The sequence below is a fragment of the Mesocricetus auratus genome, unplaced genomic scaffold, assembly GCF_017639785.1.
Source record: "Mesocricetus auratus isolate SY011 unplaced genomic scaffold, BCM_Maur_2.0 Super-Scaffold_100008, whole genome shotgun sequence".
Taxonomy (NCBI): Eukaryota; Metazoa; Chordata; class Mammalia; order Rodentia; family Cricetidae; genus Mesocricetus; species Mesocricetus auratus.
The window spans coordinates 47,084,204-47,147,564 of NW_024429192.1; the positions used below are offsets into that span (position 1 = coordinate 47,084,204).

At 38.8% G+C, this 63,361-nt stretch overlaps 1 protein-coding gene across 2 annotated transcripts; it reads right to left on the minus strand.

Moving 5' to 3' along the window:
• Positions 1-12,740: 12,740 nt before the first annotated feature.
• LOC106021521 (cell surface glycoprotein CD200 receptor 1) lies at positions 12,741-47,407 on the minus strand. 2 transcript variants are annotated; one of them, XM_040750776.1, is made up of 7 exons: positions 47,030-47,407; positions 29,059-29,115; positions 28,006-28,323; positions 27,647-27,898; positions 15,576-15,678; positions 15,019-15,064; positions 12,741-14,352 (listed from the first exon to the last, which is right to left on the minus strand). In XM_040750776.1, the coding sequence occupies exons 1-7, from the start codon at positions 47,091-47,093 to the stop codon at positions 14,281-14,283; spliced, it is 912 nt and encodes a 303-aa protein (XP_040606710.1). In that variant the 5' UTR covers positions 47,094-47,407; the 3' UTR covers positions 12,741-14,280. The 2 variants fall into 2 exon arrangements, with proteins under 2 accessions (XP_040606710.1, XP_040606709.1); XM_040750775.1 differs by having other exon boundaries at positions 12,741-14,341; positions 47,030-47,399.
• Between the last annotated feature and the right edge of the window lie 15,954 nt (positions 47,408-63,361).

Here is a 63,361-nt window from a genome sequence, read left to right on the forward strand (position 1 = left end):
AACATGATATTTCTCATAAGGTTCATCCTGAGCTGAAATATCTCGTTTGTCTGTCTAGATCCACTCCCCAGCCTTTTCCATCCTTCTATGAGACTCAGAAGGGAATCCATTAGCAGCACTGGTAGAAAACTAACAGTAAGTGTAGAGCAGCAGATAGGGAGAAAGTGAGGTCACAATATTGCTCGTGTGGAGATGTCACATTTTATGTCATTACTGTGATCAACTCTACTGAGCACTGGAGAAGGGGTAGTGAGGGCAGATACAGGCAGATCCTCAGAGTTGCTGGTCAGCTCAGACAATCTAGTTGAAACATCAAACACTTGTTTCAGTGAAAGACCCTGTCTCAAAAAAAAAAAAAAAGATCAATAAAGAAAGATACCCATAGAAAACATGGAGAAGGTCTTGGCACCCCTATACCTTCTACATTAGGTGAGTGTGGGTTCTGCTCAGACCAACTCCCCCCATGCCTACCCTGGAGCTTCCTGGGTATGTAGTGGACTGGACTCAGCAGCCCGGACCATCAGTCTGCCCACATCGAAGTCTTGTCCCCCCTTATATTCGCTGGGTGAGGAGAACTCAAGGAGAGACCAGACCATCCAGAATGGCCAATATCGAAGTCTCGGCTCACCTACACCCATCAGGAGATGAGAGGAAAGGGAGAGACCCCACCAGCACCCACTATAAGAAGGGATGGGAAGACAACAGTATAAGAACAGAAAGACCAATATGACACCACCAAAATCGAGGGACTCTACACCAACAAGCCCTGAACATCCCATGCAGAAGAGAAGGACCTTAAAAACAACTTTATGTAGATGACAAAGACCCTCAAAGAGGAAATGAGAAAATCCCTTAAAGAAATGGAAGAAAAAACAAAACAAAACAAAAATACAGGAAATGGAGGAAAAGACAAACCAAAAAATTCAAGAAATCTCTTAAAGAAATCAAGGAAAGCCAAGAAGAAAACAACAAAACATGTGAAGGAAACAATTCAAACCATTCAAGGCTTGAAAGTTGAGATAGAAACAATTTTTAAAAAACACAGAATGAGGGAATGCTGGAACTAGAAAGGCTGGGTAAATAATCAGGAATTACAGATGTAAGTATAACCAATAGAATACAAGAGCTAGAAGAGAGAATTTCAGGAATTAGAGGAAATAGACTCATCTACCAAGGAAAATCTTAAGTCTAACAAATCCCTAACACAAAATATCCAGGAGATATGGGGCACCATGAAAAGGCCAAACCTAAGAATAATAGGTATAGAAGAAGGTAAAGAAATATATCTCAAGGGTGCAGAAGACATAATCAACAAAATCATAGAAGAAAACTTTCCCAACCTAAATAAGGACATGCCTATGAAAATATAAGAAGCTTACACAACACTAAAAAAAAAACTGAACCACAAAAAAGTCTCCTCGCTATATAATAATCAAAACACCAAACTTACAGAATAAAGAATGAAATATTAAGAGCCTCAAAGGAAAAAGGCCAAGTAACATACAAAGGCAGACCTATCAGAATTATACCCAAATTCTCAATAGAAACTCTGAAAGCCAGAAAGTCCTGGATAGATGTTCTACAAATGCTAAGACACCATGGATACTAGCCCAGACTACTATGCCTAGTAAAGCTTTCAATCACTATAGATGGAGAAAACAAGATATTCCATGGCAAAACAGATTTAAACTATACGTATCCACAAATACAGCCCTACAGAAAGTACTGGAAGGAAAACTCCAACACGAGGAAGTTAGGTACACTCACAAAAACATAGGCAATAGATAATCCCACTTTACCAAATACCAAAAGAACAAAAGTGGGGGAAATCCACACACAATACCATCACCAACAAATACAAACAAACAAGAATTAACAATCAACAGTCATTAATATCCCTCAATATCAGTGGTCTTAACTCACCTAGAAAAAGGCACAGGCTAACAGAATGAATATAAAGACACAATCCATCCTTCTGCTGCATACAACAAACACATCTCAACTTCAAATACAGATATTACCTCAGAGTAAAGGGTTGAGAAAGATTTTCCAATCAATGGACCCAAGAAACAAGCTGGTGTAGCAATCATAATATCTAACAAATTAGACTTCAAACTAAAATCAATCAAAAGAGATGAAGGAGGTAATTTCATACTCATCACAGGAAAAGTCCATTAAGATGAAGTCTCAATTCTGAACATCTATGTCCCAAATACAAAGGCACCTACATTCACAAAAGAAACATTACTAAATCCCAAATCACACATAAAACCTCACATACTTATTATAGTGGGAGACTTAAACACCCCACTCTCACCACTGGACAGGACTACCAGACAGAAGCTTAACAAAGAAACAAAGGAGCTAACCGAAGTTATGATCCAAAAGGGATCAACAGACATCTGTAGAACATTCCATCCAAACACAAAAGAATACACATTCTCAGTGCCACATGGAAGTTTCTCTAAAATTGACCACATACTCGGAAACATAGCAAACCTCAACAGATACAAAAAAGTTGGAATAACCACCTGTATCTTATCAGATAACCATAGTTTAAAGTTAGAATTCAACAACAACACAATTTGCAGAAATCCTACAAACTCATAGAAATCAAACAATGCACAGTTGCAACATTCCTGGGTCAAGAAAGAAATAAAAAAGGCAATTAAAGACTTCCTAGAATTCAATGGGAATGAAGACTAAACATACCCACACTTATGGGACACTTTGAAAGCAGTGCTAAGAGGAAAGTTCATAGCACTAAGTGCTCATATGAAGAAACTGGAGAATAGTCACACTAGAGAATTAACAGCACAACTGAAAGCTCTAGAACACATAGACAAACTCGACCTGGAGGAGTAGACATCAGGAAATAATCAAATTGAGAGCTGAAATCAATAAAGTAGAAGCAAAGAAAACAATGCAAAGAATCAATGAAACAAAGAGTTGGTTCTTTGAGAACATCAACAAGACAAATCTGTATCCAAACTAACCAAAAGGCAGAAAGAGAACATGCAAATTAACAAAATCAGGAATGAAAAGTGGGACATTACAACAGACACTGAGGAAATCTAGAAAATCTTCAGGTCATACTTTGAAAACTTGTACTCCACAAAATTCAAAAATTTAAAGGAAATAAACAATTTTCTGAATAAATATCACTTACCAAAATTAATCAAGAATAGATAAGCAATTTAAATAGACCTATAACCACTAATGAAATAAAAGCAGTCATCAGAAGTCTCCCAACTTAAAAAAAAATGCCAGGGCCAGATGGCTTCAGGGCAGAATTCTATCCAAAATTAAAAGAACAGCTAATACCACTACTCCTCAAAGTGTTCCACACAATAGAAGCAAAAGGGTCATTACCAAACTCTTTTTACAAGGCTATGATTACTTTGGTATCTAAGCCACACAATATCACAACTAAGAAAAAGAACTACAGATCAATATCCCTCATCAACATTGATGCAAAAATACTCAATAAAATACTGGCAAATCCAAGAACGCATCAGAAAAATAATCCACCATGATCAAGTAGGCTTCATCCCAGGGTAACAGGGATGGTTCAACATATGAAAATCCATCAATGTAATCTACCACATAAACAAACTGAAAAATAAAAGCACATGATCATCTCACTAGATGGTTAAAAATCCTTTCACAAAATCCAACACCCCTTCATGATAAAGGTCTTGGAGAGATGAGGGATAATAGTAACATAGTTAAACATAATAAAAGCAATATACAGGAAACCAACAGCCAACATCAAACTAAATGGAGAGACATTCAATGTGATTCCTCTAAAATCAGGGACAAGACAAGGCTGTCCACTCTCTCCATATCTCTTCAATATTGTACTTGAAGTTCTAGCTAGAGCAATAAGACAACAAAAGGAGATTAAGGCATACAAATTGAATGGACTGAGAAAGAAATCAGAGAAACACCACCCTTTACCATAGCCACAAACAACATAACCTATCTTGGGGTAACTCTAACCAAACAGGTGAAAGAACTGTATAACAAGAACTTTGAATCTTTAAAGAAAGAAATTAAAGAAGATACCAGAAAATGGAAAGATCTCCCACACTCTTGGATAGGTAGGATCAACATAGTAATAATGGCAATCTTGCCAGAAGTTATCTACAGATTCAGTGGAATCCCCAGCAAAATCCTAGCAAAATTCTTCACAGATCTTGAAAGCTCAATACTCAACTTTATATGGAACAGAAGAACCAGAATAGCCAAAACAACACTGTACAATAAAGCAATGTCAGGAGGTATCACCATCCCTGACTTCAAGCTCTATTGTAGACTTATAGTCGTGAAAACAGCTTGGTATTGGCACAAAAGTAGACATGTAGACCAATGGAATTGAATTGAAAATCCTGATATTAACCCACACATGTACGAACACCTGATTTTTGACAAAGAAACTAAAATTATACAATGGGAAAAAGAAAGCATCTTCAACAAATGGTGCTGGCATAACTGGATGCTGACATGCAGAAGACTGCAGATAGATCCACATATTTCACTGTGCACAAAACTTAAGTCCAAATAGATCAAAGATGTCAACATAAATCCAATCACACTGACCCTCTTAGAAGAGAAAGTGGGAGGCACCCTTGCATGAACTGGTACAGGAGATTACTTCATGAACATAACTCCAGCAGCACAGACACTGAGGTCGACAATTAATAAATGTGACCTCCTGAAACTGAGAAGCTTCTGTAAGGCAAAGGACACAGTCAACAAGACAAAACAACAGCCGACAAAATGGGAAAAGATCTTCACCAACTCCACATCTGACAGAGGGCTGATTTCCAATATATAAAAAGAACTCAAGAAGTTAGTCACCAAAACATCAAACAACCCAATTAAAAAGTGGGATACAGAACTAAATAGAGAATTCTCAATAAAGGAATCTAAAATGACTGAAAGACACTTGAGAAAGTGCTCAACATCCTTAGTAATCAGAAAAATGCAAACCAAAACTCTTAGATACCATTTTATACCAGCTAGAATGGCTAACATAAAAAATGCTAATGACAATCTATCCTGGAGAGGATGTGGAGAGAGGAGAACACTCCTCCATTGCTGGCAGGAATGCAAACTTGTGTGGCCATGTTGGAAATGAGTATGGTGGTTTCTCAGGAAAATGGGAATCAGTCTACCTCAAGATTCAGCAATCCCACTCTTGAGCATACACCCAAAGGATGCACATTCATACAAGGACATATGTGCAATATGTTCATAGCAGCGTTGTTTGTAATAGTCAGAACCTGGAAGAAACCTAGATGCCCCTCAACTGAAGAATGAATGGAGAAAATATCATGCATTTATGCAATGGAGTATTATTCAGCAGAAAAAAACAATGAAATCTTGAAATGCTAATCAAATGGATGGAACTGGAATAAACCATCCTGAGTGAGGTAACACAGTCACGGAAAGACAAGCATGGTATGTACTCACTCATATATGGATATTAGACATAGAGAAAAGAACTACCAGTCTGCAATCCACACCACCAGAGAAACAAGGAGGACCCTAAGAGAGAAATACATAGGACAAGAGCTCCTGAGCAAATTGGGAGCATGGGGAGGGGGGATAATGGATGAAGGTAGGAAAAAGAGAAAGGGAGAAGAGGAAAGGGAGGATAGCAAGAAGGATCAGGAAGACTGAGTCAGGGAATGAATAGAGAAGAGCAAAAAATCAAGATACCTTAATAGAGAGAGCCAGTATAGGTCTAAAGAGAAATCTGGCACCAGGGAAATATTCAGAGAGCCACAAAGATGACCCCCAACTAAGAATCTAGGCAGTAGTGGAGAGGCTTCCTTTGAAGCTCTCCCCCTATACTGAGATTGATAACTACATTAATTGGCATCCTAGAGCCTTCAACCAGTAGCTGATGGAAACAGAAGCAGGCACCCACGGCTATGCACTGAGACATACTCCTGGAATCCAGTTGTAGAGAAGGAGGAGGGATGAGCAAAGGAGTCAAGACCATGCTGGAGAAATCTACAGAAACAGCTGACCTGACCTAGTGAGAACACAGGGACCCCAGTCGTAAAGCTTGGGAACTAGCATTGGACCGAACCAAGCCCTCTGAATGTGGGTGCCAGTTAGGAGGCATGTGCAGTCTACGGGACCTCTAACAGTGGAGCCAGTATTTATCAATAGTGCACAAATGGACTTTGGGAGCCCATTCCCTATGGAGGGATACTATTTCAGCCCAAATACATGGAGGAGGGTCTAGGCCCTGCCCCAAATGATGTGACAGACTTTGATGATCCCCCATGAAAGGCCTCACTATGTAAAGAGAAGCTTTTTCTTTGTGAGAAACCTTCCCGCCCGCCTGGTTCTAGACCCGCATCAGTCCCAAATAAACACACAGGAGGCTATATTAATTATGAAGCTGTTGGCCTTGCTTGTTTCTTACTGGCTAGCTCTGACTTAAGTATTTACCCCATAATTGTTAATCTATGTATTTCTCTTACTGGAGACGTTCCGGGCTTCCTACCCCATGGAGGTTACATCTTGAATTCCTTGTGTTTCTCCTTCCCAGAGTTCTCCTGGACTCCTAGTCCCTCCTATCTAGATTCCCTATAGGCCAGACAGTGCTTTATTGACAAATGCACAGGACTTCCCCAACATCACTATCCTTGGGGAGTGGGAGGGGTGGGGGGGAGGAGTTGGTAGGGGACATGGAAGGATTGGAAGGAGAGGGAACAGGGGGTGTGATTGATATGTAAAATAAGATTGTTTCTAAATAAAAAAGAAAGAAAAATAGAAAAGAAAACATGGAGAAGCATATCTGTACACATAGACCATATACATATACACATACTAACATCATATATATGTGTACCAAAAATATAAACTTTATAAAAATAAAATATTGCTCCCTTCCCTAGTAGCCATTAACTGTCTATTCGTCCTTACAGAGGGGTCAGACCTTATGATCCCCAAACCCTCCCATGACAGTGTGTTCCCAATCTTACATAGGTCTTGTCCAAGTATAATCATGGCTGTTGTGAGATGAGAGTTCAAATGTCATATCATGCCTGGAATTTAGCATTGATAACACAACATCCCTTACCCTAGTCCTTACAGTCTTTCTGCTCCATCTTCTACACCTGAATATATATTTTTATTGCAAATTCACACTGAGATATGAGGTAGCTGATACTCATTCTACTTTGAATAAAAGTGGGGAATGCATGCATTTTAGGAAAAATAAGAAACAAGACTTACCACCCTGTATGCCCCAGTTTTCTTTCTGTAAAGTGAGACTAATTGTCCTTCTTGGAATATGACAGCTAAGTGAACTAATGCTTGTAGAACACACAGCCTTCTAGCATGTAGTAAGTGCTCTGTAAATAACAACATCAGTAATTTTTTTAATTGTTGTGATGGGTGGTGTGGATTATAGAAAACCGTGGAGGCGGAAATCAAGGATTCTTCCAAGAATCTTGGCAAATCCTGTTTTTCCATCCTCAACCTCGTTTATTACTCTTCCAGTGAAGTAAGTATGTCACCTAACATAAGGAGGTGACTGTCACATGGGAAAGTTCCAGGAAGCATTATAAGAACACTCATGTAATAATGAGTAACTTGAAGGGTCTGTCTGCGGGTGCAAGGCATTCAGTGATGAGCAAAGTTCATTTCTAAGTCTCCTGTAGACCTTGGTGGAAGAAGGTTTGTCTCTAAAGAGTGACTTCCGTGTCTTTAACATCACTCTTTTCATGAGACAGAGGAGAGTAGGGCCAATAGCTCCTGATGCAAACTGAGAAATGTTAACTGGATATAGGAAAGAAGTAATGGTTAATAATACCCATGCATCAGATACTTTAGGGAGCACTCTTCAGTTTTGCCCATTCCCAACACATGTTTACCAGAAACACTTTAAAAGAGTAAAAATGGGTACTGAGGAGCTGACTCTGTTGGCAAAATATTTACCATTCAAGCCTTAAGGCCTGAGTTAAAATTTCCAGCATTCATGTTTTTAAAAAAATAGATGCAGCTTTGTGCATTTGCAATTTCTGTGCAGAAGTAGAGATAGCAGGATCTGGGATTTGTTGACCCACCATTCTGGCCAAAAGTAAGCTCTAGGTTCTGTAAGAGACCCTATTAAAATATGGTGGACAAGCAAATGAAGAAGACACCTGATCTTAGCCCTGACTGCTACATGCATGCACATACATGTGTATGTGAGCCCACACATAAACACATACACAAACACATGAAAACACGCATACACATAGAAATACAGAATTTCATTAAAATAAATACAAAGCAAAATTCTTCATTGATCTACCTGATACAAATATTTATGACTTTAATTGTAAACAACTATATAAGTAAAACAGTCAACTAAGTCATAGATCTTTGCTCTACTTGATAGTAAAAACATATCATTCACTTTGGATGCCATTCTGACTAAAGAGGCAACACTCTCTCATGTAGGTAGAATATAAGTGACCTAGTCTGGGTTGTCTGAGGTTAGTGGCAGTCTTTTGAGATGACCAAAGAGCTGTTTTGATACATGCTTACACAGAAACCCAGCATGAACTAAGTCTAGGAGAGTGATTAAGTGGGGCTGCACGAGAAGAGCACATGCAGTTAACAGTGGAGTGGGAAAGATAAGACACACGTGTCACCCAATACACAGAACAAATGGGGAGCTGGCTGTTGAAGCGTTTGGAAAACACGGTGTTGATGGGATAATGCATAAGGATATATGGCTGCATTCTGAAACATAATCCTTAAAAGGAGATGAGATGTGGAGATATGGGACACAAGTCTCTTGCTACTGTCCAAGGGAAGGGTAATAAGTTAAGACAGGACCTGGTCAGGGAGTGAGATGCAAGGACATGTCCAGATAGAACAGCTGATGTCAGACATCCCAGTTTTGTACTGACATGGGTTAATGCCAATAGCCATGAAAATACTATATGGAAGTCTATTGTTTTGTAAACTAATAAAATTTATTTTTGAGATTTTGTATATAAGTAATGAATTTACATCATTCCCATCTCATTTTCACTCCCATCCAGTTCCTCCCATGCCTTCCCACTCCCTCTGAATTTCATGACCTCTTCTTCAATTATTATTGTTACATACCACACACACAAACACACACACACACACACACACACACACACACACACATACACACACCTACCTACTGAGTCCATTTAGTGTTATTTGTATGTACATGTGTTTAGGATTGACAAGCTGAGATTAGAAGACCTATCAGGAATCTGAAATAGAACTAATTCTCCACCCAAATGTCAGTATTAGCTTCTTCATATTTTTTATTTCACCTTTTTCCACTGTTCTATGTGTTTCCAGCTATAGCAATTTAGGATATGCTGTCTCCCACCACAAACAGGCTTTCTTCGTGGAGTGTGAAGATGAAGACTGATGACATTTTCCCACAGGTTGAGGCTTCTGCTCACACATTCTCTTTGCTAAACAAGAAATAGCCTGGTCCTTTGGGTTTATCCTGTGGTGCCCTCCAACCCCCCATGGTTAACACTGGTTCCTCCTTGGTTAGCCAAAAGGAGCAATTGGGGTTACCTTATTATGAAAAAGAGTCAATATGATATCTACATTTAATTATTCAATGTATAGATTATCACCAGTGGCTGATATCAGCCATGTGATAGACCACTTCTTTGGTGCTTTGGTGGTCAAAGTGACAGTATTTGCATTTGTACCTTATTTTCCTCATCCACCCTGAGGTTTGAATTGACTTTTGCACACATAATAACACAGAGGTCAGATTTGACTCACATACAGCATATGTATATACAGCTTCTCCAACACTGTTGGGGAGACAATTCTTTCACCATTGTGTATTCTTGTGAGAAGTCAGTTAACATAAATATGTATGGGTTGGGGCTGGAAAGACAGACCAGTGATGACTTACTGCTCTTAAAGGAAATTACAAAATGCAGTTACTTAAGGAAAATGTTCTCCTTAAACTATATTTTAATGCAAGAGACTCAGTTCCATTCCCAGCACCCTAGTCAGGCAACTCACAACTTTCTATAATTCCACTCCATGCTTCTGACCTCCTAGGGCAACTAGAGCCATATGCACATACCTGCATGCCAACACAGACACATATAAGTAAAACTAAATCTTTAAAATATTCATGAATTTATTTCTGCTGTCTTTGTTACATTGTACTAGTTTAGATACTTTATAGCAATAGCATGCAATTTTAGTTAGTGTGGCTTTGTAATGTATTTTGAAATCAGAAAGTGTGATGTCCCCAGTTTTGTTTTTTATTTATAATTGTTTTGGCTATTCAGAAATTTTTATAGGTCCATACGGATGCCAGAAAATTTTCTATTTCTATAAAATATGCGTTGTGATTTTGATATTTATTGAGTCTGTAGATCTTTTGACTTACTGTTGTAAGTTTTCCAGTCTATGAATAAACAAAATGTTTTCATCAGTGTTTTGTAGTTTTTAGTACTTTTTTACTTCCTTAATTAAAATTCTAAGGACTTTATTCTCTTTGATATTACTGTATATAAAATTTACTTTTCAACTTCCTTTACAGATAGATTGCTATCAGGGTATAAATATACAACCAACTTTTCTGTGTTAATAAAAAATTTTCATAAGTGTGTGAAAATTATATATCTTTGGACAACTAGTAGATCAAAGAATAAATCAAAAGGAAAAGTTAAAAACTTAAAGTTATAATGCTGAATACCTACTTTTTAAAAAATATCAAATGAAAAATATAACTACATTTCAAAAGCTGGAAAAAGAAAATACACTAAACTGCAAGTTAACATAAGGAATGAAACAATAAAGGTTCAATGCGAAGGCTGGGGGTGTAGATTAATGGCATAGTGCTTGATTAACATAGGTAAGGCCCTGGTTCAATTCCTAATATGAAAGAAAGAAAGAAAGAAAGAAAGAAAGAAAGAAAGAAAGAAAGAAAGAGTATGAGACAGCAAGAGAGAAGGGGAGAAGGAAGGAAGGGAGAGGAGAGGAGGGAAGGAGGGAGATGAAGAACAGAAAATAATAGAAAAAATTAATGAAACTGAAATTTGGACTTTTAAAACATATATAAACAAAGCTGATACCTATAAATTTACCAAGAAAAAAGAGAGAGAGAGAAGACACAGATACATAATGCCAAAATGAAAAAGGGAGCATTACAACTGCTAACATAGAAACAAAAATATCATAAGAAAGACAGGAACAGTGGTTCACATCTGTGATCCCAGCTCTTGGGCGGTGGAGGCAAGAGGGTTGAGAGGGTGGCATAGTGATATCCCTGTCTCTGTACTACTGTACATATATTGATGATACTACTGTAATAATAATAATAATGATAATCAAAAATTAAAATATCATTAGAGACTACCACGAATGATTGCAAACTGCCAACTAGTAGGGAATCTGAGAAACATGTGAACCACAAAAAAGTAGTATGAGTAAACTAAAAGTTCGGATAAACACAACTAGTAGTAAGATTAAATTAACTCCCAATCAAAAATAAATAAGAGTTCAGGATCTGAAGGTTTCCCTGGAAAGTTCTAACATTTAAAGAACAAGTACCAAGCCTTCCAACCTCTTCCCAAGATCTGTAGTTTTCCAGTCCTATTTCACACTAACATCAAAACTAAAACATCATAAGAAATGAAAACTATAACCCAATATTCTTGATGGAACTAATGACTCCCAGGTGTTCCTTCGCATCTGAGTGGCAGCATCCACAACACTTGAGTTCTGTATGTCTACATACCACCCAGGTCTGTTGCCACATCATTCAGTAGCAGGACAAGAATGTCTAGATGACCAAATACAGGTAAAAACTTCCTGTGCAGCAGCTGCCTCTGCTATTTCCTTCTTCACAGACATCAGGACTCAGTTTCTCTGCCTCCTCCATGTGAACTGAAGACCAATGGCTCTCCCAGAATATTCTAGGCCTTCAGTAACAGCTTGGGACTGCTAAGACACCCAGGCTCATGAACTGAGCAGTTATTAGATTCTCCACTTTTTCTTGTGTGAAAATAGCCATCTAATAAATATATGTTCTCTTCTACTAGAAAAGTCTAACTAATACAAAGATAAAGCCTAGGGAGCCTGCACAGGACTGACCTTGGCCCTCTGCATGTGGGTGCGGGTGACAAGGGTGACAGTTGTGTAGCTTGGTCTGTTTGTGGATCCCCTCCAGCAAGTGGGATCAGGACCTGTCCCTGGCTCTTGAACAAGCTTTTGGAAACCGGTTCCCCATGCTGGGAAGCCTTGCCTAGCATTGGGGAGGAGATTAGTCCTGCCTCAAATTGATGTGCCATGTGTTTTTTACTCTAAAGGGAGACCTGCCCTTTCTCAATAGAGGAGGAGTTGATGCAGGAATAATAGGCAGGAAGTGGGGGAAGGGAGGCAGAGGAGAAGAGGGAGGGGAAACTGTGGTTAGTATGTAAAATAAGTTAAGAAATTTAATTAAAAAGTTTAAAAAAGGATAAACCTTAAATTTCAACTATACTTCCATACTACTATTTTTAGATGTTCATAAATAAAACATAGCCATAAATACATGAATGTTATAATGCATAACTTCCAAAGTGGAGTGAGGGTGGTGAGAAATAGGAAGAAGGAAAAGATATGATTTTCCAGAAAGAAAAGAAAAAATACTTACGTATACAAAACAATTAACTTAAATGTCTCAGCTGGAATACATGAAGAGTGAATGAGCCTTGTTTTAATTTCTACCATTTTATTGTAATTAAAAAGATTTTTGTGTATATGTTGCCACATAGTTGTAATCACAGTTCGTGGAAGGCCAGCCTGACCTCTATGGTGAGTCAAGGAACTACCTTCGATATAAGCAAGGTCTTGTCTCAAAAGAACAAAGCAAACAAAGTAAGATTTTTTAAAGTACCATCTTAAATATTTTCCCTGATATAAAGGGGAACAGATTTATTTTTAACAAGTAAAAAATAATTTACATTATTAATATTTGTATTTCCCGTATCTCTCTCTTAACCAAAATGGAGGGAACTTATATACCCATTATCATTCTTTTATTGTGTAAATACCTCCAAGTTGTCCCACCTACAGAGATAGTCCAAAGACACTTGCTATTTGATAAATACATCAGAATAGAATGTTAAAAGTACACAACTCATAACATGTGTAAAACTGTTATGCATGAGATGTCAGCATCTCTGTAGCTATACAAGGAGTTGAAAATTACTGTCATTACAAAAGCTGTCTTTCTCTTGAAGACATGACAAAGACATGAATCCACTTCTAAAAATAATAGAGTTAATATCATAATCTTAAGACACATCAACCAACTGCTTAATTAAAATGGGATAGAAACTGTGGAGGTGAGAATATTAAAGATACAAGAATAAGAACATGGAGAAAGACACATTCAAACACAATTGGCGGGAATGTAAATTGGCACAGTTTAACTAATCTATTGATAATAAAAATACTGACAAGACAATTACACTCAAAGAAATCTCACAATGTACTCAAATAATGTAGAGATTACCCACAAGAAACATTCTATTTGATATTGTATAATACCAAACACAAAACAAAATCTAAAGGCCCATCCAAGGACCATGATTAATTAAATTACAATATAATCATACATAGAATTTTACATAGACATTAAAAGAATGAGGTAGTTTTGCTTATGCTGTTATATAAAGTTTCCCAAGACTCACATTATTAACTTTTATAAGTCAAGCATTCCAGCATGTTTTGACGAAGAGCTGTCTTGACAAAATGATGTGTGTGTATATACATATGTAAATAAACATATAAATGCACACATAAACCATTGGCATGTCATATACAGAGAAATTTTTTGGAAGAATTCATGAGAAACTCTTTAGTAATGATTGTTCCTTTTGTAGTTATGTCTTAAAGAAATTCAGTTTTCATCATACTGTATTGCACAATTTGATATTGTGTCATAACCTTGTGCTTTCTTTGCAATAATTACATCAGTTCTTCAAAGAACTAACTGGTAGCAGCAAAGATTCCAAACCTCCAGTCACAGAAGAATACAGATGCAAATCCATTAGAACATTTGTGGTTTCTAATAACTTTTGAAGAGCTAATTCCCAAGTCATCTTTCCATTGTAGAATTTTAAGGAAAGCAAAACAGTAATTATGTCTCTTGATTCATTTTTTCTTTGTGCTAGTTTTCAGTGACTGATAAAGCAAGCCAGTCTGTGCCGTTGACTTCACCTTGCGATGCTGGACATGCCTCCGCCTTGGTCACAGTGTCATAGAGTGGATTGCTCTTCTCTGTGTAGCTAGCATAAGGTTGCATTTCATCCTTGGAAAAAGCTCAAAGTCAAAATCCATTTAAAGAGCCAGAAATCATGACCCAAATCACCCCTTTTTTTCTACCATGTTAGCATCTACAAGTAATGCTTTTATATATATATATATATATATATATATATATATATACATACATGACTCATGTGAACAAGGTTTTGTTCTAATAATCTGTCAAAACATTTGTTGATTATCTATGTTTTGGGTGAGATGGTTGGTGGGGAAAAGTAGAAATGTAAAGGAATGGGGTGATGTGAGAAGTATTTCAAAGGGATGAGTCAAAGACAGTAAGAAGCTGGTTATAGGAGACTAAGGGTCAGGCTGTTTAAAGCCTGGAGAAGAGAAAATTGATGGTGGTGCTGAAAGGGGGAAGTCCAGAATTAGACACAAGTTCCTGGAGAAGGAAACACCTACTTGATTTCTCCAGAGATTACAGTCCAATAGGACAAAAGTGACAAAGGTGCAATTTTTCTGTTGAAAAAGTGTATTGGATAGATTATAAATAGTATTTAATAGGTAACTAGCAGATTAAGTAAATTTGACTACTAACAATGTAAAATCAGAATTGTTTTGTTCAACTAAAACATGAATATTAATGCAAATTACAGATTATGCTGCCAGATTAAAACCATGTGGCTTTAACATTTACGAATATTCTTTCACTTATCTTACCTCCTCAACAACTGGAGAAGCTTCTGGTCTTGTCCATTTACATTTTCTAAAAAAATGAAATAAAATAATCTGGAGTGGATGCAAGCAGCATCATTGTTTAGAATAAACAATTATAGTATCGAACTATTCTGATAACTATTATGTAAGTCTCAGTAAATCAGAAATGAATAGAATACAATTGATTTGCAGTTATTATAAAAATAATAAAATTCTGAATCTGAGATTAAAAAAGCAAAATCTTGAGATGGGAACTTGATGCAATAAAATATATGTGATACAATCTCTTTGTTACATAAAAAGAATCATGGTAATTATTTTCTCAAATTAAAAAATAACATACCCAGATTCTCAACCCTTACTGGCTTGACTCACAGTGATTGCACACCAGAGCAGCTCACTAAAGACTGTCACCATGCAAAGTTATTCCAGATTAACACTTCACGTGTTCCTTTTGCTTATGAGAACACTGTTGTTACTCTCAGTGTATCAGGCAGTCCCATATATTCCTCAGCTTTTTCTAATCCAATAAGATTGAAGAAAAAATTATCAGTTAATACCTGAAGTCACTGCTTTTCCAAAGCCAAAAGCATCCTGCGATGATCAAAATAAAAATGATAGATAGGATGATGTATGAAATATATGATCCTAATGCCTTGCCTCCTGTAATGACAGACAGGAAATTTTATGGTTCAATGGCGATAAATCCAGATAATAGGGTTTTTTCATTGATAAAATGAAGGAGGAATTCATGTCTGGTACTGAAACACACTCAAAACTAGGTGGTGAGAAAAATAATGAGCCCAGGAGAGAGGCACTACCACTGCTGCTTTGCTAAATGGAAGTGATGTCATGCTGTCTTCTAAATACTATAGATAGAGAAAACAGGATATATTCCATGAAAAAACCAGATTTAAATAATACATATCCACTAACCCAGCCCTACAGCAAGTTCCGAAGGAAAACTCCAAACCAAGAGATTTAACTACAACCAGAAAAAACATAGGCAATAGATAATCCCACCTTACCAACAGCCAAAAGAAAAAAAAGAGGTGGAAATACACATATAATTCCACCACCATCAACTATTCCAAAACAAACAAGAATGAGCAATCAATGGTCATTAATATCCCTCAATATTAATGGCCTTAATTCACCCATAAAGAGACACAGGCTAACAGAATGGATTTGAAGACAGAACCCATCCTTCTGCTGCATACAATAAACACACCTCAGCCTGAAAGACAGACATTACCTCAGAGTTAAGTGTTGGGAAAAGATTTTCCAATCAAATGGATCCAAGAAACAAGCTGGGGAAGAAGTCATAATATCTAACAAATTAGAGTTTAAAATAAAAATCAATCAAAAAAAATGAACAAGGGCATTTTATACTCATCACAGGAGAAATCCACTAAGATGAAGTTTCAATTTTGAATATCTATGCCACAAATACAAAGACACCCAATTCATAAAACAAACATTACTAAAACTTAAATCACATATAAAGCCATATACACTTGTAGAGGGAGACTTCAACACCCCACTCTCACCTCTAGAGAGGACTACCAGACAGAAACTTAACAAAGAAGCAAAGGAACTAACAGAAGTTATAACCCAATTGGGATTAACAGACACCTATAGAACATTCCATCCAAATAGGAAAGAATATTCCTTCTTGTCAGTGCCACATGAAACCTTCTCAAAAATCGACCACATACTTGGCAATATATCAAACCTCAGCAGGTGCAAAAAAATTGGAATAACTTCATGCACCTTAACAGACCACCATGCATTAAAATTAGAATTCAACAATTACACAAATTGCAGAAACCCTACAAACTCATGGAAATTGAATAATTCACAGTTGCACCATTCCTGGGTCAAAGAAGAAATTAAAAAAGAAATTAAAGACTTCCTAGAATTCAATGAGAATGAATACACAGTATACCTAAACTTATGGAATACTTTGAAAGCAGTGCTACAGGAGGAAGTTCATAGCAGTAAGTGCCCACATGAAGAAACTGGAGAATACTTATACTAGAGAATTAACAACACAGCTGAAAGCTCTAGAACACAAGGAAGGAAACTCACCCAGGAGGAGTAGATACCAGGAAATAATCAAATTGCCAGCTGAAATCAGTAAAGCAGAAACTAGGAAAATGATACAAAGAATCAATGTAACAAAAAGTTGGTTCTTTGAGAATCAACAAGATAGGCAAACCTTTATCCAAATTCACCAAACAGCAGAGTGTGAACATGCAAATTAACAAAATCAGAAACGAAAAGGGGGACATAACAACAGACACTGAGGAAATCCAGAGAATCATCAGGTCATACTTTGAAAACCTGTACTTCAAAAAATTCAAAATTTAAAGAAAATGGACAATTTTCTGGAGAGATATCACTTGCCAAAATTAAATTAAGAACATATAAGCAATTTAAATAGACCTATAATACCTAAGGAAATAGAAGCAGTCATCAAAAGTCTCCCAACCAAAAAAAAAAGCCCAGGGCCAGATGGCCTCAGTGCAGAATTCTACCAGACATTCAAAGAACAGCTTATACCAATTCTTCTCAAAGTATTCCATGCAATAGAAGAAGAAGGGTCTTTGCCAAACTCTTTCTATGAGGCTTCAATAACATTGCTACCCAAACCATAAAAAGACACAACTAAGAAAGAGAACTTCAGACCAGTATCCCTCATGAACACTGATGCAAAAATACTCAATAAAATACTGGCAAATCGAATCCAAGAACACATCAGAAAAATCATCCACCATGACCAAGTAGAATTCATCCCAGGCATGTAGGGATGGAACAACATTAGAAAAGCCATCAACGTAATCCACCATATAAACAAACCGAGAAACAAAAATCACTTGATCATCTCACTAGATGCTGAAAAAGCCTTTGACAAAATCCAACACCCATTCATGATAAAGGTCTTGGAGAGATCAGGGACAACAGGAACTTACCTTAACACAATAAAAGCTATATACAGCAAACCAACTGACAACATCAAACTAAATAGACAGAAACTCAACGCAATTCCTCAAAGATCAGGAACAAGAAAAGGCTGTCCACTCTCTTCATACCTCTTCAATATTGCCCTTGAAGTTCTAGCTAGGGCAATATGACAACAAAAGGAGATCAAGGGGACACAAATTGGAAAGGAAGAGGTAAAACTTTCACTATTTGCAGATGATATGATAGTTTACATAAGTGACCCAAAAAAACCTCTACCAAGGAACTCCTACACTTCAGCAAAGTGGCAGGATACAAGATCAACTCAAGAAAATCAGTAGCCCTACTATATACAGATGGTAAAAGGGCTGAGCAAGAAATCAGAGAAACATCACCCTTTACAATAGCCACAAACAACATAGAATACCTTGGGGCAATGCTAACCAAACAAGGGAAAGACCTATATCACAAGAACTTTGAGTCTTTAAAGAAAGAAATTAAAGAAGACACCAGATGGAAATATCTCCCATGCTCTAGATAGGTAGAATCAACACAGTAAAAATGGCAATCTTGCCAAAATAAATATACAGATTTAATGCAATCCCCATTAAAATCGTAGCACAATTCTTCACAGACCTTGAAAAAACAATAATCAACTTCATATGGAAAAACAAAAGACCCAGGATAACCAAAACAACCCTGTTCAATGAGGCAACATCTGGAGGCATCACCATCCCTGACTTCAAGCTCTATTACAGAGCTATAGTCCTGAAAACAGCTTGGTATTGGCACAAAAATACACAGACCAATGGAATCAAACTGAACAGCCAGACATTAACCCATCCATGTATGAACATCTGATGTTTGACAAAGAGGCTAAAATTATACAATGGAAAAAAAAGCATGTTCAACAAATGGTGTTGGCATAACTGGAGGCTGACATGTAGGAGACTTCAGATAGATCCATGTCTATTGCCATGCACAAAACTTAAGTCCAAATGGATCAAAGACCTCAACATAAATCCAGCCACTCTGAACTTGTTAGAAGAGAAAGTGGAAGGCACTCTTGAACCAACTGGTAAAGGAGACTGCTTCCTGAACATAATTCCAGTAACACAGATGCTAAGATTACTAATTAATAAATGGGACCTCCTGAAACTGAGAAGCTTCTGTAATGCAAAGGACACAGTCAGCAAGACAAAAAGGCACCCCACAGAATGGGAAAAGATATTCACTAACCCCACATCTGACAGAGGGCTGATCTCCAAAATTTACAAAGAACTCAAGAAGCAAGTCTCCAAAACACCAAAGGATCCAATCAAAAACTTGGGTACAGAACTAAATAGAGAATTCTCAGTAGAGAAGTCTAAAATGGCTGAGAGACACTTAAGAAAGTGCTCAACATCCCTAGCCATCCGGGAAATGCAAATCAAAACAACTCTGAGAAACCATCTCACTCCTGTCAAATGGCTAAAATCAAAAACTCCAATGGCAATTTATGCTGGAGAGGATGTGGAGAAAGGGGAGCACTCCTCCACTGCTGGTGGTAGTGCCGACTTGTACAGCCACTTTGGAAATCTGTATGAGGATTCCTCAGGAAAATGGGAATCAGTCTACCACACGACCCAACAATTCCACGCTTAGGCATTTACCCAAATTCATACAACAAGGATGTCTGTTCCACTATGTTCATAGCAGCATTATTTGTAATAGCCAGAACCTGGAAGCAACCTAGATGCCCCTCAACTGAAGAGTGGATAGATAAAATGTACATTTACACAATGGAATATTATTCAGCAGAAAAAAAACCAATGGAATCTTGAAATTTGCAAGCAAGTGGATGGCACTAGAAGAAACCATTCTGAGTAAGGTAACCCAGTCACAGAAAGACAAACATGGTATGTACTCACTCATTTATGGATTTTAGACATGAATCAGGGGAGTACCAGCCTACAATCCCATTCCCAGAGAGTCTAGGAAACAGAACCTTCATCCAGCGATTGATGAAAGCAGAGGCAGATACCCACAGATAAACACTGAACTGAACTCCTGGAATCCAGTGTCAGAAAGGGAGAACTTATGGCCAAAGGAGTTAAGACTGGGTTAGTTAACCCACAGAAACAGTTGACCTGAACAAGGGGGAACACCTGGACCCCAGATTGATGGCTGTGTGGAAAGAATGGGTCTGACCCAGACCCCCTAAATATGGGTGTCAGTGAGGAGGCCTAGGTAATCTATGGGGCCTTGGGTAGTATTTATCCCTGGCATACAAATAGACTTTCAGTGCCCATGCCACAATGTGGGATGCTTTCTCAGCCTGGACTATTGAAGGAAGGCCTATACCCTACCCTGGATGAAATGACAGACTCTGGAGATCCACCATGGAGTGCCTCATCCTCCCTGGGGATCAGAGTGGAGGTTGGATGGGGAACTAGGGGTGGTCTGGTAGGGAGGTATGGGGAGGAGGGGAGGGAGATGTAGCTGGGATTGAAGTGTGAAACAAGCTTGTTTCCAACTTAAAAAAAGGAAGGAAAGAAAAGAAAAAATATGATGTAGGACATTCTTCTATTACTTGCTATTTTGCAGTATACTAAGCCACCCTGTTTCCTCAGATAGAAAAAGGAAGGGACTGGCAGATTACCCTGGAAGTCAGAACATTTTGAATGATATTCATATTTATACAGCTGTGAATGAGAAGTCATGTTGTGCAAAGAGTTTGCTCCTAGCTGTCATATTGTATTCAGCAACTCAATATAAAGCTGTGGATGGAGCCCTTCCAGGCCCCCAGCTCCAGCGACCCCAGCTTCAGGAAAGGCATAAGCCCTTCCAGGCCCCCACCTCCGGCGACCCCAGCTTCAGTTTCAGCGTCCCCAGCTTCAGTTTCAGCGTCCCCAGCTTCAGCTTCAGGAAAGAAGGAGAGCAGTGGAGACAGAAAGACCTCACCTGCACCCACTGGAAGCAGAGGTGGGAAGAAGACAGAATAAGAGCACACTCAGCAATAGAAAGACCAACATGACCCCACCAGAATCTAGAGACCCAACGCTAGCAAGACCTGAAAAGTACTACATAGATGAAGCAGAGGAGACAGACCTTAAAAATTATTTTATGAAGATGATAGAGACCCTCAAAGAGGAAATCTCTTAAAGAAATAGAAGAAAAAACAAACAAAAAAATCCATGAAATGGGGGGAAAATGTCAAGAAATAAACAAAGATCTCAAAGAATCTAAAGACTACCAAGAAAAAATAACCAAACAAATGAAGGAAACAACTCAAACAGTTGAAGGATTGAAAGCTGAAATAGAAACAATAAAGAAAACACAGAAAGAGGGGATGCTGTAAATAGAAAAGCTGGGTAAACGATCAGGAACTACAGATGCAAGTATCACCAATAGAATACAAGAGATGGAAGAGAGAATCTCAGGTGTTGAAGACTCATTAGAGGATATACAGTAGTCAACCAAAAAAAATCTCAAAACCAACAAATTCCTAACACAAAATGGGACACCATGAAGGAAGCCAAACCTGAGAATATTAGGTATAAAAGAAGGCGAAGAAATACAGCTCAAAGGTACAGAAAACATATTCAGCAAAATCATAGAAGAAAACTTCCCTAACCTAAAGAAAGATATGCCTATGAAAATACAAGAATCTTACAGAACACTAAATAGGCTGGACCAGAAAAAGAAGTCACCTCGCAATATAATAATCAAAATATCAAACCTACAGAATAAAGAGAATATATTAAGAGCATCTAAAGAAAAAGGCCAAATAACATATAAAGGCAGGCCTATCCAAATTACACCTAACTTCTCAATAGAAACTATGAAAGCCAGAAGATCCTGGACAGATGTCATACAAATGCTAAGGGAACAAGGATGCCAGCCCATACTACTATATCCAGCAAAGCTTTCAATTACCATAGATGGGGAAAACAAAATATTCCATGACAAAGCCAGATTTAAACAATACATATCCATGAATCCAGCTCTACAGAAAGTGCTGGAAGGAAAACCTAGACCCAATGAAGATAACTACACTCACAAAGACACAGGCAATAGATAATCTCACTTTACCAAACACCAAAAGAAAAAGGGAGGAGAACATACACACAGTAACACCACTATCAATAAATCAAGCACAAACAAGAATCATCAATCAATGGTCATTAATATCCCTCAATGTCAATGGTCTCAACTTGCCTATAAAAAGATACAGACTAGCAGAATGGATGCAAAGACAGAACCCATCCTTCTGCTGCATACAAGAAGCACATCTCAACTTCAAAGACAGACGTTACCTCAGAGTAAAGGGTTGGGAAAAGAATTTCCAATCAAACGGGCCCAAAAAACAAGTGGGTGTAGCAATCCTAATATCTAACAAACTAGACTTCAAATTAAAATCAATCAAAAGAGATGAAGAAGGACATTTCATATTCATCAAAGGAAAAGTACATCAAGATGAAGTCTCAATTTTGAACATCTATGTCCCAAATACAAAGGCACCTACATTCATGAAAGAAACATTATTAAAACTCAAATCGCACATAAAATCTCACACACAAGTAGTAGGAGATTTCAACACTCTGCTGTCACTACTAGACAGGACCTCCAGACAGAAACTTAACAAAGAAACAAAAGAACTAAAAGAAGTTATGACCCAACTGGGTTTAACAGACATCTATAGAACATTCCGCCCAAACACAAAGGGATATAATTCCTCTCAGCACCACATGGAACCTTCTCTAAAATTGACCACATAATAGGAAACATAGCAAACCTCCACAGATACAAAAAAAATTAGAATAACCCCCTGTATCTTATCAGACCACCATGCATTAAAATTAGAATTCAACAATAACACAAATCGCAGAAACCCTACAAACTCATAAAAATTGAACAATGCACAACTGCACCATCCCTGGGTAAAGGAAGAAATAAAAAAGAAATTAAATGCTTCCTGGAATTCAATGAGAATGAAGACACAACATACCCAAACTTACGGGACACTCTGAAAGCAGTGCTGAGAGGAAAGTTTATAGCACTAAGCACCCACATGAAGAACCTGAGAACAGTCACACTAGAGAATGAATAGCACAGCTGAATGCTCTAGAACAAAAAAAAAAAAAAGCAAACTCACCCAGGAAGAGCAGATGCCAGGAAATAATGAAATTGAGGGCTGAAATCAATCAAGTAGAACCGAGGAAAACATTGAGAAGAATCAATGAAACAAAGAGTTGCTTCCTTGAGAAAATCAATAAAATAGACAAACATCTGTCCAAACTAACCAAAAGACAAAGAGAGCATGCTAATTAACAAAATCAGAAATGAAAAGGGGGACATAACAATGAACACTGAGGAAATCCAGAGAATCATCAGGGCATACTTTGAAAATCTGTACTCCACAAAATTCAAAAATTTAAAGGAAGGAAATGGACAATTTCCTGGATAGATATCACTTGCCAAAACTAAATCAAGAACAGATAAACAATCTAAACAGACCTATAACCCTTAATGAAATAGAAGCAGTCATCAAAAGTCTCTCAACAAAAAAAAAAAAAAAAAACCCAGGCCCAGATGGCTTCAGTGCAGAATTCTACCAGAAATTCAAAGAAGAGCTAATTCTAGTACTCCTCAAAATATTCCACACAATAGAAGCAGGAGGCTCACTGTCAAACTCTTTTTACGAGGCTACAATTACCTTGATACCCAAGCCACACAAAGATACAACTAAGAAAGAGAACTATAGACCAATTTCCCTCATGAACATCGATGCAAAAATACTCAATAAAATACTAGCAAACCGGATTTAAAAACACATCAGAAAAATCATCCACCATGATCAAGTTGTCTTTATCCCAGGAATGCAGGGATGGTTCAATATTAGAAAATCTATCAATGTAATCCACTATATAAACAAACTGCGAAAGAAAAACCACATGAACATCTCACTAGATGCTGAAAAAGTCTTTGACAAAATCCAGCACCCCTTCATGATAAAGGTCCTAGAGAGATCAGGGATAACAGGAACATACCTGAACATAATAAAAGCAATATACAGTAAACCAACAGCTAACATCAAACACAATTCCTCTAAAATCAGGAACAAGACAAGGCTGTCCACTCTCTCCATATCTCTTCAATATTGTACTTGAAGTCCTAGCTACAGCAATAAGACAAAAAAAGGAGATCAAGGGGATACAAATAGGAAAAGAAGAAGTCAAGCTTTCAAAATTTGCAGATGATATCATAGTTTACATAAGTGATCCGAAAAACTCTGCAAGGGAACTCCTAGAGCTGATAAACACCTTCAGCAAAGTGGCAGGATACAAGGTAAACTCAAAAAAATCAATGGCCCTATTATATACAGATGATGAAGTGGCTGAGAAAGAAATCAGAGAAACGTCACCCTTTACAATAGCCATAAACAGCATCAAATATCTGAGGATAACATTAACCAAAGAAGTGAAAGACCTGTATATTAAGAACTTTGAGTCTTTAAAGAAAGAAATCAAAGAGGATACCAGAAAATGGAAAGATCTCCCATGCTCTTGGATTGGTAGGATCAACATAATAAAAATGGCAATCTTGCCAAAAGCAGTCTACAGATTCAATGCAATCTCTATCAAAATACTGGTACAATTCTTCACAGACATTGAAAGAACAATAATCAACTTCATATGTAAAAACAAAAGGCCCAGGATAGCCAAAACTACCCTATACAATAAAGGAACTTCAGGAGGCATCACCATCCCTGACTTCAAGCTCTATTATAGAGCTATAGTCCTGAGAACTGCTTGGTATTGGCACAAAAATAGACAGGTAGACCAATGAAATTGAATTGAAAACCCTAATTTTAACCCACACACCTATGAACACTTGATTTTTGACAAAGAAGCTAAAACTATACAATGGAAAAAAGAAAGCATCTTCAACAAATGGTGCTGGCATAACTGGGAATTGGTATGCAGAAGACTGCAGATAGGTCCATGTCTATCGCCTTGCACAAAACTGAAGTCCAAATGGATCAAAGACCTCAACATAAATACAAGCAAACTGAAACTCTTAGAAGAGAAAGTGGGAGATACTCTTCAACGAGTTGGTACAGGAGACCACTTCCTGAACATAACACCAGTAGCACAGACGCTGAGATTGACAATTAACAAATGGGACCTCCTGAAACTAAGAAGCTTCTGTAAGGCAAAGGACACAGTCAGCAAGACAAAAAGGCAGTATACAGAATGGGAAAAGATATTCACTAACCCCACATCTGACAGAGGGCTGATCTCCAAAATTTACAAAGAACTCAAGAAGCAAGTCTCCAAAACACCAAAGGATCCAATGAAAAGGTGGAGTACAGAACTAAATAGAGAATTCTCAATAGAGGAGGCTAATATGGCCAAGAGACACTTAAGAAAGTGCTCAACATCCTTAGCCACCAGGGAAATGCAAATCAAAACAACTTTGAGATACCTTCTTACTCCTGTCAGAATGGCTAAAATCAAAAACACCGAAGACAATTTATGCTGGAAAAGATATGGAGAGAGGGGAACACTCCTCCACTCCTAGTGGGAGTGGCAACTCATACACCCACTTTGGAAATCAGTATGAAGATTCCTCAGGAAAATGGGAATCAATCTACCATAAAATCCAGCAATTCCACTCTTAGGCATATATCCAAAAGATGCAAATTCATACAACAAGGACATCTGCTCCACTATGTTCATAGCAGCATTATCTGTAATAGCCAGAACCTGGAAGCAACCTAGATGCCCCTCAACTGAAGAGTGGATAGAGAAAATGTGGTACATTTACACAATGGAATACTATTCAGCAGAAAAAAAAATGGAAATCTTGAAATGTGCGGGTAAATGGATGGCACTAGAAGAAACCATCCTGAGTGAGTTAACCCAGTCACAAAAAGACAAACATGGTATGTACTCACTCATCTATGGATTTTAGACATGGATCAGGATAGTGCCAGTCTGCACTTTCACTGACAGAGATTCTGGGAAACAGGAAAGAACCTAAGAGAGATATGCATGGTACCCCAGAGAAGAGGAATGAGGCAAGATCTTCTGAACAGATTGGAAACACGGCGAGGGTTGGGGGAGAGTGGGAGCTGGGAAGAAAAGAGGGGGAGAAGAGGAAGAGAGAGTAGGTCATGGGAGAACAGGAAGGTTGAGTGGGGGGATAGAGTAGGGGGAAGAGGGAGTCATAGGTTAGAAGACAGATCTGGCACTTGTGAGACCTCTAGATCTGGCAATAGTGAGATCTCTAGTGATCTAAAGGGATGACACCAACTGGCAATAGTGGAAAGACCACCTTAAATGCCCATTCCTGATAATGAACTTGATGTCTACAACCATCCTATAACCTTCATCCAGTGACTGATGGAAGCAGAAACAAACATCCACAGTTAAACACTGAACTGAACCCATGGAACCCAGTGACAGAGAGAGAGGAGCGATGAGCAAATTGGCAATGAATGGGCTGGCAAAACCAGCAGAGACAGCTGATCTGAACAGGGGAGAGCTCTTGGACCCCAGACCGACAGCAGGGAGGCCAGCATGGGACTGACCCAGACCCCCTGAGTGTGAGAGTCAGTGAGGAGGCCAGGGCAACCTATGGGGCCCTGGGCAGTAGATCAGTGTTTATCCCTGGCATACAAACAGACTTTGTGTGTCTATAACACAAAGAGGGATGCTCTCTCAGCCTGGATTGTTAGGGTCGTGCCTGGACCCTGCCCTGAGTGAAATGACAGACTCTAGATATCTCCTATGTGGATGGAAGTGGCGATAGGTGGGAGGCTGGGGGGGGATGTGGGAGGAGGAGAGGGAGAGGGAACTGGGATTGACATGTGAAGCAAGCTATTTAAAATTAAAATAATAAAAAAAAGCTGTGGATATTCTCATTTTGTCATTGTATCACAAGTTTCAAATGTATAAAGAATTTCTGATAAATATTGGCTTCAGAAGACAAGACAGAATGAGCAGGGAAACTGACTCTCACTTTGGACAACTGGAAGAAACAGGGGAATCAGGAAGAGAAGAAACAACACAAACATTGAGGTATTGTATCATTAATCTGAGAGCTAATGTTTACACAGCACTGAAGTGTGACAATGTTTTATGGCGAACCTAATAAAAGGCATTTAGGGAATTACAGATAAGAAGTATTTAGTACTGACAATTCTTCCCACTTGATAGGGACTTACAAAATACTTCTCCAGCACACTAATTCATTTCCTAGCATTAGAGAAAAGTCCAAGTAAGCAGCTCAAATGATCTTCAGTGTTGGATTATTCATTAGCTACTACTTAAAGAGTAAGATAAATACCAGTTTCCTCTGAAGGAAGAAACACCTCCTGTATAATCCCAGCACTCAGACAGCAGACAAATGCAATCATGAATTTAAGACCAATCTTGACTGCAAAGATTTATCTCAGAAGAACCAAACAATAACAAGAAAAACAAAACAAACCAAAAAAAGGGGGGCTGCTGACAGTTCAGCTGGTAAAATCATTTGCTGTCAAGTCTGAAGAGCAGAGTGCTATCCCATTTGTTAGAAAGACAAGTTGTCCTCTGGCCTCTACATGCTTAACATGGCACATGCACAAACACAATAAACAAGCAAACAAACAAAGTCAAAAAATTAAAGCAATACTCACCACCTTCGTTCAGTTCTATGGTCAGAGTCTGGTTGCCAGTTGGATGGGAGACAAAGCAGACCACCGCAGACACAGTGTTGTGTTCCCAATGGTATGCGCTCCTGACAGTCACAGAGCCATTGCTGTGGGATTCATTCTTAGTGACATGATACCCAGCTGGAGCCCAAAAGATCTGAGCAGCAGGCTTGCCTGCAATGGCCTCACAAACTGCAGTTCTGTTGTCCCCTGGAAACAGGGTTACTTCAGGGGGGACTGTGGAGATACAAGGGAAAAAAAGATTCAGACTTTCACAAATTCCAAAGATATTTGATTTTGTTTAAAATCTGGTGAAATGCCACATAATGTGACAACTTGTTTACCTAGAACTTGGAGGTCATGTATCATTTGAAAATGCCCTTCAGCTGATGCTATCTCACAAGAATAATGTCCATCATGACCGAGGGCCACTGTATTGATCTGAAGGTCAGGACTCTGGTCAGGTGTGGAGGCCCAGGTGATTCTCCTGTCCGTACAGTTGATTTCATTTGTCTCATTTGTTTCTACTTTGTAGGACATTGTGCAGGGAGGTTGGCCTCTGAGGGCTATTTTCCACGCTATTAATATTACTTTTGTCCACGAAATAGGAATGCAGCACAGCAGAGCCTTGGTACCCATCTGTGCAGACACTGGAGCACTAACTGGACACACACAGAGAATGAGAAAAGGAAACCTGTGTTTTAAGTCTGTCCACAGCAGCATATATGAAGTTACATTAGAGTGTCGCTTGGCTAATGAATGAATTTTAGCAAAATTGAATTTTTCCCACATTTCTTAGTTCCATATGTTTAATCTATCAGAATTAAATACATTATTCACTTTCTAAAGTAAATTTCAAGGTCTCTGGGCTACACACATGTCTCACCATAAAACCTCACACTGCCTGTACACTGACTTAAAGAGCCCATGTTGGATACAAGTTTGCTGAGCGGTGATTACACAACAAAACTATCTGTTACAGTCACCTGTGACAAAAAGTCAATAATGTCATCATTTAACAGGGGCAGAAATCGCTGTGAATAAACCTTGCTTCTGATAAACATTGTACCAACTATCTCAGCTATCCTATTTCTATGTCACTTGCATCTTCAGGGCCCTCAAGTCCTCACAAATCAGATCCAAAACAAGGTCTAAATAGATGACAGAAGGTTCTTCAACACAGACCTGGAATGGTGCTAATCCCATAGCCTTTCTTCCTCTAAGACAGCAAAGGTTCAGAGGCAGTTACTCAGGGTCCCTCACACTACAACCCTCACATTACCAGTCTGTTCTACTCATCCTAAATCTGTCTAGCAGCCAAGGCACGAGCTCCTGTTTCTAAGCAAGTCAACTCTACATACCCACAGTGCTGGCCACAAGATAAAGAAGAAGAGTACCTTCTGCACGTAATGAACCATTCTGTGATGTTTGATTCCCATTCATACAACTTGACTCTAGAAAACATTTAAATAATAATGTTTAAATATTTAAACAACTGTAAGGCAATAATTAGAAGTTCAATCATTACTGATATGTCAACATCTTGAACATTACATTTACAAGATATTTGTCAATTATTTCCCAGTTATGAATGACCTTATTTTATCAAATAGTTTGTAGAGTAAACCTCCTTTCCTTCTTCCAGGCCCTTGCCAGGTCCAGTGTAGGCATTCCGCATAAGATAACTTGGCTAAATTCCTTTCTCCAGGTGTCATCCCCTAATGAAAGCCATTTGGTCCAATAATGAACACTATACAGACGAAGAAGCAGAATCATCCTCAAAAACTGCAGAAACAGAATTACGAAGAGTTCATCCTCTCTTTCTTCCTGCTTTCAGGAAGTGAAGCAGAAGAGAGGTAGGGACAGGTTGCTGCTCCTTTCCTCTGCCCACTTTCTTGTTACATAGTTCCTGCAACCTACTTGTATTGAGTTCTGTAGAATTTCTCCAAATTATAGTACCCCCAAGCCAGGAATACCTGCATAGAGGGGGAGGCAGGAGAATCATGAATGTCAGAGCAGCTGACCACAAAGTGAATTTGAGGCCAGCCTGGACTACATAATGATACACGGCTTTAGAAAACAAAACAAAAACTAGTCTTAATCAACTTCAAATTTGGTTTCTTAAACACTGATCTGCAATATTTCATGCTTTCCAAGTGACAATTAAAGAGACAGGATAAGCCGGGCGTTGGTGGCGCACGCCTTTAATCCCAGCACTTGGGAGGCAGAGGCAGGCGGATCTCTGTGAGTTCGAGGCCAGCCTGGTCTACAGAGCTAGTTCCAGGACAGCCTCCAAAACAATGCAGAGAAACCCTGTCTCGAAAAACCAAAAAACAAACAAACAAACAAGAGACAGGATAAAAAGAATAGAATTATTTTAGTATCCTAAGGTATTTACACTACTGTGAAGTGTTAGTGTGCTTTTTAATAGTAGAACTGGACAATTGCAAATGTATGAAATGTATGTCTCAACCAAAAGCAAAACATTATCTACGCTAAATAACAAGAGACAGCAAAAGTACAGAAAATCTTCAGTTAAAAACATAAAAGTTTACAAAAAGAACAAGCCTGTCATTTGCTGGAAAACGAAGTGACACATGTTATTGCATGGGAAAACAAAATAAAAGCCAAAGACCTGAAAACAGAAGTAAGATCACATTGAACTGGAAAGGAAAGGGTTACAGGAAAGGGGAGAGGCTGGAGATGGAAGAAGAAATTTCTTCTTTCTTTACTTAATTCAGAATAGAAGACACAGGTATAAACCACAAAGCTACAGCCACCTGATTTTCAATTGAAATTAGATTTTTCATAAAATAGATTCTAATTATGATTTCCCCTCCTCCCAGATCCTCCCCACCCATACAAATCCACACCCTTTCTTGCTCTCTCTCTCATTAGAAAGCAAACAGCTAACATCTAAAAATTACTAGTAGAAATAAAGTAAGATAAAATAAAAACAAACAAACAAAAAAAAAGAAAGAAAAGAAAAGAGCCAAAGAGGAAGCACAAGAAACACATACAGAGATAGAGACACACATATTTGCACACACAGAAATCCCATAAACACACGAAACCAAAAACCATCATATATAAACAAAAGACCTGTATGGAAAAAAATGTGCCCAGACAAAGCATTATGACACCAAAAAAACTCCAAAACTACCAACAAGTTCATTTTGTGTTGGCCATCTACTGCTGGGCATGGGACCTACTCTTAAGTTAGACTCTGTTGGAGAAAAAAAAAATCACTTTTCCATTGTGGGCAGTTATCAATTTGAGATAGATTCTGGGTTACGGATGGGACTCTTTGCACTTCCTCTCTCAGCATTGGGAACCCATCTGGGTTAGACCTTTGCAGACTGTGTGCATGTTGCCAGGGTCTCTGTAAGCTCATATGTGTCAGTCCTTCTGTGTCTAGAAGGTCTTGTTTCCTTGGTTGTCTTCCCTCCCCCACTGGCTCTTGTAATCTTTCTACCTCCACTTCCATAGAGTTCCCTGAGTCTATGGAAGCATGCAGAATACCTTCCAATACCATGAACACTAGTCAGGAGAGGTGAAGGTTCTAGGTTGGCACCAGCTTGACCTCTCCATGTCCAATGAGTTACAAAGATGTTGTCTTCAGCAATACACCCTTACTCTCAATTTGTGGAGATAAACCAACAGCCTTGGCAATACAGCCACCTGATTTTTAGCAAAGATATAAAAAATATACATTGGAGGAAGACAACCTTGTCAAAAAAAATAGTGCTGTGAAAACTGGATATCTATATGTAGATGGATGAAAGCAGATTCCTATCTCACATATCACATAGGAATCAACTTCAAATGGAGCAAAGGCATTAATATAAGCCCTGAAACTCGGATGCTGTGTGGATATTTGAATGAAAATGCCCCCCCCCTAGTCTCAAGGAGTGGCACTATTAGGAGGTGTGGCCTTGTTGGAAGAACTCTGTCACTGGGGTAGGCTTTGAGGTCTCAAAAGCTCAAGCCAGGCCCAGTATCATTCTTTCTTCCTGCTGCCTGCTGATCCAGATCTAGAACCCTTGGCTCCATCTCCAGCACCATGTCTGCCTGTGTACCACCATGCTTCCCACCATGAGGACAATGGACTAAACCTCTGAATCTGTAAGCCAGCCCCAATTAAACACTATCCTTATTAAGAGTTGCCATGGTCACAGTGTCCCTTCACAGAATAGAAACCCTAACTAAGATATGCTAATAGAAGAAAGAGAAGAAGAAACATTCAAGATAGAGCAATAGACAAGACTTTAGTCACTCAGGAAGTAAGGCCAGTAATTGGCAAAAGATATTTTATTATATGAAGAAGTTTCTGTATAGCAAAGGAAATAATCGAGTGAAAAGACACATATGAGAGAGAGATCTTTACTAGCTATATATCTCCCGGAGAGCTAATACACAGAATATTTAAAAAAACCAAAAGATTAAATGGTCCAATTAGCAAATGAGTTAATGAAATAAACAGACAATTCTCAAAAAGGAGGACAAATGAATAATAAACATATGGAAAATGTTCATATTACTAACAATCAGAGAAATGCAAACTGAGAACAAAATCTCACACCAGTCAGAATGATAAACATTAAGAAGGCAATTACAGGTTAGAGGCAGGATAGGGGGTAAAAATAATGCAATAATATTTTAAATAAATAAAAATAGAAAAAGAAAACAACCACACACATGCAGATAAGATACATAGAAAGGGGAGCCCATATACATCTATACATTGCTGTTAAGAACGTAAATTAGCTTCCATCATAATTGCCAAAATTTGGACACCAACAAGATATTCTTTGTAAACAAACAGGAAAATATATTGTCACATTTGGAAATAACAATATCACTCGGTGCTTGAAAGAAATTGTCAGAGCTGAAGACATACCTAGGTGGGTAGAGAGCTTGCTTAGCATACACAACACCCTGAGTTCAAGCCCCAGCCTTGTACAGAAGTGGACATAATATACTCATGTAATTCTAGGGATTTGGAGGTAGAAGACGGACAGCTAGAAGTTTAAGGATACCCTTGACCACATTTGGAAATCATAAGTTAAAGAAAGAGGTAGAGAGGGCTATTGGGCCATTAAGAGATGCGAAGGAAAATTAAATGCACATGACTAAACTTGAAGAAAAACTGGAAAAACTGCACACTTACTGCTGCCTTGTGGCATGGTGGGAAACCCATAGTTGTGGCTAGAGTAAATATGGGTTAGAGAAAATGGAAGGAAAAATGCACAGAGCAAAGATGATTTTAGGGCAACAAAAGGACTCTGTATGTGGTGATATCTGTCTGAAGGTCAGAGAATGGAGCTTGCCACTAGTTAACCATAGAGGCCTGGAGGTCTGTACAGACAGGAAGTGAGCTAGCTGGGTGGAAACAGGATACAAGCAGGGAGTAACAGGAACTCACTCTTTTGTCTGCTGAGACGCTAAGGAGGTAAAGTGTGCCAGTGGCTTGCTTCTTTTTCTCTCTGATCTCTCAGCATTTTCTTCTATATCTGATTTTGGATTTTTATTACTTAGACCAATTAAGAACTCATTTACATCTATATGATGTTATAATCTTAGATATTGCTGTCATACATTGTTTGAGCCCTTAGGATATACAACATAAGGGTGAACCCTAAGGAGCCAAATGTATCAATTTATGAGCTATACTAAATGCATCATCTTAGTGGGGACTGCAGATAACTGAGAAGGCTTCACATGTGCAGAGGCAGGGGCAGGCGTAGGGATATGGGCATTGTCTCAACCTTCCACTGAGTTCTTCTGTGAATCTAAAACTTCCCTTTAAAAAAATCTATTAATGTTTAATTTCAAAGTTACCCCCAAATGAAAATTCTGGAAACAGAATGAGAACAGAAAATATACTAACTAGCTCATTGTTCAAAAAGATAAACCAAATGTCGGATGAAGAGTTTTGGATATGCCATGATTTATTTTAATGGATTGCATTCTTGAAATTGGTGCTAAATAAACAGAAATAATTTCAGAATCAAAAATTTGTCAACACTCTTAAACACAAAGAACATAATCTGGATAATACTATAAAACAGTGATTCTCAAGCTGTGGGTTGCAACCATCAGAAAGCACATATTTCCAGTGGTCTTAGGAATGCCCAACCATAAATTTATTTTTGTTGCTACTTTATAACTGTAATTTTTCTACGGAGCAATATCACAGTTCCTAAGACCATCAGAAATGTGTGTTTTCCGATGGTCGTGACCTACAGGTTGAGAATCACTGCTATAAAATGTCTCCTTTCCAAGTACTAACCAGGATGGCCCTGCTTATCTTACAAGATCAGGCATGCGCAGGGTAGTGTGACAGTAGAAAGTACTCTAGAAACATTAACTGCATATAAAGCAATTTGAGAGCCTAAAACCCAAGCACTTCCTAAGCATCAAGCACTGAGTCACTAGGACTACCACTAAAGGATGGGCATCAACTAAAATGTGACCATGCTTGCTCGTTTGCTGCAGTAGAGAATCCCTTAGCGCCTTGGTGAAATAAGACCTTTCATTGCTGAACTTACACATTTTGAAAAGAGATACAGAGTAGTAATATGCATAAATAAATTTCAGCTGGACCTTAGGACGTGGAACTTCTAAGAAAAGAGAATTGCAAAGAAAAATGATGATGTTTACAGGAAGCATAAGACAAATGGGTAGTTTAAAAAGATACAGGGAATTAGTGTTGCCAAAAATCAGATGAATAATTGGGGTTGAAGCTGGAACCTGACAGCTCTAATTCTAAATGGATTGTAGGTGAGTTAGGGAGGCAGATCTAAGATACCACATGATACTTATCTTTAATTAAAATGTTAGTATAAAAATTATATCTCATAGTAGCATTTTATAGATATGTGTCATTATAGACCTTTCTCTGCACCACCCCCACACACATTGCCTTGCTCCATCTCTAGACCCCACATCTCCAAATAGTCTCCCTTCTGCTTTCCTGTCAAATATGCCCACATATGTACATGAGTGTGTGTTTAAATAGAGATACTGCACTTGAGAACAAATTTGTGATCTTTGTCTTTACTTCCCCAAATACCTTGGTTTGATTCCTCACCTCCAGCTCCCCCTTTGGTCCTTTTTCCACATATCTGTGCATATAATATAAATCTAGATTCTGCACAAGAAAGACACATGAGCTATTTGTCTTCTACAGTCTAACTTGTTTCACCTAACATGATACCAAGAATCATGTGCTTTGCTGCCCATGAGAGAATTTCATACATATGCCACGTTTTCTTTATCTATTCATCCATATGTACGCATGGTGGAGGATGTAGCAATAAACACAGACATGCAAACGTCTGTGTGGTATACTGATTTAGATTTATTTAGATATAGACCCAGAAGTGGTATAGCCAGATAACTTGATAATTATTTGCTTAGGTTTTCAGGGGCCTACGATCTCCATAGTGGTGACATCAGCAGTGTAAGAGGGTTCTCCTTGTCCACATCCTCACAGCATTTGCTGTCCTTTATTTTTTTTTCATGATAGCCATTTTTATTGCAGTTGGGATAAATTGTAAGGCACTTTTAATTTGTATTTCCCTGGTGGTAAAGATTATTTAAAGGTTTTTCAAATGTTTGTTGTTTTTTTTTGTACTTCTTTTGTGAACCACCTGTTCAATGTGTGCATTTATTGGACAGATAGCTGCTTCAATTTTTTGTTCAGTGTTCTTTCTCAGGATCTTTCCTCTCTGTGGCTAGGGAGATGGCTCGGAGTTAAGATCATTTGTTGCAGTGGACTGAAGTTCAGTTCAGTGGCTCACAGCTCCAGGGGATCCAATGTCCTTTTCTCCCCTCCATAAGCATGTCTGCACACATGTGCGCATGCACAAACACACACACACACACAGATTTTTTAAGGGGGATCCAATGCCCTTTTCTCACCTCCATAAGCATGTCTGCACACATGTGCACACACACACACACACACACACACACACACACTTTTAAAAGTCAGGGATTGAAGAGATGTCTCACTAATTAAGAGTCCTCTCTACTCTTCCAAACAACTTAACTTCGGTTCCCAGTAGTCACATCAGCTCCATGGGAGCCAATGCTCTCTTCTGGCCCCCACAGACACTTTCACAATGTGGTATGCAAACACACATAAGTAAAACTAAAAATAATTTAAACTACTTTGTTTTGTTTTTGATACAGGGTCTGTCTGTGTAGCTGTGACTGTTTTAGAACTCACTGTGTAGACCAGGCTGGCCTCAAACTCACAAAGGTTTGTGGACCTTGGCCTATAAAGTTCTGGGATTAAAGGCATACATCACCATATCTGGGAAATTCCATCTCAGCCCAATCAGAATGAACACCATCAAGAAAGCAAATGACACCAAATGTTTCAAAGACATGAGGACGAGGAGCCCTTACCCATTCTTGTTAAAAGTAAAAACTAGGGCAGCTACTATGGAAATCAATGTTGAAACTTCTCAAGAAGCTAAAAATGGATCCACCATATATACGAGCCAGCTACACCATTCCTGAGCATATACCCAGAGGACACTGTACATTGTGCTTGTCTCTACTCCTTTCACCGTGACAAGGAAAGGGAATCAGAGTAAATGGGTAATTGAAATGTGGCATATATACACATAAAATTTAGTTCAACTGTGTGGAAAAATGGAATTCACAGGAAAATGGATGAAACTAGAAAATATATTCAGCCCAGGTAACCCCGGGTCAGAATAACAAATGCCGTGTGATCTCTCTCATTTATGGATGCTAGTCTTTAACTAGTAAATGTAAGTCCAGGCCAGGAACCTAGAAAGGAGCCAATCAGACTGGGGAAGCGGGAGGCGCGAAGGGGGCGGTGCTTTAAGGAGAGGTGGGAAAGACAATAGAACAAAGTAGGAAAGAGAATAGGGGGCAGTATTAAACAAAAATGGAAATGTACAAAATTTCACCTAGAGACTTGTAAACTAGTTTAAAAAATTAAAAAAAAAGAAACACCGAGTTTTAATGAACGTACCATCATCATATGCAAATAGTCACGTAACAAAGATTCCGAATGAAAGTAGTATTTAAATATAGAGAGAAGAAACCTTTTCCACCTAAGTCAAAATCGTCATAGGAGAATGCTTTTTGGTTTTACTGTTAGCGAAACTTCTTAGTAACTTCGAGCAGCAGAAGTTTCCTTTCCCAAACCATCTTTGTCATATGCCTGAGCAAGCAAATACCTCCCACACAGGACGCAATGCTTAGGCATGACTGTGCAAACCCAGAGAAGCTTCCTCAGTGCCAGAAAAGGGTTCTCAGAGACAACACATGACTTCCTTGCAAGATTAGACAATTTTCATCTGTTGCAAAATGCTGAGTTTTGAGTGCACACTCAAAAAAAAAAAACCCTGAAGGGAGGCATTTCTGAAATATCAGCATTAACAGTCCTTGGTTCTGGAGCCATTATTGGCTCAAATCGAGCATGGAGTGTGCCGTAGTCAAGCAGCTACCACTGCGGTTAATAGTCATTTATTATTACTAATGCATAAAAATGAAACAAAAAAGTTAAGATTGTCTTTCTTGCAATTCACATAAATTCTCCAAGCTAGCTGATTCTTCATCAACGCACGAGCCAAGTGATCCATCACTAAGAGCCGTTTGAGTGTTTTGAATGTCATCTGGGGAACCTGCTTAGGACTGAACTAGACCCTCCGAATGTGGGTGACAGTTATGTGACTTGCTGTGTTGGGGAGGAGCTAGCCATGACACTAGGACCTGTCCCAGGGGCATGAACTCAGGGTTAAATAAAAAATTTTTTTCATTTCTTTTCATTCATTTGCAGGCCTTTTGGAGGAAATGCAAACTTATGGTTAAAGGTTTAATAAATGAACTTCATATTAAAAGTTTTAAATTGGGCCCAAGCTGCAGGTTTTGGAGGGTTTTTGTTTGTTTGTTTGTTTGTTTTTGAGAAATGAAGTTCTGAATTCATAACTGTATCATTATAAAAAATAAGTATAAGGTAGTTTTGTTTCCACATTTCTATAGCTATTTCTACATGGGTACTGAGCTAAGTAAAATTCATTCCTATTGCTTATCAGAAACTGCAGAACCTGTCATCTTGTTGTTATTTAAAACAAAAAATGCATCAAAATCTGTGGAAATATCTAAGGAAAACTACAAAAAATTATTCCTGTCTTCATTTGGCAGTCCTAAATCTCTTATATTTTTGGTTGTGAGCCTAGCTGGGCCATCTCTCCAGCCCCAGTCCTAAATCTCAAACTTCATAACTGTTTTCTTTCAGTCCTTAGTATCCTTCAAGGCTGTTCTAATACACTCAAGGCTGGATCTTTGGAGGTGAAGCCAGAAACCATTTCTAATAGCTAGAGAATACAAACAATGGGAGTTTTACTTCTTCCTTTTCCTCTAAATGTTTTATATAATGTGATGAATTATGGCGTACAAAGAATAAGAAGAATATAAAACCTCATTGCAAGCTGAGGCAGGAAACTCCTGGTAATCGTGGATTCTTTTCTCCTGAAGATTCCATTTTATCTTATTTATTCACTTATTTTCAGACAGGGTCCATCTATGTAGTCCTGGCTGGCCTGGAACTTGCTTGCTACATAGACCAGGCTGGTCTCAAACTCACGAGGATCCACTCCCGAGGGCTCGGATTAAAGGTGTTGCCAGTATACCAGGATCAAGGTTTAATTTTAAATGAATACAACTCTATGATTCACGTCCTCATCATAAAAGATCCAGAAATTCAGATGGCACTAGCAGACCTTCATTTAGCTCAACTACATGGTGACTTTTGCTACCCACAAGAATAATAAGGTCACTACGGTATGGAAAACTTCTGGCTCTAGTCAAGGTTAACTTGGCAACTTTAATTGTGACTTAGTAGATGCTTTTCTGTGTTTTATAAGCTGTATGTTCTAGCTGTAGGTTAGAAAGAAAGGGGTTATTTTTTTCAAGGTATTTTTGAATTATAGATGGAATGATTTTAAAACTCCTTGATTGTGGGACAAAATTGTCTATTTTATACAACATGAATATATTGACATAGAAAAATTAAAATAATTGCAAATAAATAAAAAGTACAAATTTGTATGTTTTAGCTTTAATATTTTAATCACAATTGGCATAATTGATCTAGGAATTTGTTTCATGTTCTTAGACTTTATTAAACTATCTTTTCTCATTAAAGATACCCACCCAATAGCAGACAACACTCTAGTTAGGTGTTAAGTAATAAAATTCTGGACAGAGCCCAAAGTCCTCTTAAAGACAAAGGAGAGAAAACATCAAAATCTTAGTCATAATATCAGCCAATATATTAAGTCTTCATTTCTTATCCCTGTAATCTTACACAGGTTTCTGAGAAACTCAGTTGCTTAATTGTACATGTGAGAACTGAGTATCTGAAATTATGAGTGGCGCTTAAGTTCTTATAGGCAAGGGTAATTCGTTACATTATTAGTGAGCTAGGCACGTGGAAAAAATAATATCAGGTTCCTATCTCATTCCTCAGATGAAAAGAAAGGAAATATTTAAATACAATTTTTTTAAAATCCCTGAAAGAAAACATGGGTAGTTTGGAGTTTTTCATCTTGGACAGGGCTGCAGATGGTGAGATACTATGTTTCTGGAGTTGCCGAACTTCCTGGGAGTTCAACTACTGAAACCAGGAAGAAAGGTCCAGGTAAACCGTGACAGTTGGCTTTAACCAGAAACTTTTCTAAATGTAGAAAACTGAAACTATAAATAAAAGTACTGAAATATTTAACCCTAGAACTTAAATCCTTTGTATGGAAAAAAATCACCAGAAGATTGCCAAGCAAAATTCTGAAGACTGTTCTCAATATTTATGTTGAACAAAGGCCAATTTTCCTCAGAAAATATACAGAAACATTCAACCAATCTGAAAAAAACTATGGAAAAGCTAAATGAAGGAAAATTGGCCAAAAGACGTGAATATCTTGACAAAACATTAAACAACATCTTGGAAGTGTCATAGCTGACAACTCCAGTTCTACTATCAGATGGGATGCGGAGGTCAAATAAAACACCCAGATGGTGGATAAAATGAAGAAACTGAATAAAAAGGAAATCACAAGGATTCAAACAACAAGTTCAATAGGTAGATAAAATTTAGAAAGCAATAATTGTGGTAAACAATAAATCTTATTCCACAGCAAAGCAGTCATCTGTGTCAGCAACTTACGCCAACTGCTAATAAAAGCCATCTAGATTACTGTATCTTAAAAAAAAAGAACTAACTAAATGGCACAAAAGCATTTATGTAAAAATTCCTTGAAAACTATAAAATAATCATTTTTAAATGTTTCTGAACACAAGCTATGCCAAAAACTTAAGTCCCATTGTTGGACCTAATCCTTACAGTAACTCTAGACACTAGACTAAGGAATAGACAGCCAATTTAAAGTTTTAAAAATATAATAAAAACTAACTGAGAGTGACTGTGAGCTATCTCAAGCCTATAAACTGCCAAACGTCTGTCTATGGTATGGAAATTAGAGAAAAGGTCAAACCCAGACCTTTAAAACCTGTGTACCTAGGGCTCTGTTGGAGGCTGGGAACCTGGCAGAAACAGTGCAGCAAAGCAGAAGAAATAAGATCTCCTGACATGAAGGATCTACATCAAGTTAAATGGGGAAAAATCCTGAAGGAAAAACTTTGCAGCTTGACAAGAAGAATGTCAGTGATGGCCCCCAAGACCTATAAAGAAACTTAGTAAAGGTGTTGGAGTGAAAACCAGCCTGAAAAAGCCTGGAGGGCAGAGCCGACTGAGTCAACAAACTGGAGACCATGACTTTGTTACCTGTTCATATCAAACTTAGGAAGAGACAGGGCACTACCTGGTGCTTGAGGACTGCAGTAGTGTCTGAAACAGGAAAACAATGTACGCTTGTATATGGGGAGAAGTAGAAGTTAAAAGAATGAAGAAAGCTAACTGGGAAAACAGGATCCTAGGTACACTGAAGGAGTATGAGTCAAAAAGCATACTGGTTTCCTTTTGAAAAGACCTAAGAGGGCATGATTACAGATAAAGACGTTCAAGGCAACTAACAGTTAAGTAGCTTAGTGACCGGTAGCTGACAGAGCTCTAGGCATGTTGCAAGATAGGTCCATCAGAATGAGTTACTATCCTCTGACTGTGGGGCAACAGGGATAACTCAGGTAACAAAGAAACTAAGAAAGACCTAGGCCAGTACTCTTAATCCTAGCTATACCCATGATCATCTGCAATGTTCATGAAAGCCTAGATTCCTGGAACGTTAAAGGACTGAGTGTCTCTAGCAGTTTAGGCTACACAGAAGACTCCATGTGGCTGGGCTTGGTGGTGCACTCCTTTAGTCCCAGCACTGGGGAGGGAGAAACAGGTGGATCTCTGTGAGTTGGAGGCCAACATGGTCTACAGAGCAAGTTCCAGGACAGGCTCCAAAGCAATACAGAGACACCCTGTCTCAAAAACAAAGCAAAACAAAAGATTCCGTATGAAACATCTTTTGTTTCATTTGCTTGCTTACTTGCTTGGTTGCTTTTTTGAGACTGGGTTTCTCTGTATAGCCATGGCTGTCCTGGAACTCTCTCTGTTGACTAGGCTGTTCTTGAGCTCAGAGATCTACCTGCCTCTGTCTCTGAGTGCTGGGATTAAAGGTTTATACCACCACCAACTGGCTCTGTGAGGCGTATCTTAAAAGTACTGGGTTACAATAGCCACTAGGCAACTTCTAAGAAGGAACTAATTAAGCTTTGCTTTGAGAATAAAAATAGCTAGACAATCATTTGGAATCTACACTTATTTACCACTTCAACTTTTATGTTAACACCTTAAAAAGAGTCACAGAAATAAATGTTTCTATAGCGTGCAATGTGGTAAGTTTTTCAGAAGGTGGAATTTTATGGTAAAGTAAGAAAATGTCAAAAGAAAAAGGAAGTTACTAAATACCTTAAAACTGCATGGACACACAGAGATCAGAAACACATTTTTACTGAACCACTGCATTGTCTCAGATAGTGTCCTTGTCAATAGCACTATACCCAGTTTACCAGTGTTGATAGAGATAATAAATAAATAAATAAATAAATAAATAATAGATTCACTTTCCCATTTTTGCTACAGTCTTTTCCCCTCTTCTTTGCTGCCTAACTTCTAGAATGAGTGGCTGGGGCTCTCAGCATCAATTTCCCTCCCACTCACTTCCCCAGCAGTACCAGCAATCTGGCTGTCCCTCCCTCCCCCCCCCACCACCTTTTACTCAAACTGCGATCTCAAAGGCCACCAGTATCTTTATAATCAAATTCTATCTTCTCAGCAGTATTTATGCACCTGGGCTGCTTGGCATTTAATTTAAACGCCTTATACATGGTGGAGCAATGCTCTGGCCCCGAGCTACATGCCCAGCCCCTCCACATCTTTCTTCATCAAATACCCACAGTACAAAGCAGTGGCAGACACAAGGCAGAACATTCCCTTATATACTGGCTAACCAAATGGCCAAACTTCATTTTAGCTGTGACTTATTTTTCCTAAACAATAATCCCAAACCTTTAGCTGTATTGTTTCTCTCTTGAATGTCACTGTCATTTCCAGTGTATCATATCTAAAACTATGGGCTGCTATACATACACTCTTGCCACAACTCTTTCCCTTCTGTTGTCCGTACTGGAGAGCTGTTCCAAGTCAACTTTGTCCACTGAAAGGTGAGGTAAGGTGGTCAGCAGTTCCTTGAACATGGCTAGTTTTCATTGATCCACATACAAAGTGAAAGAATTTAATATAGAGATGTTTTGAGTCCCTCCTGTCTGAAAAGACTGTATCTCTTAATAATAGTGTCGTAACTACTTGTTTCATAAGTGAGGAAATACTATCTAAAAAAAATTGAGTAATCCCTTACAGATGAAAATACCACAGTTAGACAGATTAAATGTGGCAAACCCCAGCAATAGGATGTAATGTTGAAAACATTCCTAGAAGATGGGAGATTAAATTTAGAGAAACAATGTGAGTGGTAGGCTGACTTCTTATTAGAGTTTTTCAGGTTCTAAAAGGGGGGGGGAATCAATCTCTACCCAGAATTCTACACTCCTCCAACAAACAACACGCTTTGATAATGAATGTAAGATAAAGGTTTCAGACATAAAATCAGTAATAATTCTTTTCATACAAAAGAACACTGAGAGAACTTAACAGTAAAAAAAGAAATAAAAACTAAAGATATAAATTGATTGGAGATATAAGACCAGATAGAGACTCAGAATTTCACAAAGGAATGAAGATTATAGGAGGCGGAAACTATGGGGCATATCTAGAATGTGCCATCCAGAATCCCCTTCAGGAACAGCCCCTTGCTCCAGCCAAGAGTGCTGCCAGTAGACAGTCTTCTGTTTTCTGGAACTTCAAAGGTGGCTTTCTTCCTTGCTCAAAATCAATCCCTTCCCAGGGCAGCCCACCCTATCACTGAATAAGGTGGAAGTGTAAAGGGCTAGCGCTCTAATCAATGCGGAATCTCTCAAAGGTCAGCTAGCTCAGTAGTGCCCCTACCCCACCCACTGGGTCAGATGAAAGTGATGGTTGGGATGCAGGAACATTCTATACACCAAACCCAGTCTAAGTCTAACTCCATGCAAACCTGCTCAGCATCAACAGTTCGGAGCATCAGAGATGCTTAAAGAAAATTACTTACTACAAACAGAAGAGCTGCCAGGTGTACCTCAATGCTGCAACTTTTCTATGGTACTTTCCTCAAACAAAAAAGATTGCAGGGCAGGGCAGGTGGGAAAAAAATAAGATTGTGTTCTCAGAATGGTGCCTAGGCTTTCAGACACGCAATGCATTTAAATTCTAGGTATGAAAACCTTGAAATTCTCTGTTTAGTGTTAAGGTATGAATGATATAAGTTCTTGGGGAAAATGAGTAGATTATAACCAACTTTGATAAAAATTTCATGTACTTGTGATGTGTATCATTTCTTAAAGTGCTGAGTGGTGATTACTTCTTAGGAAACATTACTGTCACACAATCCAAAGCTACATGACACCCACGGTCCTGTTCCCTAAACCCAGTCAGGAGCTAGAAATTGGAAGTCAGTGATGCCAAGGGAGAAGAGCCAAAATCACATCGTCACTGATAACATTTTAACGACTGCATAGATTAATTCTTCAGACATGATATAAAACCAAATGACCACTGGATAGTTTTGTTCAGGAGCATCATCAGCTGAAATTCCCATGGTCTCACTGAGAAGTAGTTTACCTATGGTGAGTGACTTTTATCCCTGCCATTCTGGGCTGCCCAGCCTTCCTGTATCTAACATCGGTTTCAACCCATTTCTCAATCTCAGAGCATATATTTCTTCCTAGTTAAGGCTAAGCACATAATCTGCTGGTTATATTGTCTCCTTTCCCGTCTCTTATTAAACTGTTATGGGGAGGGAAAGAGATTGTTATGGCTCCCCAGGCCTGAATGCATGCATTTCTGGTGTTTCCTCTATCATTACAATCTCTCTGTACTGGCTTTGAGGGAAACATCTGCTCCACATATGGTTCCAAATGCTGAATTCTTATATACTCCCCAATATGCACAGGAATGTTCAGCATTCATGTCCTTCCTCTACTATTCCCGTCTCAGTTGCCAGTGAGTAGCACGGAACACCTATCACAAGAACCCCTCCCTGCTCAGAAGCTCTCTATTCCTGCTTCTGAGGGAATACTTTGCTAAGTGCCACTGCCACGCAACAGGATGCTGCCGCCACATTATTCTCCAAATCTACTGCCTTAGATTATTGTTTCTCTTCATAAGCTAACAGATGACCTCACCATTAACTGTACAATATCCAGATAGCCTATTTATCCATTAAAGACCCTTGGAATGCAGCCTTTTTAATTATTATTATATGACACACTGTTCCTGCAAGCTAGATCCCGTTGTCTCACAGACCTCCTGACCTCTGCTCCTGTTACACGTCCCTCCTCCCAATTTCTTCTCTAACTTTTCCTTTCTACCCAAAGCTGTCAGTCAAGGCCCAATTCAAGACCCAGCTCCTCTGTTAACACTGTCAATACCCTATGATTTTACCTTTCCTCCTTTTTAATTTAGTATTTTCTGATTTTAAATGTTCCTTAAGGATTTAATTGTATTTTTATCTCCCTCATTTAAATTGCTGGAAACTTTTAGTCAGTATTCTTGTACATACCACACATGCGCGCGCGTGTACACACACACACACACAAAGAGAGAAAGAGAAACAGAGAGAGAGAGACAGAGAGAGCTCTTAGCATTTTTATTTACCAGAATATTAAACATGAATGTCCAGAGAAAAAGACTCCTATATATTAAACTAGTAGGCCAACATACAAAATAAAAAAAGGAGATAGGACTGAAGTTGGTGAGGACAATTCATTGCTTTTTAGATGTTGCTTTTAATCTCTTAAACTATATTTTTGTGTCTCCTCCTGTTACTACCTGCCCCCTAGTGGAAGATAAGGAAAATTAGTAAAAACTATGAAAAGAAAGAAAACACTGGAGGATTGGTTCTTTTTTTTTTTTTTTTTTTTTGCCTTGAAATTCACATTGGCAAAACCAGTAACTTCAAACAAACAAAAAAAAAGTGTGTTGATTTAAGTATGGACATAAAACTTGAACATAAGAAAACTTAGAGGTCAATGGGACAAAATCGAGTAGAAAGAAATGGCATGGTCTATGAAAATGAGATGGAGAGTTTAGATTCTTTTTAACTTCCCCCTCGATTATTGTATTAGATAAATATCTCGTAGTTTTCAGTTTAAAGTACCTCCCTCGCCTATGTGATGGATTTTACACAGAGTGAACTTGCTGTTCCTGTCTGCAACACCAGTAACAAAGCCATAAAGTTGCAGCACTGGTTGGTTTTCAGATCACCATTCTCAATGATTTCTCAGCAAACTTATCATGCCAGGTCATGTGTATAAAGTAATTTGCTTATTTGTATTCTTAACGCTTAATGATTTTGTGATGCAAGCATGAACTTCAGGGATTTGGTGAACATAGCGACTCCAACTTGTGTTCAGAGGAAGTTTTAAAGATTAACCTTTCAGCCTTGAAAATTCAAATTATCTGTTATGTTTCCATTTATTGCTTTTCTGTCTGCTTTGCTAAGTTTATATGGAACCTGACACAAACAGCTCCTTGTTTGCCTGACTTTTCCTGTCAAATTCATCCTGCACAGATTTTAGGAGCTTTCTAGAGAAGCCCAACTACTGAAAGATATAGATCTCTTTCTCTTTTTTTCAATTAATTTATAGCCCAATTTTAGCTTAGCATTTTCCAGCAGAGCTACAATGGGTGGTTCTCTCTAGTGGAAAGCATATGGGTAAACTGTTCCTGCAAGTGTTTTGGGGTACCCTTTATAACCAGGGACAAATCATTTCACCTCTCTAAGCTTCAAGTTCTGTCTTTGTAAAATGGAGCTGTGTTCCATGCCTACCTCACTGGGTTGCCATGCACATCAAAGAAAAAAGATATGTGAAAATTCTCAGCAGAGAGGTGCAGTGGTAGACCATAGTTATTTTATGTGTGCTCACCAACAAAGTTATCATGAGATACTCTTTCCGAGAAAGATAGACAGAAATGATTTTAAGGGAATTCTGATGAGAGGAAAAAATGCCATTTCTCCTTTAAATTTTTCAATTATAAAATTTAGAGCTAAGTACGTTGTTCCCTTGCAGCTTCTCCATCTACTAAAAGTGAAACACGAAAATGCCCTCCCACATCAACTCCTACCTACCTTCTACAGTGAAACCAGGACACCCCCACAGCAGCCCCAAATTCTATTCAGCTCCTACAAGAACGCAGACATTGAGGAGTGCACTTTCTGATTCAGAAAGTGTCTCCTGTAGCCCACACGTCTTCAAGATAAATACAGACATACATCACAGATGCATAAAATCCACAGTCACGGAGAGTGATAGAAAGAAACAAATAGTCCTAACTTACACTGTTGGCCAGGGAGACCTAGCTGGGATATGGGAGACTAACAGTCATTTAGATGTTTTTCCAAGACGGAGAAAATACAGGGGACCCATGTCACTTTGATTGCTATGAATACGTGTTTAATTTATTCTGCCTTGTCCTAAAAGGGAAGGGAAGATGAGGACATGGCAGTAGAGGAAATTACAGAAACACATAGATTGTAGGACACGAAGCAAAATAAACAAGACAAACCAGAAAATAAGAGATGACTCATATCTAGAGGACCCTTGCCCACATCTCAACAGCAGCGACCGGTTTGCATTGCCTGGCGAAAAGGGAAGGCTCAAAAACAGCACAGAGCAGGTCTCCCATCCCTAGTCATTCTCCAGAAGAAAATTCAGACTCACCAGCCACAAAGACCCCCCATATCAAGAGCACGACTAGGTCAGAAGTTCTCCAAAAGCAGGACATTTCTGGTTTCTGATTTCTGCTGCTCACTCGGTGGTTTTTCTCCTCACAGGTGCAGCAGTGACCATGGCCAGGCCCCCTCTGCTCTCCCGTTGGCTTCTGCGTGGTAGCACCTCTTAAGCAGCAGCAGCAGCGAGCACTCTTTTCTCCCTGACCTTTCCTTGGACTCGCGTTTCAGTGTGATTAGTAACTTGGACGAGAAGAAACTTCTCTGGGACTTGACACAGCAGCAGGTTTCCTGTGCAATGCCCCGAAGCTTTGCAGAGGAAGCAGATTGAGCGAGTTGTCTTCCAGCTCATTGGTTCTCCTCATCTGCTGCCCACAGATAAACTGTACAGTAAAGCCCTGAACATGCCTGAGACAGATGGATTTCTCCATTGAAAACAAAGGAGGGTATTGATCTACTTGGGGCCTATGCTTGTAAATGTCCCAATCACAATTGACTTCTGAAAAGTTCTCCAAGTGGGGGTAATAAAAAAAAAAAACTGTACAACCTTCTTCGGTGTTTAAATGAGGAATAAGTATTTCTCCTTGGAAATGCTTTGGCAAAATTACTATCTAGTCCGGAAGTCCATACATAATGCTGGGAACATGTAAGTGTATCACTTTTCTGTTATTACTCTAGCAATCCCAAAATTGATGGCGTAACACAACACAAACGCGGTACCTGGAAGTCAGACTGAAAGGCATTGTCTGGGGTTAAAATCAAGGCATCGTCGGACTTTACTTCTTCTGGGGGCTCAACTTTCCCCAGCACCTAGAAGATGCCTCCGCTTTCTGGCCAGTGGATACATCACTCTGGCCTTTGCTCTGTGTGTGGTACCTGATTCACCCTGACCATGACCTCCCTTCTGCCTCTTTCTTAAGAGAATCCCATGTGACTGATTTGGCCCTGCTCAGGTGATCCAGGATTGTCTCTCCATCTGAAGACCCTTAATTTAATTACAACCACAGAATCCATTTTTGCCAGATCAGTGGACATTCAGTCACCAACCTCTGTTGGAGGTGCAATACAGAATTTCCATTCTCTCCGACTTTTGAAGAGTTAGAGGTTATTGGAAACACAGATATTCACCTTTCAGTTGTCACGCATCTGAGATTCTGACTTTTCAGAAAAATTCTGTGTAACGTTACTAGTTAATATGCACCACTTAGATTGCAGTTGAACGGAAGAAAGACAAAAAAAAAATCTGTGGTAAGAATTTCCTACCCCAGGGCAAAAGACTCCAGGAAGGGGAAGAAAACATTGCAAACAGGAAAAAAGATAAAACGACATGCATTTTTTTTTCAAAGTTAGCAGTTCCATCTCCCCTCCTACCAAACATTAAACTACATGCATTCTCCTCCCCCGCCCCTCTCAAGCCTTCTTGGTGAATCAATCTGATTTACATAATAAGATAAGATCCTTAAGAGCAAGAAAGGTTTGAAGACATGGGTTATGACAATGAGTGAATGGTAGCTATCCTTGATTCTGTTCAATGATTCATCAGATATCTGGGGAAAAAATTGAAGAAATGTCATTTAAATTGTGATGCTGTTTTTCCATCACATGAAGCTGTTAAGACTTAGGTTCTGACAACAGACGGAACTAGGCTTAAACTCTCTGCCAGGCAGTGTCAATTTTATTGGCTAATTTCCTTAGTCATGTCTGTATTATTTTTTTCCACTTGATATTATAACGACACGAGCTTTTTTTCATGTCATCAAAATTTTTTGATGATGGGAGGAGCAACATGGCTGAGTAGATAAAGATATTTGCCATACAAGCCTGAAGACCGTATTACAGTCCCCAGAAACTACATAAAGATAGAGGGAGAGAACAGAACCAACTCCAGTGTTATCCTTTGACCTTCACAAATGCACTGTGGCATACACACACACACACACACACACACACACACACACGAGAGAGAGAGAGAGAGAGAGAGAGAGAGAGAGAGAGAGAGAGAGAGAGAGAAGACATTGCTTAATTTTGCTTTATTTTTATTCTCTTTCTCATTTACTTTTGAGCTGGAATGGACTCAGAATTCTGTGTATCTGAGAATAACCTTGAACCCCTGATCCTCCTGTCTTCACTCCCCAGTACTGAGATTACACTGTGGCATGTGCTGCCACATCTTGGTTAAGTGATACTAACAATTGAACCCAAGGCTTCTTTAATGCTAGGCAAGCGTACCATAAGCTGAGCCTCATTCCCAGCCTCAAAAAATTTTTCATTACTACTTGTTTATTTTAATGACTGCTTGATGCTAGACCTGCCAAAGTCTCAAGGAGACCTGGTGGCTGAGGTGAGCAAGCAGAGCATTTCCCCATTGCTGCCTCTGTGTTCTTCAGACTCAGCTCCCAGCCCCACGTCTGAGATTTTAGGTGTGACTTTCACAGACAAGCTCGCTGTGTGCTCATCTGAGAACAAACCACTATCTTTAACCAGCTGTGTAAGAGTCAACTCAATGATTTGCACACCATAGAATCCACAAAATAGAGGAAAGAGTACACTTTTTCTCTATGACTCCCTCACATCTTCTACTCTCAAAACTCACACCCCAACATTCTCAACTCACACTTTCTCTTCTTAAGAACAAGCATTTAAATTAAGGCCCCAGGAGTTCATCGTTACCCACAGAAGAAGTGCAGTGAGAATCACCAGACTACGAGAAGTGTGTGTGCATCTTGTAAACGCTTCTCTCTGAAAAAGCTCAAGGCCCTAGTTTCTTCCTGCTGCTTTTTGGTACCAGATCACAGGAAACAACAGAAGAATGACAAGGCATCAAGAGAAAGAAATTGCTCAAGCAGAAACACAAACCCTCCAACTGTCTTCTGCTACTATCTGTTAAGAATCAGGGAATTTGAGGAAGAAAGAAAACAAAACCAAAAAACAGAATGGTGTGATGTAGATTTAAAACAAAACAAAGCAGACTGGGACGCATCGACCAACAGTGTGGTAGCCAAAGGCCTAGCAAGTTTCTGTAAATTAGAGCCCCTTTAAGCCATGACAACCACAAACTTGTACCTTTGGTTTACTCAAAAAATTCCATATCTGTCTATAAATGCTATCCCAGTAAACATCTTCTGCTCAGGAATAGGTCTCGGTCTCAAAGGACTGGAGCAGTGTGGTTCAGTGGCCATATCTGTCTATAAATGCTATCCCAGTAAACATCTTCTGCTCAGGAATAGGTCTGGGTCTCAAAGGGCTGGAGCAGTGTGGTTCAGCGGCCATATCTGTCTATAAATGCTATCCCAGTAAACATCTTCTGCTCAGGAATAGGTCTGGGTCTCAAAGGGCTGGAGCAGTGTGGTTCGGTGGCCATATCTGTCTATAAATGCTATCCCAGTAAACATCTTCTGCTCAGGAATAGGTCTGGGTCTCAAAGGGCTGGAGCAGTGTGGTTCGGTGGCCATATCTGTCTATAAATGCTATCCCAGTAAACATCTTCTGCTCAGGAATAGGTCTGGGTCTCAAAGGGCTGGAGCAGTGTGGTTTGGTGGTTGAGTGCTTGCCCAGCAGGCTCTGCCCCTGACACTGAGAAAAGGGATGCAGCCCATACACTGCATGTTTCTGCTTTCACATCCTACTGTGATGTGGATATTTTTCTTGAAAAATTTCACTTCTACTTACACTATGTCATCAACATAAAAGCAACCTTCAGAAAATTATTTGTGTCAGTGCACGTGTGTGTCATATAAAAGCTGACCATTCTGTTATAGTTTACAAATTATTTAAAAAATTAGACATGGATGTTTGAAAGCAAAGTACATACAATATCAAACAGGTGGACATATGCAGTGTTTAGCATGTTAGCATTCTTTGTATATGGAAAGGAATAAAGTTGCTGAGTATAAATTTGAGATCCCTCTGGTGATATTCATGGCAAATAACGTTTACTAAGCCCTACACTTAGCACCCAAAGCCAAGTCCTGAACCCTTCACAAATATTACCCTATGTAATTCTCTCCACAACCCTATGCAGAATAATATTTTTAATTATTCCCATTTTACATTTTCCCTTCTTAGCTAAATAGACTAGGTACATTTTCCAAAGACACACATGATGGAAGCAGGAATAAGAAACTCTATTTCATAGTTAGGTGCTTGCTTAATTATACTTTCATTTTGTAGCCCCTTTTTAATGTTCTATCTTGTCTTGAATACGTCTTCCAGGAAGTATTCACCTGCCATTTATTTTTCTCTTTCAGTTTCACACACTTATTATTTCATTGAGTTTTGATGTTGTTTTGTGTGGTTATTTAATAAGCAAACCATGTGCTGTAATCTAGTTTATACTAATATTACATTCTCCTCCCCACTGAAGACAATTTTATGAAGTCAATACTAATATTTTCAGAATTCTATTTGATAAATTCAGTTAATAGCTTCACTTTGAGATTTTGAACACAACATATGCTATGCACTTGCACACTTGATATCATCTGTAAATGTATTAAACATATCATAGGTGGGAATGGTGATGCATGCCTTTGATTCCAGAATTCAGGAAGCAGAGATAGGCAGGGGCAAGTAGATCTCCATAAGTCTGAGGTCAGCCTGGTCTACATAGCAAGCTCCAGGATATCCAGGACTACATAGAAATATTTTGTCTCCAAAACACAAAACAATACAGCAACAACAACAACAAAAAAAAACCATACACAATGATTACCTAATGGTTAGTGTTATTTAAGAGAGAAAAAAAAGGATCTTCTGAATTGCTGAGGAGATTTAATAAAACAGTATAAAGAAATGAATGCATAATAGACTACTGGCTCATTTCAGGAAAAGTTGATGACTGACGCCATTGAATACTGTGGAAAAGAAACTCGGAGTTTGGTGTGAGCAGAAACTTCAGGCCATCATTTGTACAAATGAAGGGATAGTGGGACACATTGGGACAGGGAAAAAGCACGACACAAGACTCAGATTATTCAATACAGAGTTCTAGAGTGTAAATCATCATTTAGAATTGTCCTCCATGGGCTTCAAATGACTGGATTTAAAGCTACACACCCATTAGTCACAACAGAAGGCTACAGGGAGACCTGGGTTTGACAATGCACAAAAGGCCTGAACTGTAGGCAATGCCATCAAAACTGGAATAGCAAAGTCCTTTATTGAAAGGGGTCACATGAAACTTGAAGTGTGTGTCATGAGGATAAGCACTGGAAAATTATCAGATTCGATTCTGTGCTCAGACACAGGACTTTTCTGGGCTACCCGCTGTATTTATCCCCTCTCCTTCCCCCAAGAAGCCGAGTAAATGGGAAATCTCATTGAAAAATGCAGTCTTGAAGTATTTTCTGCATTAAGATATTTCCCTTTTAAAGAAGTTTTTACTTATGGGTGGTGATTGGGAAGTCCAGAAAAATACAGAAGTCAACACCCCCCAAAAAGAGAAGATGAAAATCACTGTCACATATCTTGGCTAAAAACTAGCGATGTGGCAAAATATTCTAAATTCAGCCAATGATCTTCTGACCTTCAAGAATTACTAAGGCAAAAAAGTTGGAAGAAAATATTCTAAGTGAGATTATCTTAAATGCCTCAAATAATAATATTAAATTAATAAATAAATGAATTCCTTGTGTCCTTCTAACAAAATAATATAAAACATGAAAAACACGGCAGTAAAAAAAAAAACTGGTGTTTTCCTGCAATTCATTTGAATTTTATTGGCTCAAGATTTCTCAAGAGAATGATCAATGTTCTGTTGAATTATTATGGTTTTAGCCTCCCAGTGGGTTATGAATGTTGTCTTCAATTTACATATAGCTAACCATGCTGCATTCTATAATCGTGTAATGTTTACAGTGAATAGGTGAGTTTTAAATGGTAAGAATGCAACATGTTAAATGTAGAGCTGAAGAAATTGTGAGTTTCCCTTCTGAAGTAGCTGTTAAAACTGTACTGCCAAAGGCAAACTTCACCTCTGTCACTTAACTTTTTTTTTCTGTTTCTAGAACGACAGTTTGATTCTTTTTTTAAGATCATGTCATGCTGGTTGGTGATGGCGCATACCTTCAATCTTAGCACTCAGGAGGAAGAAGCAGAGGCAGGAGGATCCCTGGTTTTTGAGGCCAGTCTGGTCCATACAGCAAGTGCCACGGCTACAGAGACACCCTTTCCCAGATCTCCCCCCCAAAATCTTGTCTTTGTGATTCTTTCAGTGAAGACTGGTCTCAAGTGCCTGGCACTGGTTTTGGTTTTTCGATTGTAGAAAATGTAGAGGTAATTTGAGCCCCATTGTGACTCTTATCTTCCTCTGGGGAGTGATTTTCATGTTCTTCTTCCAGGAATCTGTGAACATACCATCTTCATCCTAAGATACGACTAGGAGTAGAGGGTGGCATCCTGTGACTAAAAGCAAGAACAAAATCGAGGTGAGGTGAGGTTTTATTGTCCACTCGGCCCCACTTCATCCTACTCTTCCCTATCCAAGGGGCTGATGGAAGCACTGTTAATTTTTTAATCAGTTCTTGCACATCACTCAGCAATCATCACCAGGGTAAAACATTACCGTGTCCAGCTCCAACTTATCCACCTTTTCTCCTTTCTCCTTGCTCCTCTCTCTCTCTCTCTCTCTCTCTCTCTCTCTCTCTCTCTCTCTCTCTCTCTCTCTCTCTCTCTCTCTCTCCTTCCTTCCTTCCTTCTTTCTTTCTTTTCATTTCTTTCTTCTTATGGACCTTACCCAGGTAATTTATCATCACCTGGCTAGCTCTCTTACCTACTTATAGATCTTATTATTGCGATTTTGTCCAACTTTTCTACTTGTCTTCAGTGGAGGAGCTGGTCTAAAGGCCTTCATCTGCTGTCACACAGATGTCCCTTTCCTTCATTCCTTACTTTCCCTTATTTTCACATCATGCACCAGCAAGTCTCCTCTATTTCTTCTTTAGCACGTTCCCTGACCCTGACCATTTCATCCAATCTCCCTTGTGTGTGTACATTGGAAAAATGGAGATAAAGTTACTCATCCAAGAGTATGTTTTTTGAAAAACAAAATCTGTGGCACTTAGCTGTAGACCACAGCTGAGCAAAACAAACAAAAAGGATAACAGAACCTCAAGAATGCTTGCATTTTGCAGCTGCACTATTTCATCGCAACCTTCTTCAGTGTGGTCTGTTACATTATTCACCTGGTTTGGTCTTTTGTACCAGTTGTTAATATTAATGAACCATAAAAGCTCGGGCATTCCATACATGAACTATCTGAACTATCAGAACTTCACAAGCCTGCAGTTCTACATTTAGATGTTTCTTCCCTAAAATAGTTTGTCACATTAACATCTAAGTTACGTTTCTGTAACTATTTTCTGCTAGTGATCTTTGTTACGTGCTTCAATTCATTTTTTAATTTAACATACGGTATTATAATTTTGTCCTGATTTAATAAGATTTGAAAGTGTATCTATGGGAGTTTTATTAAAATGTTGTTATTCTTATCTCATGTTAGGAAAAGAAGAAGTAAGGATTGTGGAACTGGTGAAAATGTTTTAATTTTAAATGTTCCCTATCAAGAAAAGGAAGTAGATAAGATCTTTTTCAGACTTAGTGTTTCCATATTTTACTTGGCTGGAACATAATACAGCAACTAAACCCATGAAAAACAACGTCCTGCTTCTAACGATTTTGCCCTGAGAGTAAACAAAACAATTGTAACTGAGCTACTGATTGTGATGTATGAACTTTGATGAAAATGAATATGAAATGAGGTAGAATGATGGTTGACCTATAAACCTGGATTTTTGAATTTGGGAATGCCAGAAATGATAGTAAAGGGACCACAAGCAGCCATGCCTCCATCTTCAGATGGAGGTCACCTTTTTATTAGGTTTTTTTTTTTTGAGAGTACAATGTAATTACATCATTCTCCCCTTCTCTCCTTCCCTCTAACCCAGTGGTTCTCAACTTTCCTGATGCTGTGACCTTTAATACAGTTCCTCATGTTGGGGTGGCCCCCAACCATAAAATTATTTCATTGCTACTTTATAAATGTAATTTTGCTACTGTTATGACTCATCATGTAAATATCTGTGTTTTCTGATGGCCTTAGATGATCCCTGAGAAAGGGTCATTTGACCCCCAAAGGTGTCGTCACATACAGGTTGAGAACCACTGCTCTAACCACTCCCTATTCCCCCTCACCCCCTTTCCAGTTCATAGGCTCCTTTTCTTTGTTATTACATATATGTGTGTAAACACATAATAAATGTTTTATATATAGTATTTATATATTATACATTTATATGTGCTTATATGTGTTCTTAAATACATAAGTACAACATGCTCAGTCTATATAATGTTACTTGTACATGTGCTGCAGGGCTGACCATTTGGCATTAGATAAACAATTGGCGTGCTCTTCCTTAGGGAGACTATTCCCCCACTCTCAGCATTCCTTTGTGGCCTGTAGTTCTTTGTCTACAGTTGAGGCTTCCTGGGTTTTCCCTCTCAGGCCATGTTTATGCAAAGAAGTCACTTCCTTTTTTTCCTTTTTATTGAAAATAAGATAGATTTTTCTTCTGGCATAATATATCCCATTATGATTTCCCTGTCTCCACTCCTTCCAGCTCCTCCCCACCCTCCTTCCATGCATATACCCCGTTTCTAGTTCTCCTTAGAAAACAAACAGGTTTCTAAAGGATAATGATAAATATAGTATAGTAAGAAAAAAACAAAAACTATCACATTGGAATAGGACAAAATAAGCAAACACAAGGAAAGGAGCTAAAAAAAGGGGGAAAGAGCCAAAGAAAAGGCATAAAAAATAGACACTGAGACCCACTCATTCACACACCCGGGAATCCCATAAAAACAGGAAACAATAATGTGTACACAAAAGACAAAAGACATATAGGGCAAAAGGAGTAGAAAAAAGACATATAGGACAAAAGGAGTAGAAGATTATATGTGTGTATGTAAATATGTATACATATATATATATATGATAAAGTGTGTTCAAAAGAAATGAAAGCTTTGTCATGACATTATGAGACAACAAACCTCCAAAAATGCTATTGAGTTTGTTTTTCGTTAACCATCTACTGCTGGTCTTATACCCCCCACACTTAAGGGTAGTTTGTTTCCCCAGTGTGACTCTCACTTGGAGAAAACTAAATTTTCATCTGCACGTGGTTAACAATTGGAGACAGCTTCTGAATTAGGAATGGGGGCTTGTATCCATTTCTCTTTTCAGATCTAGGGCTCTGTACCAGCCCTGTGCATGTTGCCTCAGTCTCTTGAGTTGGTATGTGTGTCAATCATGTTGACTTAGATTTAGAGGTCTTTGTTTCCTTGGTGTCCTCCATCACATCTGTCTCTGACACTCTTCCCACCACCTCTTTTGCAGGGTTCCCTGAGCCTTGAGGAGAAGGATTTGATGGAGACATCCCATTTTAGAGATGAGTATACCAGCATCTCTTGCTCTCTGCTCTGGCTGTAAGTCTTTGTGTTTGTTCCCATCTGCTGCAGGAGGAAACTTTCAGGATAGCTGAGCAAGGAACTGATTTGAGCACAACAAAATGTATAGGAGTCATTAGGAATCATTTTATTGCTACATTTTCTTTTGGCTTTCCTTTTCTTTTATAGAAAAGTAGTATTTGGTTTTACTGTAGGTCTCTGAGCTATCTAGTCTTAGGTCTTTGATCATCCAAGCAATGTCAGGCATGGGTTCCATCTCATGGAGTGGGTCTTAAGTCAAACCAGATATTGATTGTTTACTACCACAGGGTGTGACCATTGCACCAGAGTATCTTGTAAGCAGGACACCATTGTAGATCAAAAGATTTGTGACTGGTTTGGTGTTTATGCTTCTCCTTTGGTAGCATGCAGAGTATCTTCCTGTACCAAAGATGTTGGGGGTGAAGGCTAGATTTCTCCATGTTCAATGAGTTGTGTAGGTGCTGTCCTCAGCAATGGGACTTTGTTGTCAGTTGATGGAGCAACCTATATGCTTGGCAACAGCTTGGTTTGTTTGGGGGTTCCTGTGGGGCCACTTTGGCCAACAACTCAATTAGATGTAACCCAATCCCAGTTCTGGAAGCTTCATCTTATAACAAGTGATGACAGCGGGAGCTGTCTCAGCTGTTATTTGGCGATTTCATTTAGACCACCTTCATCTGTGTATACATTTTAGGAAGCTTCTACTGTATTAGGTTTCCATACTTGCCCTCAGATAGTTCTTAATTTCAGCTATCTCTTTCTTTCTCGATCTCTCCTTCATCTCCCTCTTCCCTTCCCTCTCCCACTTAATCCCCCAGTTCCAGCTCCCCACATCCATCCATCACTATCCATTCTATTTCCTAGGGCTATCTGCCCCCTCCCAGTCCCTTACTCTATACCTCTGCTGTGGTTCTATAATGCAGCTTGGTTAGCATTGGGTAGTCAATTTCTCAATACTAGCATCTCCTTTGTGCATCCATCCTGTGGGAAAGAATGTCTTGGTAAATACTTTTGGAAGAAGGGATATGGATTTAGCTCACAGTTCTGAAGGCCCCCAAATGTGGCATCAGAGTCAATAGCATGAGAGGGGGCCGGGGCACGTGGCCAGAAAGGGGAGAAAGGAAGAGAAAAGTTGAAAAGCTGAACTGATTTACAACAGCTCATTCTGTGGTAAGCAGTCTAGTACCACAGAAACTAACTTACTTCTCCGATCTGTTAACTTTTCCCAACAGTCAATCTATCTCTCACCAGACCCGAAATGCCACACTGGGGGCCAACTGTGCAGCCCATGAATTTGGTCGGACAAACTACAAGCAGATCATAATGTGTTAAATAAGCATACAGCAATAAAGTGTTCTATGCCTGCTAGAATTTCGTTTCCACATGGCAGGACTGGGGAAGGAGAGAAATGAAACATTGTTACTGAGGATAGAGGGAAGCTTCCAGGAATATGCTAGTGGATCTTTGATCTAACGTCTGTCTTGAATCTATTTGGGAGTAGGGAGCAACTCCTTGGCACTGGGACACCAGTACTAATAAGACATAGATAGAGACTGGGGCTGGCGGTGAAAAGGTGACATGCTGAAATACCTTCTAAACATGGGCTTTTTGATTTTGTTTTGCTTTGTTTTACTTTATTTACAGAATTTAGCATTTTTCTTCTTGCAACAGTTATGTCCTCTATTCAGGAACAAGTATTATGTAATTCAACTGTGTTCTATGTACTCTATTTTTATCTCTACTAAATAAACTTATTTAAACATAATGAATCCAAGAAGACATTGAAAAAAAACTGCTTCTAGAAACTGAAGAGGTGCATAATTTAGATTTTTATTTTCTACAAACAGAAGCAAATAATGACTGAGGAAACAAGATTTCTTGTGCAGTTACAAGCTACTAGGTCTATGGTATTTTGCTAAAGCAACTACAGGATATTAATGCTTCACTGGGTCACTCCTACATTTACATCCTCACGTGTATATGTTTGTATAATATTCCTTCCCTATCTGTCTGTCTTCACCAGGCCCAGGTTTTATACTTCTGAGACTCTAGTGACAGTGGTGACAGTGTTATAACAGGTCTAGGTTTTTTGAAGTTGTCAATAAGAATAATAATTTATTAAATAAAGTTTGTTTTGGGCCTGGTGAGGTGTCTCAGATGTTGAAAGTGGTTGCTGCTAAGGCTGAAAACCTAAGTTCAATCCTCTCAACCCTCGTGGCAGAAGAGAAGTGACTCCCAAAAGCTGTCCTCAGAGCTCCAAACATGGGCCAAGGTGCACGTCTACAAGTACACGCACACACCAAACACATGCAATACACAAAATAATTCAAACTGTTTAAATGTGTCCTTACCCCCTTATCATGTATAACTGTGGGGACACCAGACCTTGTTCAGAGACCCACTTCCCCATCAGCCTGGGAGTAGGCAGCTGTAAAACAATGTTTACTAAAAACATGTTTACTAAAAACAATACAATGCCTGGGGCAATAAGTTCCTGAAAAGGGCTGGCCCACAGGAACCGCCCTTACCTAGACCTTGCCCAAAGACTAACCACCTCTTCTGACACACCCAGATCAGTTTTTGGTGTCAGAGCAGAACCAGCCAGGGGTAGAGAGAGAGCAGAAGCTTTTCTGGAGGGAGGCCTTTCTTGGGAAGTTTTCTTGAGCCTTTTTGGGGCCTGCTTAAAGTTTTCTTTACACCATTGAACAAGTCTCTGTGTTGTCAATCCCCGACACCCTCCGCACATTCTCGGACACAGGCTGCACAGCTGATGCGGCATATAACTTGTATTTTTATGTAAATCCGTTACCATAAGGCTAAATGTTAGGAAAAATATCAAAGATGTTGCTATTAGAGGTCTGGGTGTTGTCTTGATGGCTCCTCTATGTTTGGAAGAGTCCTTAAGCATGCAATTCATACAGCCTTCATACATAATTGTGCCATAACATTTGAATTAATTCATTTTGGTTTTTTGATACAGGGTTTCTCTGTGTAGCTTTGTAGACCAGGCTGGCTTCGAACTTGCAGAGATCTGCCTGCCTCTGACTTCTGAGTGCTGGGATTAAAGGCATGTGCTATCGCCACCAAGCTAACATTTCAGTTCTTTATACTCCAGTTATTTTGACTACCAGTTTTGCCTAAGCTTGTCTGTGATGGTTGTGCATGTATTAGCTGATTTTATGTGTCAATTTGACTAGGCTGGGGATACCCCGATGACAGTAAAAGCATTACTTATGGGTGTGCATGTCAGGGTATTTCTGGAAGTGGTTAGTATCAGAGTTGATAGCTGAATGAAGAGAACTATACCATTGTGGTTTGATATGCTATCCTAGTATCAGGAAATCCCCTAGTGTCCCTACCATAGACACTATGCCTTTCTATAGAGTAAATTCTCTCTCTGTCTCTGTCTCTGTCTCTGTCTCTGTCTCTGTCTCTCTCTGTCTCTCTGTCTCTCTGTCTCTCTCTCTCTCTCTCACTTTTTCTCTCTCTCTTTCTCTCTCTCTCTCTCCTTTAGTAACTGATAGCCCAGCTCATGGAAGAGTGTAAGACATGGAAGGAAATGCTCTATATCTGCTATACAGGAGCTGTAGTGTGTACAGGAGTGGGGGATAGGGTGGGGATGGAGACAAAACTCAGAGCCTCCTGAGTTGTTAGGCGAGCATTTTGCCCACTGTATTACTTCCTAGCCTAGGTGGTGACCGAATTTCCTAAACATGTAGAATTCTCAGGTTTGCACATTTTATTAAAATGATAGGGCAATTCTACCCCATTTTTCTCATACATTTCCAGAGATATTATTTGTATTTAAAGCAGAATCTATAGTATAAGCATACAATATGTAAATATTGTATACACGAATTTTATATATGGGTGTGTGTGTATGTATGTATGTATGCATATCTTGCAATAAATCCAAATGAGAAGCTTTTCACTTTTCAATGTTTTTCTTTTAAATTTATGTGCAGAAAAGAGTGAACTTAGTTGGCCACTAACCAGAGTCCAGCTTAACTCTAAGACTGGCCCTGACCTGCTTCTGAGTGCTTTACTGCTGAACACCTCCCTCACATGTGAATGGTTTTCTGTGCTTGCTCTGTTTGGACAAGGTTGCTTAGAGTTGTGTTAGGAAGATTTCTATAGCCATTGAAAACACTAGCAGTGATCAACTTGTATATGCCAACTTTTTGACTGATCGCTTTGGAGTCTTCAGTCAGTCCTATTGTGTTTGGGATTGTGATGGCACAGCATATCTCTGGCAGGAGGGGCTGGTAGAGGAAAAACTGCTTACCTCATGGGAAACTAAAGAGAGAGGGGATGAGATTGGAATTCCAACATCCCTCTGAGAGTATATACCCAATGATCTAGAGCAGTGTTTCTCAACCTTCCTAATGCTGTGACTTTTAAATATGATTCCTCATGCTGTAGTGACCCCTGGCCATAAAATTGTTTTCATTGCTACTTTATAACTGCAATTTTGCTGGTATTATGAATCGTAATGTAAATATCTATGTCTTAGGTATCCCCTATGAATGGGTCCTTCAACCCCCAAAAGGGCCATGACCAACAGGCTGAGCCTGACTGATTTATAGACGTCCCAGTAGGGCCTCACCTCTTAAAGTGTTTGCAACCTCCTGATAGTACCTCTCTAGACACTGACCAAGCCTTTAATACCTGGACCCCTGGGGACCATTAAGATAAAAACTACAGCAACACTAAGTCACATGTGGTGGTACATGCCTTACTTAAGTTCTATCATTCAGGAGGCAGAGACAAGCAGAGCTCTGTGAGTTTGAGGCCAACATGGCCTATATAAGTTCCAGGACAGCCAGGACTACATACCAATACCCTGTTTCAAAGACAAAATAAAAACTATAGTAATACTGAATGCATGATTACCTTCTGTAGAGAGAAGCCTTTTCCTTGCCAGCCGCTTTGGTTTTTCCCCACCAGTCACCTGGGCTCTGCCAAGTTGTAATCCCCAAATAACACACAAGATTCTGTATTAATTATGAAGTTGTTGGCCTTGCTTGTTTCTTACTGGCTATCTCTGACTTAAGTATTTACCCCATAACTGCCAATCTAAGTATTTCTCTTACCAGAGAAAAGGGTCAGGGCTTCTTACCCCTATGGCGGTTCCGTCTTGACTCCCTGTGTTTCTCCTACCCAGAGTCCTCCTGGACTCCTAGTCCCACCTCTCTTGCTTCCCTATTGGTCAACAGTGCTTTATTGACATATACACTGGACTTCCCCATCATCTCCTCTTTTCTGTCTAAACAAAAAGAAAGGTCTTAACTTTAACATAGTCAAATTATATATAACAGAAGTTATAAAGTAAGAACACAGTTACTATATTTTGTCTATCAGCATTTAGAAAGATTTAAAGAAAATATCATCCATCCCATCCTTGTGAGTTCAAAGTCCTATATGTAGCTTATCTTTTATCATAACTAAGGAAAACTATAATTATAACTATCTGTCTTCAACTCCATCAAAGACCACAGAAGACCTTGTGAGTCCAAAGTCCTATATGTAGCTTATCTTTTATCATAACTAAGGAAAACTATAATTATAACTATCTGTCTTCAACTCCATCAAAGACCACAGAAGAACATATAAACACTAGAATTAACAGAGACACCTTGCTACCTGGACAGTCACCCGAAGTTCCTCTGTAATGTTGGGGCATCTATCTTCAGCCCATAGGCCACAGTGTGTCTGGGAGACTTCTCAGCAAAGCAGGAAGTCTCAAACTGTCCATTTACATTGGCAGTCTGTCATTCATTTTTCTGTGTCCTGCAGAAAGTCTCATAGACTCTTCCATGAATCAGGAACCCTGAAGGACTGTTTGAGTTCAATAGTCACTTTCCTGTGGGTCCTGCATGTCCAGTTTATACAGCAACAGTCAAGCAGTACAGGCAAGAGCAGTTTCTTGCCCAAATGGCTAATCTTGCCATGTTGAAAGCAAACTCCATAATGAGTTTCTTCGATGCCCATCTTCCTCTCAGACGTAATTGGTGATGCCAGGAGCAGACATTTCTCATTGTCAAGAAAAACCCTAAACCATTTTAAATGCTGTGTTCTGAAGGTCTTTGAAAGGTTTGAAGACTATCTATCTATCTATCTCAAATACATCTCTATATATTTAGAAAACCTAACTTACCTAACTATAAGTTCTGACTATTATAAGTAGCTATCTATAATCAGTATAAGTACAATACTTAATCAAGAGGAAAAATATACACATCACAAAATTGACCTTGAATTTGTATCAATAAGTGAAAAACCATACCCATACCAAGTATTCATTTCCATACCATAATTCCCCTTTTCCCATTAAAAAGAGATTGGTTATGATCATTAACCAATTCTAAGTAACCCCATTCAAATGAAAACAAATATTTATAAACAATATGGGGATTTGGACATCGCTCATTCCAAACTGCTTCGTGCTGGATGGGGGCGCTGTTCATACCATGGGGATCATGACAAAACTCAGAAACCTGTGTAAGTCCTTATTTTCGGGGTCTGTAAGGCTGCATCATCTTAGCTGTCTCAATTGTTGGAACAAACAAAAACTCTTTTCCCAAGTAACATATCCTTATACTTAAATTTTGAAGTCAAGGCATTTTCAAAAGATATAAGTTGAATTAATTTAGCAGCATTTATAATCAAGTGTCCTTTAGTAGTTTTTCCTTCCTTAGCAATCAAAAAACTGAAAAGCACAATAGCATACAGTATCCAGACTTTCTGTGTATTTTCCATCTTTACGTGGCTTGTTTATTTATCTATTATTACTCTATTTCTTTTACTTTTATTTATTTTTCTCTGAGACATAGTTTCT

What these genes read in the sequence shown, in the direction of transcription:
- LOC106021521 (XM_040750775.1), bottom strand. Translation starts at nt 47,093, where the DNA reads ATGTCCTGCTTTTGGAGAACTTCTGACCTAGTCGTGCTCTTGATATGG. An exon ending in TGGTTCATTACGTGCAGAAG is followed by an intron (nt 28,324 to 29,058) that starts GTACTCTTCTTC and finishes GTGTGTGTCCAG; the next exon opens with TTAGTGCTCCAGTGTCTGCA. An exon ending in TGGAAAAGCAGTGACTTCAG is followed by an intron (nt 15,065 to 15,575) that starts GTATTAACTGAT and finishes TCATTTTTTTAG; the next exon opens with AAAATGTAAATGGACAAGAC.